Genomic DNA, 71,530 nt, shown 5'->3' with positions numbered 1-71,530 from the left:
GATCGCAGCCTGAAGTGTAGTTTGCCTGCGTGGGTTGAGGGCGTTCGTGTGTCCCCAATTGGCCAGACAGGACAAGAATCTAGAAGGGTTGTTACGTTCAGATGTATACAGGAAAACTTAGTGGCCCACAAAAAGCGTGGTTCTTTTCAGACCTTTTGTGATTTACTGGCTTAGATCCAGCCAAAGTGAAACATTTGCACGTCCCATGGTTTGTTAAATAGCCAGCTAGGAAGCGACACAGGGGGAAAGTCGAACCAGACCATCCAAATAGAGGGTAAGACCCAGCGCCAGGCCTTTTCAAGTAAAGATCCGCCGCATGGATTTCAACGGGAGCCTTCAGCAACTGTTTACATCTTTGCCAATAAAAGCAGTGGGGCTTAAAAAGTACTTCACTTTGGCCGGATTGTGCCCATTTCGCCAGAAACTGCGTGAAACAAAACATGTGGGGCTTGTTATGCCAAACTGGCGAGGTTTGCTAAAGCACGGGGGGGGGGCGGGGGGTCATACACAGAGGCGATTTTTGCATGGTCAATTTTGATGCTCGCTCAAAGCTCTTTTTTAAAATGCGACTTTAAAAATGCCTCTTCATGGTCTCGGCAAAAGGAGAAATTCTACCCCCACTCGCCTGCTCCTTTGTTCCTGTTTGCATAGCTATTAGCATGTGCATAGCTATCGAGCCTCTATTGTTTTGCATGGTTCCTTGAGGGGGATTCTTGGGGCAAACACCAAAGGTCGCGTTAAGTGGGCTCTTTAGTAATGCGAAGCAGGTATGTGCTGGCTTCCCAGTCACTTCCGGAATGACAGTTCAACGTACAAAATAATAATAATAATAATATGTGGGGCAATTCAGCCAGGAACGCCCTGCTAATTACCATGCAAAAATGGCCAGAGAGAGAGAATGTGAGGGGGGGGGCATTTACACATGGGAGGTTTTGCCTTAGATGTGCCGCTCTCAAAATGCACATTTCCCCCATCCAAATTCTCAAAACTCTGCATGAGGCCTTATTTTTCAGTTTTGAGAATTTGGATGGGGAAAATGTACATTCGAGAGCGGCAGATCCAAGGCAAAAATCCCCAGGCATAAATGGCCAGAGAAACCAATCTTACATCGAACCCTTGAGCAGCTGGATCACAGAAAGAATTAAGCCAACAGACCCGGCCGAGCTTAATTTCAACCGGAGTGGAGGGTTTAGTCCCAGGACCCTAGGCCCCCGAACATGTGGCCTAATCCGAGGGTGCCTCGGAGCATGTGCAGAGTCGCCTTTCAACAGCAAAAGCCCAGCTCACGATGGCTTTCGGTGCGGGGAAGGCGTGCTTAGGGAAGCGGGCTGGAGTCCCCAGTTGAGCCCCAGGCACCGAGTCTCCCAAAGATACCTCCGGCCCCTTCCCTTGCGTGGAACGGGGGGGGGGGGAGCTGGGCTTGAACGCCCGCCCTTCGGTGCCGGCCTCTGCGCCGAATCCAGCCCCCTGGTTTTGCGGAGGCAGATTTCCCTGGGCCTTGGAAACGACCCAGAGCGGCTCTCCCTTTAAATGTCAATAAATGCGTATTGACACAATGGAAGCCATTAAGGCCCGGGGTGCCAGGAAACGTATGGATTACGGCTCCCTCCCCCTCCTCCCTCCCGCCCCCCAAGAAATCTCCTTCAATAGATCTCCCCCCCCCCACGTCCATCTTCGGAAGCCGAGAGACGTCAAAGGAGAGAGAGAGAAAGAGAGCCGGTCCACAGAAACCAGGGGGATGAAAACTCAGTGCGCGGTTCCACCAAGGATGGAGCCGCCACCCCCTCTAAATTCATATCAGCAAAAAGAGTGTGGTGTTAAGCATGTCTGGAAGGAGGGGGAGGAGAGCGATGCTCCTTCCCCATGCCGGTTCTCTTCAGTTCTGTAAAAAAACAAACAAGAAACACCCGGAATGGAAACGGATCCCTCCCCAGCGCCTCGCCTGTAGCCAAAAGAAGCCACCGAGAGGTGACTCAAGCAAGGCGGGTGCTCCCATTAGGCGAACTAGGCGGTCGCCTAGGGCACAGACCCTCAGTGGGGCGCGCAGAACTGACCTGAGGGGGCCCAGTTTTAAACATTAGTTTCTTGGGAAAAAATGCAACTGACAATTTAGATATATTTTTTTTAATTTTAAGGTCAGTACCACGACAGTGCTGTGGAATATAATTAATTATAACGTCTTCTAAAAAGCTGTGCGCTTTTATTTTTCTTCAAGACGCCTGTTTTTGAAAACTGGTTAGCAATGGGGGGGGGGGGGCGAAAGTGGTTAGCCTTGCCTAGGGCGCAAAAATGGCTGGCACGGGCCCTGCGGGCACAGCCACATTTCCAAGTTGGGGGCGTGGTGGGGTGGGGAGAGCAAGGAAAGGAAGCTGCCCGCTTTGGATTGGTTGGGCTGAGGAGGCAGGGATCTTGTTTGCACTTGAAATCCAGTGACCCGCTGGATCAGCTTGGGGGAACGACCTTGGAAGTGGGGGGTGGGTGGGAGAAACAAACCGGAGAGTGCGCCTGTCTTCCCTGAGCCGGCGTCCGACCCTGTACGCGCCCTCCAATCAGTGGGGAATTCCTTCCCCATCTCCGAAAGAGCAGCAGCTTAGAAGGAGAGGAGGAGGAGTTGGTTTTTATATGCCGACTTTCTCTACCGTTTAAGGAAGAATCAAACCGGCTTACAATCACCTTCCCCTCCCCACAACAGACACCCTGTGAGGTAGGTGGGGCTGAGAGTGTGTGACTAGCCCAAGGTCACCCAGCTGGCTTCATGTGTGGGAGTGGGGAAACCAGCCCAGTTCCCCAGATTAGCCTCCACTGCTCATGTGGAGGAGCAGGGAATCAAACCCGGTTCTCCAGATCAGAGTCCACCACTCTCAACCACCCTTCTTAACCACCTCCCCACCCTGGCACTCGGCAGCGGCTGATCGGCGACCTGGCAGAGAGAGAACAGTGAGGCTGAAGGATCCAGCCAAATTCACCAAGCTGCCGCTTCTGGATTTGGCTGCTCTGGCCAGAAACCTGCCTCCCATCCCCGCCTCACCCCCCAAAGCACCCTGGGGTCAAATGCCAGCAGAGAGGCCCTGCAAATCCCTCTCCATCGTAGACCTCGACAGCGACGTTTAAACCAAGCGTTTATCCAGAGGCTGGTCTTTCACACGCCCTTAAAACACACACACACACACACAACTTTTGTGCGTGTGTGGAGGGGGGGTGCAAAGGGCCTGGCGCCTCCCGCCCTCCCATCAAGCCTCCTCGACAACAATTACTAAAGTTTTTAATTAGCCTCTTGTTATAATTCATTTTATTAATTTTTTTCCAAATCTCAGCGCATTAATTATGCAGAGGGCGGCGGTGTAATTGTGTTTGCAGCCCGTCTTGGGGAGAGGCCCACGTGATTGGCTGCAGGCTGCTTTCCCCTCGCCTGGCTCCACGCCCCTCGCAGCCCGAGTTCGGGCCTGGGCGCCGGATAGAGAGGGGTGGGGTGGGGGAGAGAGAAAAGAAAGCGCTAATATTTTATCAACCTTTCAATCGCAGTTTAATTAATGATCATCAGAGGCTTGCCTCGCAGGTGGGAACCGGATCCCGAGGACAGAAGCTTTGGGATGGCTGTTTGGGGTGGACGAGAAAATCAAGTTAGGATTCTGAACACATGAACCTGCCTTCTACTGAATCAGACCCTTGGTCCATCCAAGTCGGTATCGTCTACTCAGACCGGCAGCAGCTCTCCAGGGTCTCAGGCAGAGGTCTTTCTCATCACCTACTTGCCTAGTCCCTTTAACTGGAGAGGAGATGCCGGGGATTGAACCTGGGACCTTCTGCATGCAAAGCAGATGCTCTACCACTGAGCCACAGCCCCTCCCCTAAATAAAGATGTCCATGAACACACATGAACACATGCAGCTGCCTTATACTGAACCAGACCCTTGGTCCATCCAAGTCAATATTGTCTACTCAGACCGGCAGTGGCTCTCCAGGGTCTCAGGCAGAGGTCTTTCACAACACCTACCTGCCTAGTCCCTTTAACTTGAGATGCCGGGGATTCTCCATCTGTTTTTTTTTTTATAGCAGCAGGTAAACAAACAGATTGCTGGGGGGGGGGGCAGGAGTTGATATAGAAAGGGGACTCTGACATAAATAACCAGAGGGATTTGGAATCGTCTGAGGGGGGGGCAACCGGAATAACAGGGGGGCAGGGGGGTGACATCTTGACGCCATCCGCGAAAACAATTACCTGTTGGGGAGGAGCGGCCTTGGGGAAAAGAGAATCCTCACCGTAAATCCTCTTCTCCTGGAGAAGACACTTTCTCAGCCCTCCTGGGGGAAGGAGGGGATTTGGACTTGTTGAAGTGGGACCGAATGAAGCTGGGTGGCACAGGGGAGAGGGTGGGGGTGGGGCGGGGAAATCAATACCAGCCCTGCAGATGGGGGGGGGGGGTCTGTTATTCCTTTAGGACGGTCTGATCCAAGTCGAGCGCGATTTCTGAACAAGTGCGAAACAGGAATTCCGCAAGGCGACGCGGAAGGCAGGGAGAATGGAAGCCGAGGGGGGCTGGGGCTGGGGATTTGCAGAGACAGCATCCGGAGCGTGGATCCCGCCCACTGCCTAGGGGGTCTGTAAAGAGCAGCCGAACAGGTGCATGGACCTCCTGCAAATGATGACCCCCCCCTCCCAAGCACACACGTTGAAAGGCTAGTTCTAATCCCCCTCCTTATAGCTCCAGTAGGTTCTGCGTTATCCGGAACATGTTTACTTACAAGTTAATGGGACTCAGCCCCCGTTTGGGCTAGGAAGGCCAAAGCATCAGTTGGGCTGGAAAGGCCGCATGAAGCTGCCTTCTACTGAATCAGACCCTTGGTCCATCAAACTCAGTATTGTCTACTCAGACCGGCAGCGGCTCTCCAGGGTCTCTTGCCTAGTCCCTTTAACTGGAGATGCCGGGGACTGAACTTGGGACCTTCTGCTTGCCAAGCAGATGCTCTCCCACGGAGCCACGGCCCCTCTCCAAAGCATCCGTTTAATCCTAAACCCCTGGAAGCAAGGCAAGAGAAAGTATAGAGTCGGTTTTAAAAACAAACACACAGACAAATAAGAACCGAAATGCCGCTATAAAAGAAGAACCCAGGGCAAGATCCAGCCAGATCAAAGCACTCGAGAAGTCCCGTTGCTTTCAATTCAGCTCAGGCACTTATTAAAGTTTCCACCCTACGAGTCGATGGGGCCAAGGTGCTTCGCTTCGGCTGGGCCATGCCCCAAGATTGGCGCCCTGCACGCGTTCAGCCCACCCTACTCGCCCACGCCAAGATTTCGTTGATCCAAGTTAAGTCAACGCGTCAATTTCCTACGTCAAACGATTCGTTGCGGTTTTGCATGGTTTCCTATTCCCCTTAACATCTGGAAACCTTGCAAAAAACACAAAAACAAAAAAACCCTTGTCGCCTCTGTTGTCGCTAACAGCCCTGTTATAATAACTGCGTTTGTTCTGATCTCAATATTATGTGCGCAACAGACAGGAAATGGTACCCAGCCGTTTTCTTCGGTCTGACAACGCTCACGTTGGTGGCCCTGCAACATTTGCATGGAAAATAAAACATGACTTGATATTCATTTTATTTGGTTGTTCCAGATTCTTTTTTTAAAAAAAAAGATACCCGGTAGAACTTATGTATAAAATATTTTCTTTTACAAATGCATTTATTTATTTATTTATTTTAAAAAATTCAGATGACAGTTCGAGTTCATAACAAAAGAAACGAGTCGGTGGAAGAAATCTACCTTGGGAGGAAAACAAAAATATTCTTTCGAATTTCCTTCCCCTTCCCGTACGCCAACAGCGTATAGAACGTCCTGAATACCATGTTAAGCATCTCGGGGTCACAGGTTTACGGCCAAACTGAAACGGATTGGGCTACAAGAGAGTGAGAGAAAAAGCCACAGCGAAAATGTTCCGAGCGCTGAACTATCTGTTAGTCTTAGCATAGGTTAAAAATTCCCAGGATTTATTTTTAAGGACCCAAACCAACTCAAATTAATCACGATTTGCAGTCCTGAATCCTGACTACTCGGAAGTAAATCCCGTTGACTGCAACCCGACCTAGTTTTGCTCTGCAGTCTCATATACCTGGGAGTAACTCCGATGGAAGTCAACGGGTCTTGCTTCCAAGTCGACATGCGTAAAAGTTAGCTGCTCCTCTTGACTGCTTTGAGCTGGATTGGGGCCACTGAACACTTGAAGCAGTCTAGAGTTCTGCTCTACAACTCCACCCACGACATAAGCAGCCGTCTCTTTTTCAGATTTATTAACCCCCCATTTTTTTTTGAATTAATCTTATTTTTGTCTCATCTATTCAGGCTTGGTTGCATTTTGCAGATGCGAAACCCTATTAGCAAACTTTTTTCCAAAAAAGCGTACTCTGATTTTCTGCACTTATACCTGAATAAACGCCAGGAAACACACGCAGCTAATATATAGTTCATTTTATTCAGAGCATCCATTTTCACATAAGATCTATCTTATAGTAAGGATTTCTGAATTTAGCAGAAAAATACATCTCTCAATTTGTTAAAAATTTTTGGTAGACTATTTGTCTTAGTTTCTGTCTAAGGGCACAATGCCTTGATTTTCTTTTTTTTTAGCAGCCGTGTTCCAGGAATTTTTTTTAAAAAGGAAAGAATGAGTCTTATAATAAGACAAATAATAATTATTAATAATACTTTCTGTTTTGTTTTCCAGGTTTGTTTTATTTGTAGGTGTGCTAGAACACATCTCCCTGTTGTATATTTTGGCGTACAGAAATATTTCTGATGGAAAAATTTTTTTTAAGAAAGGGGAAAAAATCAAGAAGACCCAACCAAGGAGAAAAGCTCAGCAAACATACATGAACAGGTAACTAATTCAGTGACACGTGGTTTTAACTCGTAGCCGTTTTTGCCCTTTCTGTGCATTAAAGAAAATATTTACAAACATCTTCCTCATTTCCCCCCCTTTGTTTGCTTGCTTCGCGTTAAAAATCTAAATACAAGTAATGTGACAAGAACGTTTGTGTGTGTGTGTCTGTGTGTCTGTGTGTGTTTTCGGTGAAAAAACAAGCAGTCGACCATGTGAAATCACATCCATCATTCACAAAAAAAACAACCCCCCACCCAAATTTGCTGGAAACTAGTCTAAGTTTTTTTTTTAGTGCTGAGTTTCGAATGCATAGAACGTTTGCTCCGCAAACAATGATACACGGGAGGGGGGGAAGATTCCTTCGACACGCATTATAAATTATTAAAACGCAAATAAATAAATAAATAAATAAATAAATAAATAAATAAATAAAGCCTCCGGAGGCCTGATCACACTGAATCTTTCTATGCCATTTCAGGGCATGCATGCACAATCTCAGTCCCTCCCCCTTAAACCACCCCTCCCAAATGTCCTTAAGAGAAAAAAAAATACTTTATTCTTTTTTTAAAAAAGAAATTATTTTGGAGATTAAAGCGTTTCCCGTAGACGATCTAGGAACTCCCTCCCCCTCTCTTATTTCTCTCCCCCTCCCCCAACCGCCTTCCTTTCATCGTATACCGCGACCACTCTCCTTCCAGTTTTGAGTTATGATTTTAAAATTTCTAACTCAAGACGTCAATAGCGCCTTTTCACGCTGGCCCGGAAGCCAGAGTTTCACTTTCTGGCATGGGATAATTGTGTCAGTGCAAATTCCTTGGTCCGCAACACTTTGTCTCTTCGGCATTTATTATTTAGCAGAACCTATCCCTCCTTCTGTTTACAAGAAAGCCCCCGCAAAGACTTTCCAAACCACTGGGGAAGGGGTAATTCTTGCAACCTCTTGAACGACATTTGCTTCTTCCCTTGGAAGAAGCCTTCTTGGAACAGACATGGCTACAAGCATCCTAACCCGGCCGGCGGAATTGAGAGGACGCGTCCAGAACCAGAAGAACATCTGTACCAGAAGAATATCTGTATTTAAAAAAAAAAAAAAACTACAGACCGGTCTACTTTCCCCCTTAGATTTCAACCCAGATAAAAGGGGAGCATAAAATTAAGGGGGAGAAGGAAAGATATAACTTTTTAAAAATATACCGTTCATTTTCAATTAAGGTCTCATCTTTAACCCTTCGGGGTGAGAAATACGTGCGAAAGAAGGAGCGATTGTAGCTTCTGAAACATAAATGCTCTTTGGACAACCCCCACCTCCCAAAAAACCCCTAGCCAAATCTGAGTCCCTAAGAGTAGCGTTAAGTTTCCTGTCTCTTCCAACCCCCCTCCCCAACGACACAGAGAAAGTCCCATCAGCAAGCCTCGCGTGTAAAAGCAGTTCAAAAGAAAGATTCGGGGGACGGGGAAATGGGAGGGGGGAACCAAACTAGAAACAAAATCAACTCAATACAAGAAGGGGGAGAAGTCCCAAAGGGCGAGCGCGAGCGAGAGAGCGCACAACCAACTCTCCATCAGCAACGGCTCCCCACCAGGCTGACTTTCCTGCGCCTCTCCCTCTCGGGATGGTTTTGGAAAAACGTGTCTGGAAGGGCTCTTGGGCCATTTATGCACGGGCGGTTTTGCCTTGGACTGGCCGCTCTTTAGATGCCCCTTTCCCCCCATCCGAATCCTCAAAACTGAACAATAAGCCCCCCATGCAAGAGTTTTGAGAATTTGGATGGGGAAAATGTGCATCGAGAGCGCGGCAAATCCAAGGCAAAACCGCCCGGGCGTAAATGTCGTCTGCGGTACTTTTTGGGCAAGTGTGTGTGTGTGTGTTTGCATCTCCGCCGAAAGCCCTCCTCTCTTTCCGAGGGGCTCGGCCCCGAGAAGTGATCCTCCCCCCCGCCCGCCAGCTCCGCCTTCCTTTTTTTTGTTTTTTTTACACGGCCCCCCAAGCGGAGCGGCCTTCCCCCGCCCCAGTCCTCGGCTCGATCCGCCGCCTTCCGTCGCCCTTGGTCCCCAAAGCCAGATAGACCTCTATATATATTTCCCCTTTCCCACCCCGCGCAGAGTCTCGAGTCCGAAAGCCCAGTCCGTCGGCTGCTCCCCCCCCCAAAAAAAAACCACACACATCCTCTCCCTCCTCCCTGGGCTCCCTCCTCTCCCCCTTCCCCAAAGTCTCCTCCCTGCCCCTCCCCAGCCTCGGAGGGAGGCGCGATCGGGCGCCGGGGGTTCGCGTCTGGGTCAAGCCGGGGTTGTTTTGGAGGGGGAAGGGGCGTTTGGCGTCTCCGGGCGGAAACGCACGGGGGCTTGAGCCTCCTTTCTTCCCTGTTCCAGCCAGGATCCAGCCAGGATCGAACGCACGGTCGTGCGTTCGATCCCGGCTGGATCCTGGCTGGAACAGGGAAGAAAGGCGGCTCAAGCCCCCGTGCGCTTTCGCCCAAGCCTGCCTCCGGGAGCGCGCCGGGGTGTCCCCCTGGCTCCTCCTCGGTGCGCCCCCTCGGCGCGCCTTCAGTAGGTGGCGGAGAACTTCATGCGCTTCTGCTTCTGTCTCTGGTTGCAAAACCACACGCGCACCACGTTCTTTTTGAGGTCCAACTTCTCGGCGATGGCGGCGATCTTCTCGGAGGAGGGCCGGGGCTGGACGGCGAAGTACGCCTCGAGGGAGCGCTTCTCGGGCGCGGCGATGGAAGTCCGCTTGCGCTTCTTCTCGCCGCCGCTGAAGAGCTCGGGCTTGTTCATCTTCTCGCGCTGGGCGCCCTCGGCCTCCTCCAGCCAGGCCTGCAGGATGGGCTTGAGGGCGATCATGTTGTTGTGCGACAGGGTGAGCGACTCGAAGCGGCAGATGGTGCTCTGGCTCAGCGAGCCCACGCCGGGGATCTTGAGGTTGGCCAGCGCCGAGCCCACGTCGGCCTGGGTCACCCCCAGCTTGATGCGCCGCTGCTTGAAGCGCTCGGCGAAGGCCTCCAGCTCGCGGGGGTCCGTGTCCGAGTCGCACAGCGAGGCCAGCCCCGCCGCCCCCGCCGCCGCCGCCGCCGCCGCCGCCGCCTGCCCCGCCGCCCCGCCGTGGTGCGCCGCCACCAGCCCCGGGTGCGGCAGCCCCGACGGCATGTTCATGGCCGCCGCCGCCGCCGGGTGCGCCAGGTGGCCCAGGCCGTGCATGTGCGGGTGGGGGTGGGCCGACGTGGAGATCAGCCCCCCGCCGCCGCCGCCGCCTCCTCCGCCGCCGCCGCCGCCTCCCCCGCCGCCCGCCCCCTCGTGCCCCCCGCCGCCGGTCATGAGCGCCAGCGAGGGCGAGGTGATGTGCTCCAGCAGGTCGCCCGGCTCCAGCGCCTGGTGGTGGTGGTGGTGGTGATGGTGGTGGTGGTGGCCCAGCGGCACGGTGGACGTCGACGTGCAGGGCACGCTGTTCATGGTGTGGTAGGTGGCGTCCGGCTTGAACGGGTGGCTCTTGCCCTGCGACACCGCGATGTCCACCGCCGCCAGCGCCTCGGCCCGCGCCAGCAGCGTCTCGTCCAGGCTGGCGAAGATGTTGCTCTGCAGCTGCGGGCGACACAGGGGAAACGGGGCGGCCCGGGAAGGGGGACAAGGGAGAGCGGGGAGGAAGGCAGAAAGGAAGGCCGTTGGGGCGTCGAGGGGGAGGCGAGTGGAGGCGCGGGACACGGACGAAAGAAGGGGGAAGGAAAGGAAAGGAAGAGAAAGGAAGGCCGGTAAGAAAAGTGGGGACACAGAAAACATAAAAGACGGAAAGAAGGTGGAAGAAAAGGCAGGCCGGCAGGCAGGCCGTGGAAGCATTGAGGGTAAGAAAAGTGGAGACACAGAAAGCGGATGAAAGGCAGAAAGGAAAGGAAAGGAAAGGAAAGGAAAGGAAAGGAAAGGAAAGGAAAGGAAAGGGAGGAAGGAAGGAAGGAAGGAAGGAAGGAAGGAAGGAAGGAAGGAAGGACGAACATTGAAGGATTGAGGTAAGAAAAGTGGAGACACATAAGGATGAAAGACAGAAAGAAGGTGGAAGAAAAGGAAAGGAAGAGGAAGGAAGGCCATTGAAGCATTGAGGGTAAGAACAGTGGAGACACAGAACACAGATGAAAGGCAGAAAGAAGGTGGAAGGAAGGAAGGAAGGAAGGAAGGAAGGAAGGAAGGAAGGAAGGAAGGAAGGAAGGAAGGAAGGAAGGAAGGAAGGGAAAAGAAAGAAAGAAAGAAAGAAAGAAAGAAAGAAAGAAAGAAAGAAAGAAAGAAAGAAAGAAAGAAAGAAAGAAAGAAAGAAAGAAAGAAAGTCCATTGAAGCATTGAGGGTAAGAAAAGTGGAGACACAGAAGATGAAAGACAAAAAGAAGGTGGAAGAACAGGGAAGAAAGAGAAAGTGGGAAGTGAAGGTAAAAGCAGGGCCGTGATGGAATGAAATGGAAAGTAAAAAGTAGAGGAGTCGGAAGATGGGGAGGATTGAAAGACACCCCCCCCCCAGAAGAACGAAGTAGGGGCCAACAGAACAAAAAGGAAGGGAAGAAACGAACAGAAGGAGGGGAAGAATGGTCAAAGTAGGGAGAGCGTGGGAAGCAGTGCGGATGAACAGGAGAAGAGCGGCGGTAAAGAAGGCGAGGCGGTGTGGACGGAAGGCAGAAGGAGAGCGGAGAGAGCGAAAAGAGGAAAGAAGTTGAGCCAGAGAAGGGAGCGCGTCGGGGCAAAATGGAGGGGCAGCAGGAGAAATGGAAAGATCGGGAGAAGGAGGGACGGCAGGGGGGAGAGGGGGACGGCAGGGGGGAGAGCCCAGTGGTTAGAGAGAAGGAATGTGAAGAAGTTTTTAATTGCGAGAGGGGGGAAGGGGGGGGGAAGGGTGGCATTCCGAGGGAGCCGGAGCCGGGACGGCGCAGGAGGCTCCAGGGCGAGCGAAAGTGCCCAAGCCTAGGAGAAGCGGGCCAAGACCGGGGGGCTCCGTCGCTCTCAGCCGGGGCTGCGCGCCCACCCGGACACACACCCCGACTCCTTTGGGGGAAGGCTCAAGTTCATCCCGGAGCTGGGAAAGTGGACCGGGCGCTGTCGACCGAGGGGTGGGGGGAGAAGCCGGCGAACCCCCTTGCGCCTCTAACGGCTCGGGGTGCTGCAGAGGGCGGAGAGAGGAGAAAACAAACCCAAGAAGCCGACGCGGCTGGGTGCGAGACGGAGGCACCCCATGCAGCAGAAAGACAGGAGGCTGGGGGGGGGGGGGAGCGGGAGCCAAGGAGGTGGGTGGGAGGGAAGGGGGGGGGAGAAGCCCGGCTGGCGGCGGGTCCCTTACCGGCGGAGTTGGGAGACACGCTCTCCTTATTGCTTCGGAGCTGGAGTGCAGCGACGGGTACTTGTGCTCGGGGAGGGTGGGGTGCATGGCGAAGTGGGGCTGCTTGCTGTTCATGGACATCATCTTGAAGGCTTGGCGGGTCGCGGAACAAAACCAAAATTAAAAAAAAAAGAGTAAAAGAAGAAGGAGGGGGGAAAAAAAAATAAAGAAATCCACCAAAGGCGCCTGGCGAGCGCGGAGGGGCGACGAACAGGGGTCTCTTCCTAGCGCCGGAGCCGGACGAGGCGGCGGCGGCAGCTGGGGCGCATCGGAGGCGGCTGGTGCTGGGGAGCTCCCCGGGAGCGCGCACGGCGAGCCTCCCTGCAAGCCCGGCCGCCTGGCTTCTTCTCTGCCTGCTCTACCCCAAGGCTGGCAGGAGATGCGCTCTGCTTACACCTGAGCCCCACATCCCGCGGCTCCCCACCGGCTCTCCCTCTCGCGAGAACTTGCAGCTCGCCTTTTGACAGACGGGCCGCGGCTCTCCCCTCCCTCCCCTCCCTCCCCTCCCTCCCCCTCCGCCCCCTCCCCTCCGCCCCACACCCTCGCCGCTTCCCGCTCCCGTCGAAGCCAGAACCGGAGGCGGCCCCGGCCGCGGGACAAAGGCCGAGGAGGCGGCGGGGACACCCGGGGCTCCGACACGTGTGTCGCCGGCGCACGGACGGATGTGCTGATGCGTGGGGAGGGGAGGGGAGGGGGCAGGGATCGAGACGCCCGGCCGACCAGCCCGCGCGTGTGGCCGCGCATATAATCCGCCGGGGCCACCGCGTGCGTGCGCCATGCTCCGGGAGAAGAGCGGCGCCGCTGCGGCGCATGCATGCTGCTGGGCTGTGGAGAAGCCATGGGTTAGTGCCATCGTCTCTTTGCTGGTTGTCGGTCTTACCTTACCTTTCGGTACTACTGTTAAGGAGTCTAGGATTCTATTTATGTGTCCTTATTGCTATTATTAATCATAAGAATCGCTAGTTTGCTAGGACGGTCTTATTCAGTTGGTATTTGTGTATTAGCGTTCATGGTACTGAAGTTGTCGTTATTGAAAGGTCGGGATCCTGGTCCTTACCCGAGCCGTCGGAGACCGGTTTGGCCCCCGCTCCTAGGACTCCAGGGATCCACCGCTATAGATCTCAGAGGAAGCGCTTGGATTTTGAACCGCGCGATTTCCATCGCGACTCTCAACCCCGGCGCCCCCAATCCGTTGAAATCGGTGGGACTTGCTTCCCAGTGTCTGAGACTGAGCTGTTTATCCCCCCCCCTCTTTTTTTTTAGAAAGCAAGACCATGGAAACCAATAAGATTTCCTTCTACTAAGGACACGGGTTTACCAAAATGAGCTTCAGGTTCGCTGGATTATGGAACGGAGCTGTACGTTTCCATTTTTGTTCTGCTTTAAGCTATTTTTTTAATTTTCCTCCCCCCCCACCCCATTACTACCTCTTTCAGCTCAAAGCAGGCTGTTTGAAAGAATTGTGTTCTGTGAAAGGAGCCGTGTGTTGTGTGCGTGGGGGAAGCGAGTCGATCCCTGCTGATCCCGCTTTCTTCTCCACAACACACACAGAAACACCCTGGAGAAGGTTGTTTGCTAAACTCCGGGGTCAGCCATCCCCTGATAAGCTGAACCTACCGGAGCAGGCGCTCCGTGCGCCGCCAAAGCAGGTCCCAAAGCTTGAAGGCTCTCTTCTTAGGATAAACTTGGCCTTGTCTGCCGATGGGGGAAGAGCAGGCTTTGAGCCCAAACTCTGCATCAGTCGGGACAACCGAGAGACAAGCGTGTTTGGGGCGCGGTTACAAAGGCCGAGCTGTTAAAGTGGGTGTGTGGAAGAGGCGGTGGCTAACTTTAAAAGGCTCTAAATGTCACTGCTGTGTGTGACCGGATCTGGCCCAGTACACTTAGGCCATTTATGCCTGGGAGGTTTTGCCTTGGATTTGCTGCTCTCTAGATGCACATTTTCCCCCCTCCGGATTCTCAACACTCTGCATGGGGGCTTGTTGAGTTTTGAGAATTTGGATGAGAAAAATGTGCATCTAAAGAGTGGCAAATCCAAGGCAAAACCTCCCAGGCATAAACGGCCTTACTTAGAAAGATATGGGGATTGAACGGAAGGTACTTCTAAACATGTCTGTTTAGGACCTCAGTTCGGACCCGGTCTTTCTCCATCCATCTCCTGTCCTCCACTATTTCAGCGACTGACCTCGACCCTTTAAAGTTCCCTCTTAGGCCAAAGGGATTTGCTTTGTGTATTCTGACAACTCTCCTGTGAGGGAGACCGACCCCCCCATTGTCCCCATTTTATGGAAGGAAAACCGAGGCTGAGTGATGAGATTGTCTGGCTGGTTCCCAGGGCTGCGGCGGTGTCCAATTCTCTATACTTCTGTCGCTGAGGATTTCCAGTTCTCTCAACAAAATGTAAATTCTAGGCAGTGCAGATGTCGGATGGATGGACAGACCTGGGCGGACTTCTTTGCTGCTCATTCCGGTATTTGACCGAGGCCTCGCTGGATGGGGAATCCCACGAGAACGGGCCGGGTAATTCTCAGGCGTGTTCTGATCTGCTCCTCCCTCTTTCCTGCCTTCCGCCGGGGTCTGCGATACCAGCCTTGAGTAATGATAAGGCAGGAATATATAAAACAATTTCGGGGGGGGGGGAGGGAGGGTGAAGTTGGAAGGGATGCTGAACAAGCCCTCCGAGAACCGCGCAGCGAGCCTGCTCCGAGGGGCAGTGGGACAACCGCACGTCCCAGGCACCGAGATTTGTGTACACACGCACGCCACGAAAACCCACGTTATTCCATTTCATGCCTTCTCCCTCTGTTCCTCCCGCAGCCGGAGCGGCTATGGCGCTCATTAATTTCTGTCTCCATCCTTGAATGCGTCCCGTGGGGTTCTGGGATTCAAATTCATCTCGGTGGAGCATGTCCTGGGAGCGAAAACATTGTGGGTGAGGGGCGGGAGAGGACAGGCATTATTTATCTTGTTAATTCTATATGATTGCTAATGATTGTTTCTTATTAAAGAGTCCTGGTTGCTTCTGCCTTGAGCTGTCTCTTGTTTAGATCTTCCTCTTTTCCCACTCCTTCCTTCCTTCCTTCCTTCCTTCCTTCCTTCCTTCCTTCCTTCCTTCCTTCCTTCCTTCCTTCCTTCCTTCCTTCCTTCCTTCCTTGTGAAAGGATCTTGCGGATTACCATTCGAGAGCAGTGCTCGGGCCTGTCCTCAGAGAGATCTCGGGGGCTAGGAAGCTCGCTCGCTGCATACACATACCGAGGGAAGGCGTCTTCCTCCCAATGAATCGACCGCAAGGGCGAAGGGAGATCTCAGTGTAGAGGAGAGGCTTTGAACACTACACCTCACTGCCTTCTTTGTTTTCAGGACACAGAAGGTGTGCTCAGGTCCATTTCACCTAGAATGCCTGTCCGTCTTCCCCCCCTACATACCTGATTAATGGAATTCAAACATTCTCAAGCTTTATTTTCCCAGGTTAGAAATGGTGCTTCTGTCTCCTACCTTGGGTTACAGCTTCTGACCTGGGTTTTGGAAGGCTGAGCGCAGATTCTCAGCATCGGGTGTGAAGTCTACAAAGTTCAGGGGTCTCATTTAAGATGCGGGGCCCGTGGACCGCCGTGCCCCCAAGCAAGTCTTTCTTAAGTCCTATAAAAATGTGTGGACACAAATATGCAAAGACGCAAAACCGAGGTTGATTTAAGAGCACATTTGCAAAATCGGAAGAAATAAGCTCTCTCCTTCGACCTGTTTATTTACTAAATCTACTTAAACAGGTTGTTTACTTTTATAGTGTGTGTGGGTGTGGTTAATACAATACACTGCATTCAGTCCTAAACGTTACTATTAAGTGGAAATCATTATTATTGTGTTGGGGGGGGGGGTCACATGTTACTGAAGAGTTAGCTTGTTCCTCGGGAAGTCCCTCTTAAAAGCCAACAAGAAGTGCGAGTGGTGAAGGCACAGACCCCCTTTATCCCCCCCAAATAGAAACACTTTCTGGGACACACCATGCATTCCTAAGGAAAGTCACTCCAGACTAAGCTCATTGAAATGAATGGGATTAGACTGGAGTAACTCTCTTTAGGAATGCACTGTTGGAGTTACTCAGTATCATGAATGGCCGTCCACATTCTGTCGGGGGGAAGAGCCAGTGTGGTGTAGTAGCAAGTGGGCCGACTGGAAACGTGTAGACGTGGGTTCGTACCCCCTACTCAACCTTCCAGGTCATTAGACCAGGCTTTCTCTCTCTCTCTCAGCTTAGTCTACCAAAGGCACTAAGGTGGCAATGAAGATAAAATGGAAGAGGGGAGAACCGTGTAAGCCTCCCTGAATTCCCTAGCGGGTGGGCGACAGAGACAGACAGGTCGTCTTAAATATATTTAGGACACTATATATTTAGGACGTCTATAACGCTTAGTGTAAAGGCTAGCTCAAAGGGTTCAGATCCTGAGCTTTTTCAGGACCTCTTACTGCTGGACAGCTCCCTACTGACGTCAGGTCACCGCGCAGCTGGCAGCCGCTCCAAGGTCATTGGTGCCACTTATATGAGAAGGAAAGATACAAAATCGATCACATGGTTATCTTCCACCACTGTAATCCCTATTGGCTGAAGTTCAGGCTAAGTTCCCACTTGCACAGAGCTCTTCTTACGGCACGTTTTATAGTCTTATGGAACCCAGTCAAATAAACCAAATGGCATTAACTCAGTGGAAGAGCATCTGCTTGGCATGCAGAAGTTCCCAGGTTCAGTCCCCGGCATCTCCACTTAAAGGGACTAGGCAAGTAGGTGATGTGAAAGACCTCTACCTGAGACCGTGGGGAGCTGCTGCAGGTCTGAGTAAACAATGATGACTTTGATGGACCAAGGGTCTGATTCACTATAAGGCAGCTTCATGTGTTCGTGTGTGCTTTGGGGATAAGACAGAGATGCTTATATCAGGATCTTTTGAAATATTGCAAGCCCTCCCCCCTCCATATTTCCAGGTTCTACTGTTTATTGCAACATCCTAGCAGATGCTAGATGAGCTGAAAGAATGGACCAAGGGACAAGGATGGGCATACAGACAAAAAGATTTGGGTAAGATGGTTGTTGGGATCTCTGTTTCCATTCATCTGAAATAAAAAAGAATCTTCACGCCTGCAAAAGGGAGCTTGAAGTTCTGTCTGTAAAGACTCACAGGGTCGTTGTTGCATTCATAACCTACCACCACCTGATTCATACCCAACACAGATCAGAACCCTGTCAACCCTTAAAAGTATGGTGCAAGACTGGAGTACTTGGACCACTCAGATTGCAAGTGAGAAAGATTCCTTCTTTCTAAGTGTAAAAATAGTAATTGTGCTTAAAATATCTGTGTGGGGAGTGGGTAGGTGGGTGTCTTCTTCCACACTTTCATCCAGACTTAGGTACACACAGCTACGTGATATTTTAATCCTCTTCACTTTAAACCACACAGGCTCAAACTGATAGTTATTTCAGGTTAGAATTACTGGCTGCGGTTCCAGGAGAGTCTGGGGAGGATGAGATGGGGTGAGCCAAACTTATTTGGAGGGTGCAGTAGTCCCCGTTATTCTTCAATTAGCCTGAGAGCACCCCACATTGGGACACTTAGGGTTGAAGCCAGACTTTGGACAAGGGAATAGGGTATGTCCCCCTTATAGGACAGATCCCTTAGATTCTGGGATGTAGGATCTGGGTGGCCCAACTCTGGGGGTACGGAGCTATTGAAGTATCATCAATATTTGTGGATGGATTGGAGAAGCGACTAGGAACTGCCAAGAGAGGAGTGGGAACCAACTTCAGCCATGGGGGAGGGGCAAGACTGACCCTTCCTCCATTGTTTTCAAAGAGGCAGAGAGGTGGGCCCTGCCCTTTCCAGATGCCAGTTCACTGTGTCCCCTTGGGTGAGGGGGGTCATGGAAACTTGCTCACCCCAGTTCACCTGACCCCTTTCTCTGTTCTGCCTCCTATCCCACTGGTCCCCACAACACACATCCCTGCACACAAACCGCTTTCCTCTCCAGGAACCTGGTGCCTGAATTAGGCCTTTGCCAAGGGCCTGGTGATAGAGGCAACAACAAAAGGAGGGAAAAACAAATCAAACTCAACCAAAATGTTGAATCCAAAGTGAAAAGGTTGAGCTGAAAAACACTAACATTACAAATACATACATTTTAATATGGTGCACAGTATAGTTAAAAACATAAGGCCTATATCATAGGCAAGTCATTCACAATCAATAAATACATAAAACTCATGCACAGTTGATGTGAAATTGTACAGTGACCAAAGTAGGACCAAATTAGGCCCCAAAGTAGGACCAAATAAGGACCAAACGTGTTTCGGCCTCAAAAAGGCCTTCCTCAGTGGTCAGACATAGAATTGTAGTCCAGTACACATCCTAACAGTATAATATTATAAAGCACAGTAGAACACACATAAAAGCCCTTCTAGTATTATGAAGCTTCTTGTAAAATTATTTATTCCATATGCACTAGAATATGGCTCACATGCCCCACTTTGTATTTCATGCCGGGCTTCTAAGGATGTGTATACATCAAACAGTGTGTTAGGTCAAAATCTAGTAATAGAGGTTCATTCTGATTGGTTCTTCTCCTGTGCTGATGAATGATGGTGGCCATAAATACTCCGGTCCAGGCAGCCGAAGTTCATTGGAGACACACAGGACCAAAGCATATGTCATATAATGAATGTAATACAGAGAAGGAAGCCAAGTGGCCTCCGCTACTTTTCTTCTCCTACAACATTTCAGAAAGGGGAGGGTTCCTTCATCCCACCAAATGTCCAATCTGGAGAGAATCTTCAATATCTCCCACAGCTAAACAAGAGCAGTTCTACTCATATGAAACTCACTATAGCTGGTCTCCCACCCCCAGTAGGGGTATCCTAAAATGAGGGAGGCTTAATCCTCATCAGGTAGTCATGCCATGCTCTAGATCAGTGGTTCCCAAACTTTTCAGGCCCCCTTGGTCCCACAAACTCAACCCCAGCGCCCCCTACCCTGTCCAACCACACAGTCGAAGGGGCCCACCTCTAGCGCCCCCTGCTGCCCCCTTGCCTCTTATTGCCCCCCCAGGTAATCCCCCAGGGGGTGGTACTGCCCACTTTGGGAACCACTGCTCTAGATCTGCAATCTCCAACCTTTTTTGAAAACATCTAACAGTGGGCAGAGACTTCACCTATTTGTCTCTTGACATTTCCAGAAAAGCTGACTTAACCCATTTTACTCCTGGAGGTTATACTTGGGAATGCCCTAGTGATTTCAAGCAAACTTACTTGCTGGGTATGAATGATCTGTACCAAAATTTTCTCCCTCAAGACTCCTTGGAAGCAAGTCCCAGTCTTTATAACCCAACTTGCTTCTTGGCTCTAAATACATGAGGGATTAGGTCCTCCTGAAGTCAGTGACATCAGGTTTTGGGTGAAACCATGCTTTGGAACGAGGCCTTTCATCACCCATACTTGTTTCAGAAACCGGGTAATACAAGACTTCAGCAATTTTGCATCTCTTGCTAAAGACATTTGCAAGGAAGTTTAATTGACTTTGAAGGGTTGGAGTTAGGGTTGTGTCCTAGGTTCCAATTATCTACCACCCATTGCACTGCTGAGGTATCACCATAACTTCCTTTGCTGGGTCCTTCACCTAGGAAAGTTCATTACTTGAAGCTGCCTTCTACTGAACCAGACCCTTGGTCCATCAAAGTCAGTACTGTCTACTCAGACCGGCAGCAGCTCTCCCAGGTCTCAGGCAGAGGTCTTTCACATCACTTCCTTGCCTAGTCCCTTTAACTGGAGATGTCAGGGATTGAATTTGGGACCTTCTGCATGCCAAGCAGATGCTCAACCACTGACCCACAGCCCCTCCCCCTTGTAGCCACACCCTACTTGTAAGGTGCTCTAAGAAGGTGAGCTATCACTGTTCAAATGGCAGTGTGGTGTAGTGGTGAATGTGTCAGACTAGAACCTGGGAGACCTAGGCTCAAAAGCCCACTCTGCATTGAAGTGGGCTGGGCAACCTTGAAGCAGTCACTCACCATCAGCCTAACCAACTTCACAGGGTTGTTGTGAAGATAAAACGGAGAAAGGAAGAACAACTTTTGCAGCAGCGGAGCTTTTAGGAGGAAGGGCTTAGATCAAATCAAGCTTGAACTGACCCTAGAAGCTAAAATGACTAAACTGAAGCTGTCCTACTTTGGTCACATTATGAGAAGACAAGAGTCACTGGAAAAGACAATCATGCTAGGAAAAGTTGAAGGCAGCAGGAAAAGAGGAAGTCCCAACAAGATATAGATTGACTCTATAAAGGAAGCCACAGCCTTCAGTTTGCAAGAACTGAGCAAGGCTGTTAATGATAGGATGCTTTGGAGGACATTGATTCATAGGGTCACCATGAGTCAGAAGCGACTTGAAGACACTTAACACACATAACTCTAGATAAATAAAGCCACAAAGGGACCCTGCCTCTGCGTCAGTGCTTTCCAAATAGAATAAATTCACACATTCAGATTCTGAGTCACTGGGTGGGAATGCCCATGTGAACCGTTGCTTATGAACCAGCATGGTGTAGTGGATAAAAGCGGTGGTTTGGAGCAGCAGACTCTGATCTGGAGAACCGTGTTCAATTCCCCACTCCTCCACATGAGTGGCAGAGGCTAATTTGATGAACTGGATTTGTTTCCCCACTCCTACACGCAAAGCCAGCTGGATGACCTTGGGCTAGTCGCAGCTGTCTTAGAGCTCTCTCAGCCCCACTTACCTCACAGGGTGTCTGTTGTGGGGAGGGGAAGGGAAGGTGATTGTAAGCTGGTTGGAGTCTCCCTTAAGTGGTAGAGAAAGCCGGCATATAAAAACCTCCACCTCCTCTTCTTCGAGAACTGCAGCACAGAGGTGATCCTGAAATGTACAGAAAGCCAAGAGGCCCTGCTTTCAGGACCCAGAGAAACCGGACCAAGCGACCCGACCGACCTTCACAGGGCTGCGTGTGGTCTGATGCGCAAAAAGGGTTCCCCTGTCCTAATGAAGACTTTCCCCTGACAACGGTCAAGCCTTTGCGAATGAAGCCAAGCCGAGGCGGCGCTGGTTGCTTTTGCAGCCCGAGTGGGGAACGCTGTCCTATTAAATATGGAAAAGCTTGGCGGGGGATTCCAGTCTCCGGGCAGCTTTCCCAAGTCCCCCGAGGGGAGGAGATATGGGGGGTGGGGTGGAGGGGGCGAATTAGGAGGCGCACCGAAGACCGTCCTGCTCATGGTCCCCCAGGGGAAGCGCGTGGTTTGAAAAAGCGGCGCTGGCCATTAAGCTCTCCCCTCCCTCGCGCGCGTCCGCGGAGCGGGTGGGTCCAGCCCCACTGAAAACTTGGGTTGCGATCCTAGGGCACGTTTTGCTCAACCCTCTGCTCTGCCTGTTGGATTCGGTCCACGCGTCCTGTTGGCGCCAGTGGCAGTCATAGAATAATTGAATCACAGAGTTGGAAGGGACCACCAGGGTCATCTAGTCCAACCCACTGCACAATGCAGGAAATTCACAACTCCCTCCCCCCCCGTTACCCCTTATTCCGTGCCCAGAAGATGCCCTCCCTCTCATCATCTGCTTAAGGTCATAGAATCAGCATTGCTGACAGATGGCCATCTAGCCTCTTCTTAAAAACCTCCAGGGAAGGAGAGCTCACCACCTTCCGAAGAAGCCTGTTCCACCCAGGAACCGCTCTCACTGTTAGAAAATTCTTCGTGTTCAATCTGGCCCGGTTAAATACGCGGGGATTATTCACACACACACATTTACCACCTGGAGATTACTTGCATTTGTGAATGGGCTGAGCCCCGTCTAAAATTACAGGAAGGAGTCCCCTTGAGTCCGTTCACACGTTTCAGCCAGGAGCTATCTAGCAGTCTTGACTCATCAAGGGCTGGTTCACCAGCAGGTGTAAATCACTGGCCTTCTCTACCCTTGAGAAGAGCCAGCGTGGTGCAATGGTTAACAGCGGCGGTTTGAAGCGGTGGACTCTGATCTGGAGAACCAGGTTTGATTCCCCACTCCTCCCCATGAGCGGCGTAGGCTAATCTGGTGAACTGGATTTGTTTCCCCACTCCTACGCGTGAAGCCAGCTGGGTGACCTTGGGCAAGTCACAGCTCTGTTAGAGCTTTCTCAGCCCCACCTACCTCACAGGGTGTCTGTTGTGGGGAGGGGAAGGTGATTGGAAGCCGGTTTGAGTCTCCCTTAAGTGGTAGAGAAAGTCGGCATATAAAAACCAACTCTCCTCCTCCTCCTCTTCTTCCATTATTATTCCTGGGCATTCGACTAGCGGTAGCTGAACGTATGAACGGGTTCCACGGGAGAAACACTTATGATGGACCATTCGGGCAGGCCAGTTATTACCTGAAGGTGTGGCTGAAAGAATTGCCTTGCGCCTGCGAGTCAACCCTCCAAACTTGCGGACTCACCGCTTTCTGGAACACGAACGTCAGAACCCCAGCTCACACGTCACCCAGTGGCAGGGTGCGAAATTCAGACGCGCTCCTCTGGTCAATTCCCTTTGCCAAGGACGGCCTTCTTGTCCTTCTCCTGGAGGTCCCCAACCCCCTTAGGAGTAAACCCAATCGCGCTGCCCTTCCACTAAAAAAATAAAAATCCAGGAGGGGTGGAGATCGATTAGAAGTTAACACTTAACATCTGTAAAGCTGCAGCTCACCCCCCCAAAAAAAAACCAGAATGAGCGACTTGCCTTCCATCCCCAAACGCGCTCTGCGCCTCCCCCCTGCCCCCCACCCCAATCCCGCTCTCTACTGGTGCAAATCGGCGCCCATTCCCGGGGAAGAGAGGAGGCCGGGAAAAGAGTTTCCTTGTCATGTAACACATTGCGCTGATTTATTATAAAATTTTAACGAAATCATGCATATTTTAACAGCCTTTAATCACGGGCATGAAAATTTAATTCATGAACTGTAGCACGTTTAAATAAATGAAGTGTTAATTCATTAGGATTAATTAATTTGTTAAAGGATTGTGGGCACGGCTAAGGTGAAAGGAAAACTCTTTGTTGGTTTCCTGGCTTAATCGCCAGGTTTTGTTAGCAGTGATAATAATTTTAATATATATATATATATCCCAAGACTACTTGGTGCAAGTGAATCTGGAAGGGTGACAGTAGTGGGAACAGCCCCAGCACAGGGGGAGAAAAACACACATTTGTGAAAGGGGCCATCCCAACCAACCTGGTCACTGGTATGTTTACACTGTACATTAAGGTTCATACCATTCACCTTGTTTCTTTTTTCTTGAATGTGTGTGCATAGTTTAAGAAGAAGAGTTGGTTTTTATATGCCAGCTTTCTCTACCGCTTAGTGCAGAATCAAACCGGCTTACAATCACCTTCCCTTCCCCTCCCCACAACAGACACCCTGTGAGGTAGGTGGGGCTGAGAGAGCTCTAAGAGAGCTGTGACTAGCCCAAGGTCACCCAGCTGGCTTCCTGTGTAGCAGTGGGGAAGCCAACTCAGTTCCCCAGATTAGCCTCCGCTGTTCATGTGGAGGAGTGGGGGATCAAACCCGGTTCTCCAGATCAGTCCACCGCTCCAAACCACTGCTCTTAACCACTATACCATGCTAGCTCTCTGAAATTCAGTTCAAAATCTTTACAGCTTTATAATGCTTAGCCTTATGATCTAAACCACATTATGGGAGGGGGGAAACAGCCAGAAACTGTGTGACCTATGTCCATAAGGCTTAGATCACCTCTCTAGAAGTGTAGTTGAATCACTCACTCTGGTATAACTCACAGTGAGGCTCAAAAAGGGGAGAGCTGAAGAGAGGCAATGTGGTGTAGTGGTTAGAGCATCAGACTAGAGTCTGGGAGACCAAGGTTTGAATCCCCACTCTGCCATGAAAGCTTGCTTGGGGCAGTCACCCTCTCTCAGCCTAACCTACCTCGCAGGGTTATCGTGAGGATAAAATGGAGGAGAACAACATCTACTGTTTTGGATGAAGGAAGTGCAGAAACAAACTCTCCTTTCTGTAGTGGGGGAGTGCACAAAGTCACACTTAGATGAGAAAACCAACCTGAGGATTTCAGTGGATGAAGCATCAGAGCTGAGAAGAAGAAGAGTTGGTTTTTTACATGCTGACTTTCTCTATCACTTAAGGGAGAATCAAACTGGCTTATAATCACCTTCCCTCCCCACAACAGACACCCTGTGAGGTAGGTGGGGCTGAGAGATCTGTGACTAGCCCAAGGTCACCCAGCTGGCTTCATGTGGAGGGGTGGGGAATCAAACCCGGTTCTCCAGATTAGAGTTTCCGACTTGTCTTCAAGGGCAAACTCACTTCCAGTGAGTTAACAGTAGGCTAGATTCAAGGTTACAAAGTAGTTGTCAGGCAATGGTCTCATTATTGCTTGGAGAAGGTGAACCTACCAATTGATAGGAGGGGCAGATATGTGAATGTGCGCATGAAGAACACCACTGTTCACAGTTATGGAAGAGAAGGAGAGAGAGACGGAAGCTCTGCTCACAACTTACAGTGAATGCATACACAATTGTGTACAGAGTACACTCAATTGTTCTTTATACATGTGTTGAGCGATTCTCGTGTTTACATTCAAATAAAACCAGGGACCACATTTGTCCTGGTCCCTGGTTTTATTTGTAAAGTAAATGCACATTGGCCATTTCTTACAAAGGTACACATGTATAGGCGGGTTGAATACATGAACACATGAAACTGCCTTATACTTTAGACCCTTGGTCCATCAAAGTCAGTACTGTCTACTCGGACCAGCAGTGGCTCTCCAGGGTCTCCGGCAGAGGTCTTTCACATCACCTACTTGCTTAGTCCCTTTAACTGGAGATGCCAGAGATTGACCCTGGAACCTTCTGCATGCCTCTGCATGCAAGAAGAGGGTCTGCCACTGAGCCACAGCCCCTCTCCCTTGTATGTGTGTCCGCTATTAACATGTGAATGGGGCTAGACAGAGCTGTGACTTTCTTGGCAAATGAAGCTCCTTGGGGAGGCAGAGTCTGTCCAGGAACAGACATGTTGCCTCATAGCTTTAAAGAAGCCAAGCATATCTCTCCCAAGTCTCTCATTCAAAGGAAACCAGACCCAAGCAAGGCTCCAATTGGAACTTCTCACCACTCTGGGATGTAGAAACACCAAATGAGGATGTTCCAGTCTGGAACATGGGGACATTAATAATTACATGGCGAGTTGTTGTGAGGTACTTAGCCTCAGTTCGCCACCACATCTGATCCCACCTGCAACATATGGACAATACTGGAGGGGCTGTGGCTCATTGCTAGAGCATCTGCTTGGCATGCAGAAGGTCCCAGGTTCAATCCCGGAATCTCCAGTTAAAGGGACCAGGCAAGTGGGTGATGTGAAAGACCTCTACCCGAGACTCTGGAGAGCCGCTGCCGGTCTGAGTAGACGATACTGATTTTGATGGACCAAGGGTATGATTCAGTATAAGGCAGCTCCATAGAGAAGGCCCATGGCTCAATGGTAGAGCATCTGCTTGGCATGCAGAAGGTCCCAGGTTCAGTCCCCGGCATCTCCAGTTCAAGGGACTAGGCAAGTAGCTGATGGGAAAGACCCCCTGCCTGAGACCCTGGAGAGCTGCTGCTGGTCTGAGTAGACGATACTGACTTTGATGGACCAAGGGTCTGATTCAGTATAAGGCAGCTTCATGTGTATTCTCAGCCACCGCCCATCCCCAATGTGGGCGTCAATTCACACAGACTTCCTCTCTCCTCAGTCTGTAATATGGGGGGAACTGTCCAGCATTGGGTTGGAGCCAACTAATATTTTTGCTGGTGAAAAATAAAACACTATGCTGGGGATCAGGGGACCAGCATGGATGGACAAAAGCTATGTCGGATTGGGGCTGTAATGAGGATGAGAATTAGGAGAGATGGAGCAAAAGCTGACTGGATACAACCCACTATTTCTCCCCTTTTAAAATTCTCCGGGGGGGGGGGGCATTTTTTGAGGTAGCTGCAAGGGACTTTATTTGCATGAACCCCAAAGAATGGTAAAGTTTGGGCCAGGGGGGTCCAATGTTATGGGGTCTCGAAGGGATTGATCCCCTCCTCGAGAAGCAAATGCTTCTCTATGGAGGAGGGGGCAATCCCTTCGAGACCCCATAACATTTGACCCCCTGACCCAATTTTCACCAAACTTTGCAGTTCATGCAAGGAGAGTCCCTTAAAGCTACCCTGAAAATTTGGGAACTCTACCTCCAAAAATGCGTCCCCCAGAGCTCATTTAAAAAATTCCCATAGGGAAAAGCCTGGGGAAAATTGAAGCTGAAAAAAGCCGAATACGTATTTGGCTGATTCAGCAATCAGCTGTCCACCTTCGGCTTTATTCCCAGTTTTAATATTCAGCTTTAATTAAATCTGAAAGAAGCCAAAAACGCCTTTTGGGAGGTTTATTTTTGATTTGGGTTTATCGATATGCACATCCCTACTACCTTGGAAGGAAGAAAAAAATTATAGTCAAGGATGGAGATGTGAATTGTGGGGCAGACATCTTACTACTCTTTTTTTCTCTCTCCCCCCCCCCATCCAGCTTTTAAGGGTTCCTATTATTTTGATGGTAAAACAGTCCTGGCACAAGGATTAATTAGGACAGGAGAAAACCACATTTCCTGGAACATAGTTAATTGCATGCACCTTCACTTCTCAAAGGCCTGTTTAAGCTGCCAAGGGGGGCTGAGCTTGAAAAATGGAGGGTGAAAACAGGGTCAGAGGATGTGCCCCTTACCTGAAAAAGGAGATATCAAGTGCCCTTCCATGTATTACACAGCTCAGAGAGCCAGCATGGTGTAGTGGTTAAGAGCGGTGGAGTCTAATCTAATCTAATCTAATCTGGAGAACCGGGTTTGATTCCCCTCTCCTCCACATGAGCGGCGGACTCTAATCTGGTGAGCTGGGTTAGTTTCCCCACTCCTACATATGAAGTCTGCCAGGTGACCTTGGGGTAGTCACAGATTTCTCTGAACTCTCTTAGCCCCATCTATCTCATAAGGTGTCTGTTGTGGGGAGAGGAAGGGAAGGTGACTGCAAGCCGGTTTGAGACTCCTTAATGGTGGAGAAAATTGGGGTATAAAAACATGTTATTATTATTACTCTCCTTCCTCAACAATATATTTTTTGTTGACCTAGCACCAAACCTCAGCTGTGGGAGCTATGGAGCAATTGCATTGCTATAGGCCGCAACTGAAATTCAGGGCCAGTTCAGCAGAAAGCTGGTCATGCAGCCCTGGACCTCAGCAGTCTTGGACTGTGGGCAGGGAAAAATTCCCAGCATACCTTCCACCATATTCCTTGCAGCCCTCTAACTTGTATTCTTTTTTTTCTAAATACTTCTAGAGATCAGAACTGAACTGCATATCCCATAAAAAGTGGTCGGTTGACATGGTAAGATGTGAGATTTTCCATTCACAAAAGTGAGCTCTATTCAGGCAAGCATTAAAAGCTACGATTTCATGAGTGGTTGGTGTTTTTGCTAGCTAAATTTGAGATTACTTCAAAACATTTTAAGTTTCTGTCTTCCTCTTTTGAGTTTTAATTTGATAGATATAAATGTAAATATAAATGTTATCAAAGATTGTCATATTAATTTATTGTATTTTTAGTGTACTTCTTGTAACGGCCTTTGGCCCTGTGCAATAAACTTGAACCTTGAACCTTCTTCTAATACCTTGTTGAAAAAGTTTCACTGTACTATTAACTCCCCTACTCCCAGTAAAATTGGTCAATAGAATGAAAGGGTACATGAATTCTGTGGAAAAAGCTGGCTTGTTCCAACCCATTGCGTTGCTTTCCTCCGGAACCGGAAACATGGGATGGTCCCTTTTCCTGCCACTTCCTTTCTTCTGAATGCCAGAAGGGAATGAAGAGTAGCAGCTGAGCCAAAATGTTGGTTGCATCTTAACTCTGGAAGAACTGCTGACGTTGAAGGATTGTAGATTGCAACAATTGTAGAGCTTCCAAGACAGACCTTTAGTTTTGCTGTCATACAAACCATGACAATCAGTCTCAACAAGTGGACAATTGTGCGCCTGGAATTACACATTGACATTCAAAATTGAGCACTGCAATTTTTATCCAAGAGCAAAAACGCAGTCAGGGCTTACTGCATGATAATATGTAGGGCTTGGGAATCACAGCGGTGTTTTTTAAACTTTAATTTATTTATTTTAATAACGGTCATATTCTATTTTGATAGTGTTCTTATGGTTTGTCCTCAAATCTGCCTTGTCTTTGTTAGTAGGCTGATGACATGCATTTCTGTATTTTTATAATGCTGGTCAAATGACCGTAATAAATTGGAATTAAATTGGAATTGGACAGGGCTTATTGGCTAGTCCTCATAACTGGCATCTTGGTCAACTTTTGACAACACACCGGCTTGTGTGCAAACCTCGCATTATTAAACATGTAACAACATGCACAGAGAGACCCACATGCACAACCTCGAGTGGGTCATGAACGGGAGAGATGTGACCTTCAAGAGGATATGCCAATGCTTCTGTTGCTATTCAGGTAACTTTGAGCAGCTGAGTGATAAGTTCATGTTTGTTCACAGAAGTACATTCATTTGTGTAAATAAAAAGTTTCCATTGAGGATGGCACTGTGGAGTGTTGTGATAGGATCCACTCCTTTCTACCTGTTTTTCCCTCACATAGAGAATCTACACTTGAAAAACTCATGATGGAATTAACCTTCCATCAAATTCTTTCCCCCTTGTAACCTGTCCCATGAAAAAGGATTGTTCCATACATATCTGAACAAAAGAGCAGTGACTCACAAAAACTCATATTGAAATACAGGTTGTTAGTCTTTAAGGTGCTGCTGGACTTTTGTTTTGTAGTGCCCACAATGAGCTAGAGCGGGGGTGTCAAACTCAATTGTTACAAGGGCCGGATATGGCCGGATATATTAGAGGAAGGGCTGTGGCTCAGTAGTAGAGCATCTGCTTGGCATGCAGAAGGTCCCAGGTTCAACCCCCGGCATTTCCAGTTAAAGGAACTAGGCAAGTAGGTGATGTGAAAGACCTCTGCCTGAGACCCTGGAGAGCCACTGCTGGTCTGAGTAGACAATACTGACTTTGACAGACCAAGGGTCTGATTCAGTACAAGGCAGTTTCATGTGTTCGTGTGTATGTTTCCTGCACAGAGCTTTGCCTTTACTGCTTTCAGTTATACTCTTACCTTTATTAGGGGAATGTGGTGTAGTTGTTAGTGTCAGATTCGTTTCTTGGAGACACAGGTTAAAATACCCACTCTTCCGTGGAAACTCACTGGGGTCTTTCATGCATGGCTGTTTCCCTCGCCGTCATCCCTCCAATGACTTTGGGTCTTTGTTTTGAATATGCATGCCGTGTCCGACCATCAGAGGTTGCCTCGCTCTCCCCCTGCATTTCCCTGAGTTTTCCGAAACCTGCTTTATCTCAAATTTGCCTTACGGGCAAAACACGGGGAAATGCAGGGAGCAAGGCAACGTTTGACGCCTAGCTCATGAATTCCACAAATTATGCGCTCTTATACGAACAGCGTGGTATAGTGGTTAAAGTGTTGGAGTAGGATCTGGGAAATCCAGGTTCGAAACCCCACTCTGCATGGAAACTTGCTCGGTGACCTTGGGCCAGTCACACACTCTCAGCCTCGACTCTGGCAAGTATTTGGATGGGAGACCTCCAAGGAATACTAGGGGAATGATGTGGAGGCAGGCAATGGTAAACCACTTTTGAATGTCTCTTGCCTTGAAAACCCTACATCAGCTGTGACTTGATGGCAAAAAACAACAACACACACAATTTTTTATAACTGCACATTAGCAGGAAGATGTGGGGTTGTGATTCTAGAATGTGGAAGTTGGACCCCACTGGGTGTGTTTGGGAAACTAAGAGTGGATTCCTAAGAAGAGTTACTCCTGTCTAAGCCCACTGAAATGAATGGGCTTAGACTGGAGTAACTCTCCTTAGGAATGCACTGTAAGTCTCTCCCTACCCTATCTTCCAGAGCTGCTATAGGGATAAAATGTGGTAGGCCCACCTACATTACTACATTACCTATTAAGCTCCTCAGAGGACAGAAAGGATACACACTCAGGATATTTGCTGTATTACTATCCTATTTTGACAGCAGTGGTAAGCATTTCTATTACAGAGAACAGCTTAATGAAAATTCAAGTAGCCTTTCTAATTACAGAAGTCCCCCCGCAATCCCTCCTACCCTAATTCAATATTTGAAGCAACATCAAGGATTACAGTGCTTGTGACATTTTTTTATTCATTCCACATAGAAAAGCATGCAGTATTAATGTAAAACAGTACAGTATTCATGTAAAATGTTTGGTGCACATTCAGTAAACAAGCTATTAGCATACCAACCCATTTTTATGAACTATATAGGCACAAACAACACGGTCTTATACAAGTGCAGGGTGTGGGGTTTTTTTGTTTGAAAGTTAAAAGCAGTGTTTAATTAAAAATAATAATAACTGGGTTCTCAGTCTTAAGCAAGAAGACATTTTTCTCCCCAACTGAAAATTTGTCTGGAGGAAAAAGACGATTCTAACAGCTACACACCGAAGGTACCGATACGGCAGAGACACAGGGTGTCATGCGGGTATGAGCAGGCAAACATTTCATTCTGAAAGCCAAGTTCAGAGAGAAGCGGGACTCGGCAATAGCTGCCACCACATTTTTGCACAGGAAAAGATAACCCAGGGGAGACGCCGTCACGCCGGCTTCTCACCAATATAAAGAGCTGCCTCATCGAGAAACCCATTTCGAAGCTCTGTTGCATTCAGCAACTGGACATTTAACAGCTCCTTGAAAAGGACTGAAGACTTCATGTAACCCACACTAAAAACAAAACAAAAAATACAATACACCAACCCCTAGGCATCTAAACTCAAGACATCTATCAAGAGAGAGAGACCTTCTGATTAGATTTCACAAAGAGAAGAACTTAGCACTCAGAAGGGGGGACATCCAAACTCCATCACTCAGTATGTAAGAAGCGGACAAGCTGAGATCATAGGGTGGGGATCTACAAATGAAAAAAAAGGATCATTTGGGGAAACGAAACTACCCTCAAGACATTTAATACGGGCACTCAATCTTGTTTTGTTTAAGAAACAAAGAGTCAGTTCTTGGTGGTTTTCGACGGACTTGCACTAGACAAGCTACTTTGAATTTTTCTTTTTGTCGATGTATGAAGGCTTTTGGCTTTCCTGTCAGGAACAAAGGAAGAGGACCAAGGGGACTGCAGCTGGTTCTGGAGGTTCTGCAGCTCAGGTGCCACCTTAAAGAGAGAGGAGCCCAGCTTTTGTTCTTCAAATGACCCTCCAGAGTTGTTAAACAAAAAACTGGGGGAAAGCTCTCTTTGGAATAAAAAACTCTGAGGTTTTATTTCGCTCGTTTCTGAAGTCCGCCCACCAAACAGCGGGAAAGGCTCCATTATGTCTAACGCAGAGGGGGAAAGGATTGAAAAAGTAGCAGATTTCCATTCATTTCCCTCTGCTGAAGGATCGTCTGCCAGAGGACATTTCAGAGAGTTCTGCTCATTCCTCTCCTTCATGGTTTTCTCTTTTTCATTCAAAAGGTCAGGACACTGGGTCGCCTTGCAGGAATTCTCCAGGTCCGAAGACGACTTAGAAACATAATAAGGGCTTTTGCTGTTGTCCGATTCAGACATCATGGAGTCCAGTTCCGAGATTTTGTCCAGGTAAGCAGCGTCCATGGAAGCCTCGCTGGATGTCCTGGTGCGGTTCATTTCCGAGGAGCGGACGGAATGAAGTTTTTTAGGCAAGTTTGTGTGGTGTGCTTTTTCGCTGGATTTCACCGAAGACTCTCCGGAGTCGCTGGTGGCCGTGGAGGGCTCTGAACTTTCAAAGTCCAAGTTCTCGTCGTAGTTGGTCTGGCACCTGTTCCAGAACACTGGCTTCTCAGAGGTAAAACAAGCCTCTTTGTTGTCGCTGCTCTCGCAACTGCTAGCACTATGCTCCGGAGAGTCCTTGTGACCGTCATCCAACGCATCCCCAAAATCCTCAAATTCCAGTTTCCTTAGAAAAGTCGATGGCTTCCTTGGACTCTCTTCTTTGGCAGGTGGGTCATCCTTGCTGCCGGGAGTGTTCAACTGGAGGCAACTGAGAGATAAGGGCGTACACGGGTCAGGGAGTTCATAAAGCTCGTCTTTGTACGGCTCACAGTCCTCAATTTTATCCCACGTTTGCTCTGAACAAGTCTCCATGTCCGCACCAGCTATATCCAAGAGAACCTCCTGGGAGTCAGCGAAAACATCCCTTCCAGCCGAGCACTGGGCAACGGGCTCATCTGAACAACCCTGACTGGCTGAATTCAAGCAGACATCATTACTGCTACCCAACAGGCCGCTACCAGGTTGATCGTCATCGGGGCAGTGAGCCGTGCACAAACAGTTCTGATCCGGGCACTCTTCCGGGCTTTTCGGGAGCATGTTCTCATTAGCGGTGCTTCCACTTTCTTTCTCCTCCATGGGAACAGCAGCTTCGCTGTCCGGTGCCTCTTCTTTCATGGGTTCGTGGTCCCTCTTCTGGTGCGACACCTGCGACTCCAGCTCTTCTATGTACTTGTCGCTCCTTTCCAGCGCCTTTTTAAGGCGGTTCGTCTCACGCTCGCATTGATCAAGCTTGGACTGAAGTGCTGCTACAGTGAACCGTCCAAACCTGCAAACCAACACAAAAAACATTGAGGAACATTGAGGTATGCAATTAAATTTTTAAAAATCTAAATCTAGTCAAGTCAAGTTTATTAATACGGTCGACTGACCAATCACGTGCCAACACATCAAAATTTCCAGATACAATAGTTTTGCACCGCAGAATCACCGACTGCCCGTAAGGTCAATAAGGTCAATAAGGTGTAAGGTCAATAAAAGCAACCCCTGGTTAAAATTATCCCATTAAAATTGATAAAATTGTAAAATATTCTAACAATCATTCTCTAATAAAAAATATTGTCGAAGGCTTTCACGGTCAGAGTTCATTGGTTCTTGTAGGTTATCCGGGCTGTGTAACCGTGGTCTTGGAATTTTCTTTCCTGAAAGAAAATTCCAAGACCACGGTTACACAGCCCGGATAATTCTCTAATAATTCTCTAATAAAGCTCTGCGTATTTTAATAGCAACAGCGAAGAACTTGGCAGTTTGGAGCGTAAGCTGAGGGTCTTCTCCCAATAGGAGCTTCTTTGCCAAAAGCTCAACTGACTCGTCAGGGAATTTACCAAGTAGGGGGGAAATAAGATTTGATCTGTCTTCGTGGTAGAATGGGCAAAGTACCAGTGCATGTTCGATGATTTCAATGTCCCTTGTTCCACACGGACATAACCTCTCTGATCTAGGGATCTTCTTATATTTCCCTTCTAAAACAGCTAATGGTAGGGCCTGGCATCTGGCAAGAGTAAAGGCCTTCCTATAATTAATAGACTCAAGATGATAAAAAATAAGCTGCAGGTGAGACCAAGTATCTAGATTGTTTGTGGGCTTCCTAGAGGCACCTGGTTGGCCACTGTCAGGTACTAGGAAAAATGCTGAGCTAAATCTAGTCCAACACTTCTGGCAAAGGAATTGGGAAGAGAGACAAACTTACAATATAGGCTATTAAGAAAGTAGGAAAGGAGGGTTTAAATGAATTTAAGAATAATCAAGATCAGACTATATCACGTTGGGATAAAATACTTTATTAAGAGGCGGACAGAGGTGATGGGGAAGTCAAAGAAATTTCCTTTATCTTTTCTCTTTTTCTGTATGTTTATATGTTCTTAGGTATTATGGAAAATTTCTATTATAAAAACCAATAAAAATTTTATAAAAAAAAAAGAAAGAAAGTAGAAAAGGAGGGGATTGTTTACTTTGGTATTGATACCCAGGTTTTCTCACCAATGGGGACTCAAAGTAGCTTACAACCTCATTCTCCCCTCCACCATTTTATCCTGTGAAGTAGTTTGGGTTGAGAGAGGGTGACAAGCCTAAGATCACCCAGGAGGCTTCCATGGAAGAGTGGGGACTACCATGAGTCTCCTAGGTCATAGTCATAAGAACATAGGAAAGGCCATGCTGGATCAGACCAAGGTCCATCAAGTTCAGCAGTCTGTTCACACAGTGGCCAACCGGGTGCCTCTAGGAAGCCCACAAACAAGACCACTGCAGCAGCATCCTGCCTGAGTTCCACAACACCTAATATAACAGGCATGCTCCTCTGACCCTGGAGAGAATAGGTATGCATCATGACTAGTATCCATTTTTACTAGCAGCCATGAACACCCCTCTTCTCCATGAACATGTCCACTCCCCTCTTAAAGCCTTCCAAGTTGGCAGCCATCACCACAGCCTGAGGCAGGGAGTTCCACAAGTTAACTATGCGTTGTGTGAAGAAATACTTCCTTTTGAACATCTCACCCTCCAGCTTCAGCAGATGACCTCATGTTCTAGTATTATGAGAGAGGGAGAAAAGCTTCTCCATGTCCACTCTCTCCATACCATGCATAATTTTATAGACCTCTATCATGGCTCCCCTTAACCGCCTTCTTTCCAAGCTAAACGGCCCTAAGTGTTTTGACCGCTCCTCATAGGGCAGTTGCTCTAGCCCCCTGATCATTTTGGTTGCTCTTTTCTGCACCTTCTCAAGCTCTGCAATATCCTTTTTTAGGTGTGGTGACCAGAACTACACATAGTATTCCAAGTGTGGTCTCACCATAGATTTGTACAAGTGCAGTATGATAGTCCAACATACTAACCACTACCCTAACAGCTCATTACTTTCCAGCGATAAGAGGGTTCCTCAGTACCACAATGACTGAATCTCCACGCAAGAACATCTTGGAGATGTAGCGAATTATTACCCAAGCCCTGAAGGTAATAAAGAAGGGAACTTTGACCCTCAAAAGCTCATACCTCCCTCCCCACAATCTTGCTGATCTCCAAGGTGCTACTGGACTCGATTCTAGAAGTTCTAGTGCAGACCAACACAACTATCTTCTGAAAGTATCGTTAGGGAACCTGTAACCTTTCACCAACAAAAGGGGTACAGAAAGCCATTTTTAACAGAATAAAGCAAAAAGCCAGCAACAAACAATGGTATTCAGCCATAGGAGACGGGAGCTGTCGTCAGGAGGGGAACTGGGTGAGAATGAGTGAAAAACGTGGCTCAATCCAACCCAAGGTGCGTGCGCATATGCACGACATGTGCCTCTTCACCGAGTCCTTCCTCCAGACCCGAAGGTAAGCATCTCAAGCTTGTTCTGCTCCCAAGGGGATGGTTCCTGCCCCTTCTTTTGAGACTACCATCACACTGTGAGACAGGGCAAAGTATGGCCATTATACTCTAGTTAGAATAAAAATCCCACCCCTAAAGAGAGCCGAGATGACTTTTTTAAAAAAAGGCTGCCACTGAAAATTAAACCATTAGGAGCACTAAGGCCATAACAAGCAGAAGATTACCCTTCCAGGGGCCGGACCTATCCGTTTCGACTCAAATATGCATGAAGAATTATCCCCTAAAACAATGGCAGAGATTTATGATAACATTTGAACAGCCGTCCACATCTTGAAATATTTACATTCAATCATTTTCTTACAGCACGGCAGCGTTTTACAATATACATTTCATCCACAATGTCACCTTGTCAAATATAAAAATGCCAATATGAAATTCAGTAATTGTCACCATCCTTTAGAGGCTTAAAAAAAAGACTCATTTGGAACCTTGCGATTATATTCTCTTTCTGATGGATAACTTTCACTTGGCTTTCACAGGATTGCAGCTGTGAAGGAAGAACCCCACAATCTCCCCCCCACCCCCGAAGCCCCACATTTTTGTACAGTGGCCTGTTTCCTTGAAACTCTGTCGACAACTTCAAAAATGCAGCAGAGAGGAGCAGTGTTTTGTTAGAGCTCCCATGAACTCCTAAGCTCACTTTTCTGCTCCACCCATTTCACACATGAGGCCTGAAACGAATTCACACACAAGGATAACCAACCTAAGGCACGTCCACATGCCCCAGAGACCTAAAATTTAGTCTAGGTGTAGTCCGAAAAAAACCAGTTACTAGAAAAGCAGATGATGGAAAAGATCCTAGTAGCAGCTACAAGCAAAATGCAAGCTTCATTTATCGGTGAACCCCCTCCCGCCCCACATGTGCATGTGCACACACACATGGCCCATCAAGCAGCAGGCACATATACGGAAATGGCCTTGTCAAGATGAGCTGGATCTTTGTGGGAGGATGAGTGCCAGCCTCAGCTTCTTTCCCCTCCGCCAGTGGTCCAACCCCATCTCTCTCTCGGGGCCCTTCTTCAGGGGTCAGGTTGTCAACTGAAGTCCCGAACTTTTAAAGAAGGGAGAGCCCGAGGGAGTTGGTTGGCCTGCTGCCGCCACAAACCACAGGGAACAAATCACAGGCTCAGCCTCTTTTCCTTCCTTGTATGCTTGGTCCATCAAAGTCGATATCGTCTACTCAGACCGGCAGCAGCACTCCGGGGTCTCAGGCAGGGGCCTTTCACATCACCCACCTGCCTAGTCCCTTTAACGGGAGAGGCCAGGGATTGAACCTGGGACCTTCTGCATGCCAAGCAGATGCTCTACCACTGAGCCATGGCCCCTCCCCTTGCACAGGTGGTATTCATAGATACCTGGAACACTGTTAGAGACCCCCACAAGGTGTTTTTATACAAGCCCCTTAGACTCTTCTCTATAATGTTCCCTATTCATTTCTTTTTAAATTAATCAATTCATTTATATCGTGCTTCTCTCCACAATAAGGAGCCAAAGCAGCCTACAACACAGTTCAGCTTCATAACCTCCACCTCGGTACTCTGGGCCTAGAGCGACTGGCTTAAGGTCACCCAGCAAGCTTCTAGCAGAGTGGGGATTTGAACCAACGTCTCCCAGTTCCTAGTCCAACACTCTAACCAGTCTACCGTTCCAGCTCTCCATTTCATCAGACGTCACTCAGAATATAACAGAAGCAAAGGAAGATGAGAACTTCCTTGAGCAAGTGTCAAATGCTCCATCTTGCTCCGCTTGCTTGTCAAGGACCAGGCAGATGCCTCGGGGAATTCCTCAAGTGGAGGCATCGCAACTTCCACTTGCCGAGGGGCCACCCCCAGCATCTAGTATTGAGAATACAGCCAACGTGCACCCCCTTTACACTCCAAGTGTGCAATTTCCCCCTGAAGCTTGCCCTTCCCCAGAGGGTAGGAGAAAGTGTCAACTGCATGTCCTAACTAGTGACAAAAATCAACGAATGATGACAGGCAGGGGCACAAGGGAATCCCCAGTTTCACCTGATGTTTCTGCTCTCACAGAAACACCGTCCACTCCCAGCCATTTTAACACCATGACATCTATAATAGGTTGTCGCAAGGGACAGGAGTGCGTTTCTCACTCCCGTTTCCGCAGTACTGTTTACAAGTGAAGATCTATTTCATGGATTATAGCAAGCTCAAACCCCTCTCATGACTGATTTACACATTCTTCGGAATGAATACATCAGAGTGTCCTCGGAAGCAGACTACCAAAAGGAGGAAACTGAACCCCTTCTATGGGCAGTCCCAAAAGGCCAAATGGAAGCTGGAGATACTGTTAGAAATGCTTTGTTTTCTTGGACTGCAGAATACAACACCACTGACAAAAACCAGGCCTTCCTTTAAGATTCAGATGAAGCTAAGACATCTTCTGCTTTCCAATGACCAAAGTATGTAAGGTTGAAACCAGCTCTCAGCCACACAAATAAGATTTGTGGGGAGGGGCTGTGGCTCAATGGTTGAGCATCTGCTTGGCATGCAGAAGGTCCCAGGTTGAATCCCCAGCATCTCCAGTTAAAGGAATTAGGCAAGTAAGGTGATGTGAAAGACCTCTGCCTGAGACCCTGGAGAGCTGCTGCCCGTCTGAGTAGACGATACCGACTTGGTTGGACCAAGGGTCTGATTCAGTAGAAGGTAGCTTCATGTGTTCATGATTTGATAAATCCCATTGACTATTGCCCCTCTCATTAATCAACTAAAACTTTAGTAATTTCATCAACTTTGACATTCGTGTGTATTTAACATTTGATGAGCCACTTAAATGACATACTTTACTTTCTGGTAGAGGAATTGGGCACAACCCACCCCCTCCCCACTAGGTCTTGCTGTACAAGGAAAAAGTCAGGGGAATTGGCTGGAGACAAAGAACTGATAGTCATGCTCATTGCTGAAGTCAGTAAATTAATTCATTATCTTTCAGAGTGAAGTCTCCGCGGGTTCTCCAGGGGGTCACAAGTGTTTTGCAAGAGCTGAGGGTGAGTCCCTCTCACATCCATTCAGCTAATATGAATGTGAGGCCCCCTCAGTTTACAGAGAATGGGGGCAAGGAGCATCAGGCTTCCCACTCTTTCCAAGGGTGAGAACTCATAAATCGACCACATCTGCTATCCCCTACTTTCCTGATCACCTTAGGACAATAGGCAGAAGAGGTGCTAGTTGGTTGCCAGAACCCAATGGCTCAGCCCTAGGAACTCTCATTCGTTGAGTAGCACCAAGGAGGTACAATCCTAATATAGTCATTACAGTTACTTCAGGTATTAAACTCAACTGGTTTTCAATGTTTTCCAATGCAAAAGATTTCACCATAGAGATAGGAAGATGCCATGCTTCCCCCACAAGGAAGATAACCAGTGGTTTTCAACTGAATGACATGAAGATCTTTTGCAGAAGCTCTGAAGGTTTTTCCAGGCCCCTCACACCTCTGTTCAGCAAACTTCTGGAAAGAAGTCATTAATCAATAAGGAAGTTTCCTTCTAACCAAGGGGTAAGATTTATCAGGACTTGGGTCAGGGACTTCTGAGTTGGGGCCCCCATGAATCAGCTATCCTGACAATGTAAGCCATGTGTGGAGGACACAATTTTTTTTATTGTAGACTTCTTTGAAAGGGTAGCCAGTCTGGTTCTCTGTGTATTGTTCTTGAGTTCACTAGAGAATAGAGACCTTTATGGGGCTCATGTGCCTTATTGGGCACATTGGTGGGCACTGTTGGGGGCATGGTGGGCACTGGTGAGGTACTGGGGGTCCATGACAGATCAAAATAGAGGTCTGTGTGTTGTCAGAGAAAAACTGAAACACGAGCTATCCTACCAGCATGGAGCTCCTGTTCACCATCTAGGAAGGGTTGAAGCAACCACGTTGGTGGAGCATTCTCTGCCCTGGCCCTTGCCTAGTGGAATAGCCTCCCAAGAGAGATCAGGGCCCTGCGTAATCTTCAAAAATTCAGCAGGACCTGCAAGACGGAGCTATTCTGCCGGGCTTATGGTTGAGGCCAGTGACGTTTCTCCCTATAAATACTGGCCTCCCTAATCTTTCTCCCCTCCCCTGCTGCTGAGCCCTTTCCCCCATTCTGGGGGGAGGTTAGATCCAACCACTGAGCTGCAGACAGCTATTTCTGTGATTTTTAGTGCCATCAGGGGGAGTATTTTCCCCCCTAAAAATGTAACAAACAAACAAACAAATAATACAACATCTTCTCATATCAACTCCACACCCCTCAAGTTCCAGGAGGCATTTGAATGGGAACCAATCATACCATTGAGCTCTACTCATGACGCAACTCCACCATCAATATGCTACTGGACATGCACGGGTGCAAGGCAGACCGTGGGTACCCCATTTGCCAAGTATCAGCTGAGCCCCAGGCCACTGTGATGGTGGGTAGACAAAATTTCAGACACCCTGGTCACTCTAGGGGCCCATGTGATTTTTTTCATAGAATATTTGGAGTAGCTCTGGATGGTGTGAGGAAGGGTCTCCGAAGGAATCGGTCTAGGGGCTTTTGGTAGCCCCTGGCTGAGCCACCATACATGGTGGATGAGTTGGAATTGACTCGGCCAGGGTCACATGCTGCACACAAGGCAATAAAATTCAAGAAAATCCAATGTGATCTGAAAACATGTTCTCATTAGGTAGAGGTCGCTCTGGGTGATAATTCTGTATTGATTAGAATATACGGATCACAAGTAGAACAGGAGCTAGATCTGAGTCCAGTAGCACCTCAAATACCAACAAGAAGTTCGGGTTATGAGCTTTCAAGAGTCAAAGATCCCTTCATCAGTAGAAGAGGGCGGGAGAAAGGGTGTAGGAGGAATAGGGAGATCAAGAAGTTGGCGATTTTGTCGTGTCTGAAAAATTCATATTCACAAACACGAGGGAACACACTTATTCAGACAAACTGTATTTTGCAACTAAGTCTACACAAATGGTTAAACTTTCCGGGATAACAGTCCCCCCGCCATGAAAACAATAGGGTCGGATCCTGCCAATTCCCCCCTCCCCTTTCATCTCACCAAATTCTCCTCCTTTCCACAGCCCCCGATCCCAACTGGCTTTTGTCCATGCTGGCGCCATAACCCTCGCAAAATGTTTCTGGAAAGTCAAAGGGGGAAACCGCCCTCCTCCTGTGCTCATTTGAACAAAAAGCCTGCAACCCCAACCCTTCAAGGAGCCCAGTCGACATCGCTGCAACGTCCGGCACTCTAACAGTTAAAACATGGTTGATGAATAATGAATGGCTGATTTTAAAATATTTACATACTTCTGGGGCGATCGACTTCCAACCTCAGCCTTTAGCCGCAAGTTCTCCCTCACAAGGCCGCTGTTTTCAAACCTCAGTTTCTTGTTTACCTATATGAAATATAATTTTTATTAAAAAAAAATCTTGACTAAGCATACAGCAGACACGCACAAGTGACAGATAATTTTTACAAGAGAAGCTATTTGTTTTGCAATTTTTTAAGAAAGGGGCTACCATTTAAAGCAGCTGCAGCTCACTCAAATTCCCTTCTCTCCCCCACCCCCCCAGCAGGGACACCACTTAAAAATTACCCTGGGAAATGGCTTGCAAAAACTGAATAGAGAAGAGACATTTTTAATTTATATTCCCCAAATACGCCGCAAGGCTCCTATCTAGGGAAATAAACAGAGCCGTGTTAGTTCATTCCAACAGTCATTAAGGGGATGTACTAATGGCAATTCCATGTTTCCCACCCCCCTCCACATGACTAAATACTTTAAATGCATTAACATTACAATGTGCAGGTATCAGCAAAATGCATGTTGAGCAGCTTCCTTACTCTTCCAAGCAGAACATGATTACCCATTTTTTTTTCTTTTAAAGAAGAGACACACAATAGAGCGCTAAATCTACAGTGACAACTTATATGCCATTTTCTCTTTGGCACCACTTCAAGAATGCTATGATTAATCAGCATCTTGATTTATAGGCATGCTGTATCTCTCAACAGAGTCTGTATCTTTCTTTCTAGTAAAGGAACGAACTCTCGAGTGCACCCACCCTGTAAGGGAAGGGCCACTGATCACTAAGGTGCTTCACTTAGGGCGCTTTTACACGTACTGAATAATGCACTTTCAATCCACTTTCAATGCACTTTAACGATAGTTTGCAAGTGGAGTTTGCCGTTTCACACAGTAAAATCCAGCTGCAAAGTAGCAGAAGAGTTGGCATTTATATGCCGACTTTGTCTACCACTTAAGGCAGACTCAAACTGGCTTACAATCACCTTCCCTTCCCCTCCCCACAACAGACACCCTGTGAGGTAGGTGGGGCTGAAAGAGCTCTAAGGCAGCTGTGACTAGTCCAAGGTCACCCAGCTGACTTCATGCGTAGGAGTGGGGAAAAAAATCCTGTTCACCAGATTAGCCTCCACCGCTTATGTGGAGGAGTGGGGAAACCAAACCCAGTACTCCAGATCAGACTCCACCGCTCCAAACCACTGCTCTTAACCACTTCACCACACTGGGTGCATGGGGCATAAGCCATTCAGGAACCCCCTCGCTCCGGCTGTTACCAACATGTGAACCTATGATGCAATTCAAGAGGGAGGCCGTCATTCAATAAGGGTGTTCTTGACTTGAGGGTATTCTTGATAATATTGGAATGCAGTCAGATCGAGATGTATGTAGTCAGTTTTTCGACGGAGCAGCATTCACAATTTCGCTGCTCGCTCGATACAACACCCTACCTAAATCTGTATAACTGTGGACATTCAAACTGCTGCCCAGTTAGGTTAGGAAACGTTCATTACCTCCGCCAACTTTTCCATGTCGGCTTTGGCTTTTTCGTACATCTCATTAGCGGCCTGAAGCTTCTGGGTCAGCGTGGTCAAAGTCTCACAGGCAGCTTTGTTCCCGTCATCCGAGAGAAGGGGGCTCTCTCGATTTTTGTCAGACATGTCCGGAGTCACAGGGTGCAAAATGGATTTCAGCTGGGACTCCAAGCTCAGGTTTTTGACGGTCAGCTCCTCCAGCTCTTTCTGCAGAGATTCTATCTCATCCTTCGGAGTGTGGCAAAGCCGTAACCAGTCATGGGAAAGGAAGACAGACAAGAGCAACCAGTGTTTAGTTTTCATATAGGTTCAACAGACTGTAATACAGAGTAAGGTAACTAAGTGGGTTATGTGCTGTCCAAGGACTTTGTCAGCACTTGTGCATATATACAGTAGATCTCAGAACTGCTCTACTGGATCAGATCTAGGGGCACATCTAGACCAGCATCCCATTCTCCCACCCCCAAAGGAGCCAAGCAGTTGCTTCCAGATCAGTCAAGGCCATACCTGGTCATATAAAGACAATTTTGGTCAACAAGTTTACAAACTAGGCATTGCTATTTTAAAATACACTTTTTTTATTGAACATTTCAAAAAATAAGACACACCTAACAAACTCATTCATTCCCATACAACAGTATAGATCAGTGGTTCTCAACCTTTTTTGCCCCATTCCCCCCTTTCACCATTGCTCATAATATAATTCCCCCCTTCCCAAGATAGTCATAAACTTTATTGAACGTCGCAGATTAAATTAAAAACAAACTACAATTTTACAGATTGTACATAATCAACAGGACATCACACTTTGCTGAATAGTGGTACCAATTCCCCCCCCGGAACCCTAAAATTCTCCCCCTCCCCCGGTGGGACTTCCCTTGTTGAGAACCCATGGTATAGATAATCTCTCCGCTAACCTAACCATGCTATCTTTCAAAACAATACATATAACCATTCATATCTCAAAATTTATAAAAATAAGACATATTATCCATTTTTACCATTTCTTTCAGTCTATGCTTTACTTATATCCTCTTTCTACCACTCCAAGTTATTCTGTTTCAGACATGTTAAATCTACTGCCTTTAGGCATTGCTTGACAAAATAGGAATACATCATTTTTTTTGTAAATTAATTTTCAGGGATTAGTTGATTAAACAGAACATACACACAAAAATTATACACACACCACAGCGCTTTTTTGTTTTTTAAAAAAGTGTAGGTTGCACTGACTTCCACTAATCCTCCTGTCAGAACTTGGGAGATCTCCCCCCCAAAAGTGCTGGTACACATGAGTACCACCACAAGAAAGTCGTGTGTGGGTGTATACATCATGCATAATTCCTTCTGTTTTCCAGATCCAGACTGTAACTAGTATTTGAAATAAAATTTGGCATGTAGCGACATGACTAAAATTAAACAGAAATAAGTTTTCCTAGCTATATATCATGAAATACCATGTGGTACTCTTTCACCTCTGTCCAAGAGCTACTTTAACAGTAGAATCATAGAGTTGGAATGGGTCGTACAGGCCATCTAGTCCAACCCCGTGCTTAATGCAGGATCAGCCTAGAGCACCCCTGACAAGTGTTTTTCATTCACTGGTTTTCTTTGGCCCCTTAACTGATATGATCAAAGAGTGAAGGAGCAGGATAACAGACTGCAGGAAATCTAAAACTTGTGTAAGAGGTCACCACATGTCAACTTCACAAACCACAACTGACACTGGTCGTTTAATGCATGGGTACTTTCACTCATGTTCCCCCACCCCCCGTCTTGGTTGTTCCTTGGAGTGATGCATGAGTTTTCCATCCATTAGAGATGACCTTGCTACCAGCCCTCGCAAATCCCAGGACTTCCCGTCCCTGTGTTAACTCGATTCTTCCCTCTTCCCTGAGCTCAGCCCAGGTGAAATCTCTGTGCATAAGGCAAAGTACAGGACACTCAAGCTTGGTTTCTCTCACAGCCAATTACAAACCAGCGTGTAAAGAGGTGGGGATTCAAATGCTGCTTCCTCAAAGCTCTTTCTGAACAGAAGAAAGGCCTTTTTTAAAACTGAGGCTTGGATTCCCCCCCTTTCAGATTGCTCCATTTTTTTTTTCTTCTTAAAATGCTTTTTTTATGCAGCAATTGGGTTTGGGGGGAAGGAAATTTTCTCTCACAGTAAGCTCTACAAAGTAAGCCAATTACAAAGCAGCATTTAAAGGGGCGGGAACTTGATCTGAGCTTGGAGGCTGCTGGTGCATAGATTCCCAACAGGAAAGTGTGGGTCCAGCGAGCAACGAACCTCAGGTAAAATTCCCATGCATTAATGACCACTGTTTCTACACCCTCTTACCTCATACTCTTTATGAAGGAGCTCAAGCCGGGTTTTGCGGAGCTGTTTTCTGACCACGGGGGTAAACACGGGGTTACTTTCACTGGTTCCCCCTGCAGCGACACACATAAATATTGCAGTTTAAGATCCCTTCTCCTCTGACTTCAACCCGGCCCTTTAAAAAGGATGCAGGGCTATCCTGACACAACAATCCTGAGACTGAAGTCCTGCTGGAATGTATAATACACCTTCAATGGTTAGATGTTTCTCTCTTGTGCAACGGTTGCCTGAGCTCACTGGGAAATCTGTCAGTTGCAGGTTACAGAAACATGTAAGGAAGCCAGGGTACATGGGCAGAACTTTTTATTACATTACCGGGAGGTACATGGGACTGTCCTATGGAAGTATCAGCAACTAGGGCAGTTCAGGTATGTAGAAGAAGAAGAGTTGCTTTTTATATGCCAATTTTTCCTATCTTTTCAAGGCGAATCGAACCAGCTTACAATCCCCTTCCCTTCCTCTCCCCACAACAGACACCCTGTGAGGTAGGTGGGCCTGAGAGAGCTGTGACTAGCCCAAGGTCACCCAGCTGTCTTCTTGTGCAGGAGTGGGGAAACAAACCCAGTTCACCAGATTAGCCTCCGCCACTCATGTGGAGGAGCAGGGGAATCAAACCCGGTTCTCCAGATCAGAGTCCCCGCTCCAAACCACCGCTTTTAACCACTACACCACGCTAGCTTCTATGCCAACAAGAGGGGTGTAATACACCGGGGACGGTTGTATTCAGACAAACGCAAGAGCCCCATGTTTTACCTCACCCAGAACTGGTTAAAACGTGAGCAGTGGTCTGCAGGAAAGAGCACCGCAAACCGCACGGTGCTCACTGGGAAGAGTCTGGGCACGTTTCGGAGGAGCTGCCTTACCTATGACTTCTTTGCAAGGACTTTCGGGGGTGATGGGGATCCGACAAGCAGGACACTGACTGTTGTTCTTCAGCCACACCTCAATGCAAATGGAGCAGAAGACATGGTGGTTGGCACAGAGCACCGGGTGGCGAACCTTAAAACAGAGAGGGTACCAAAAAATTAGTAACTACCCACCGACTTGTCATGAAGAATATATTGGGAATATTACTGCTGTCAAAGATGAGAACCAAGAGGGCTCATAATGGTGAACTCAAGGGTTCCCCCCTCCCCCAAACCAACCCAAGGAGGTTAACATCTTTCTATGCCTATACCTCTCACTCTAGCATAAGAAAGCTGCTATTAAAATACGCAGAGCTTTATTAGAGAATGATTATTAGAATATTTTACAATTTTAATGTGATAATTTTATCCAGGGGTTGCTTTTATTGACCTTACACCATTATATGTACGGGCAGTCTGTGATTCTGCGGTGCAAAACTATAGTGTCTGGAAATTTTGATGTGTTGGCATGTGATTGGTCAGTTGACCGTATTAATAAACTTGACAAGCATAAGACCACCTTTTTTAAAAAACTCAGATATAGATACTTAAATCTCTCCTTCCAAGCTAGAAATCAAAAGCTATCTATAATGCATTTTACCTATTTTATTTAACACAACCATTGCAGTCAACTACATATTCACAAGTCTCAGCAAAGGGATTAAACAATCAATTAGTTAGATTACTTAACAGAGAACCTAAAGGTTGAGCTGAAAATTATACAAAATTGCTAATATAATTTATTATGGAGTGTACACACATTCAAAACACCGGGCTTTAAATATATAGGCTAATCAAATTAAAAATATATAAAAACTGCTATGGAAAAATTGTGACAATCAGTCAATATCTTCAACAATTCATATTATCTCAAGTAAGTCATACAATCATATCCCACAAACGTGTGGTCCAATAGCAGGTAAGCATATATAAATCACAACTGTATGTGAATAATACTACACCAGTTCACATATTTTGGTCTACCTACGCTTATTTAATTTTTTTTTGCATATATATATTTATACATATTTTTAAAAAACACATCCAGAAATACATCAAAGGTAACGTAATAACCTTTTACAATGTGTGGCCCGTTATCACTTGTTGCAAAACATGGAAGTTTTCACCATTTAAACTGGCCCACACAAAAGTCTTGTAGTGTATTTCCAATGTCTTGTGGATGTGTATATCATCAAACAGTGATAAAACGTATTGGCCTGGCGGGAACGGAGAGATTCTCATTTTTCTGAACATCTCCATGGGCTGGGTTGGGCAAGCTGCCCTATCGGTGGAATTCCAGAAACACGGCACCACCGTGCACTCCTGGAGGATATATCCATCAATGACTATTTCCCATGAAAGCTAAATGGAACCCGTTGGCAGTGCCAGTGGTCCTGGCAAAGCCCAGGTTAACCTCTGGAATGAGGAGATGGTTCTGGTGCTTGACATGATTACCCCCAGATGCCCTCTCCCAGTGGCAGAACCCGGGTGGGGACAATGGCATGGCTAGGATGAGGGTTGCAGCCCAGATGAAAGAAGATCTCTGCCAGATCTGATCAAACGCCAACCTATGTAATGGAAAGACTGATGGGGTTGAACCCCAACCAGAATTTCCATCCATGCAAGGGAGTGATAATCACTTCCAATCCTCCCTAAAACTACTCATAGGGGTCCCCCATCTCCCAGGAGCACGTCCACGTCCAGGTCAAGGTAGCAGTGAAAATCAGTAAAGAACCATTGCTCCTTCAGATTCTACCTGCAATATAGGAAGGTAGGGCTGGCCTGCCTTACAGGCCTATTGTAAAGACAGGCATATGGGAAAGCACTTTGAATATCTGAAACAGGGTTATAAAAGTATTTTGTCACAGCATTAAAAATTATTCACAGAACCATCTTTTTCTTGCATGCATTGCAGGGCTGGGACTGCCTGAGAGAAAAAAGGAACGGTGGCAGAAAGCATACAGGCAAGGAAGAAGCGGAGTCGGGGTGAAGAGGGCGCGGATCCATAGAACAGAGGATTCTGTAAGAAGCATGACGGCCGTCTCTCACACACGTCCCTTGGGTTTAGGAACACCCCCCAGGCATCCAGGCAGTGAAAGTTACAGCTCAAAACAAGATTCTGTTCTGAAGCCGCCACATTTTCAGCATTCATGCCAGTACAAGGACTAGAAACTTTCTTATAGGGGAAAAAAATAAAACAAAACAAGTCGCCCCTGAAACCCAAATTCTGGGCCATATTTATTTTGCACAAAGCCCAAGGCGAAAGAACCCTGGATACAGGTTTAGAGGCAATAGCTTTTAAGCTTAATTTATGCCGGCTGCAAAATTCACAGGGCAAAACCTCGGCCGGTTGGTCCTCCGCTCCCCCCACACCACCAAAGACAAAATTAGAAAAGTTCTCCCTGAAGGAAAAGAGGCTTCATCAACCCTGCCGAGAGATGCCAAGCGCTGGTAACTGCCTAGTACAATACACTGCAGGACAAAAAGGGGGGAAATAAAAGCTGCCGTACCACAGAGAATTGGGCTTTAAGTGTTTGTGGCTTTAACAAGATGCTTATGTATTTTCCTAAAGGAGCAAACAGTTTATAGAAAGAGGTTTTCTGAAAGACATTACTAATAAGATCTCTCTTGCTCATGTACAATTCTGCTTGCAGTCAAGAGCTGGGATTCGATAATGAACTAAACCGAAGTTCTGCATTTCGTCGCACTGCTTGGCTCACTCCAATAAATTTTTTGTTTCGAACTCTGTAAAAAAAAACAAAAAACCAGTCCCCAAATTTCACGCTACCTCCACAGGCAAGATGAACAAATATTAACTGGGATGGGGGCGGGGATTTATCATTCCACCCACGACAAACATGTGTGACCCTTCATGACAGAAGTCAAAAAGGGCAAGAGTCCAGTAGCACCTTAAAGACTAACAAAAATATTTTCTGGTAGGGTATGAGCTTTCGTGAGCCACAGCTCACTTCTTCAGATGGTGGTACCAGGGTATCTGAAGAAGTGAGCTGTGGCTCACGAAAGCTCATACCCTACCAGAAAATATTTTTGTTAGTCTTTAAGGTGCTACTGGACTCTTGCCCTTTTTGACTACTGCAAACAGACTAACACGGCTACCCACTGTGAATTACCTTCATGACAGAGGTGGGGAACCTTTTTGCCACCAAAAGCCATTTGGATATTTATAACATCATTCACAAGCCATTCAAAATTATCAACTTAAAAATTAGCTGACCAAGCCCCAAGCAGGCAGCTGCCTCAGATGACCCCCCCCCCCGCACAGGTAAGCAGGCAGGCATCCAACCAGTGGCGCACTCGCCCACCTGGTGGCACAGGATGGTCTGTTGCACCAGCCGGGCGTAGCCGTCCAGCCACAAGCCAGAGTTGCTCCTGCTCCACATGGTCGGGGCCGGATTCTACAGCCGGCTCCTGCTACCTCCGCCTGCAGGGGTGAAATGAGGACACGCTGGCTAAGAACTCCCCCTCCTCTGCACATTCTGGCCCTGCCCCCTTTAACCCCTCCATTGTCGCCACTTCTGCCCGCAACCCTCTCGTAGTACAGAGGGAATACATTTCTCCACGGCCCGGATGGGAAAGGGTTAACACAGTTTCTTGGGTGGTCCTAGCAGCTCCATAGCTAGCGACTCTTCTGCAAAGGGGGGAAAAGTTTCCTTTTCTCGGCAAAACAAACTCACATCCGCCTTGAATAGAGGCTATTCCTGTCCGCGGGAGGGGCGGATCGCCAGTCTTAGATCCTTCTGAGCTAGAGATCTGCCAGGACCCACGAAGGGCCAGACCAAATGATTTCGCGGGCCTTAAACGGCCCCCGGGCCGGACGTTCCCCACCCCTGCTTTATGATGACTTGTGCCCTGCTGCTTGGGGGGGGGGGCACAGCAAAATGGCTGCTGCGACAGGAGGTGGAGCCAACCACAAAATGTCAGGGAAGGAAGCTATGAATAACTCCAATAACAACGCTCTAACATTTCAGGCAGAAGTTCTGTTCGACACGACGCCTTTCAAAATGAGCGTATCACTTTATTTTCTTGCACGGGCATACAGCTTACCTTCAGTCCCGCAGGGAGAAGCCTCACGTTGCTGTGGCAGCTGCTGCCAAAGCAACTATTTAAAAAAAATCTGTACTGATCAGACCTCCAATGGCCAATCAGAAGCCTTGCTGGTCAAAAGCCCCACCCACTTGAAAACACTTGGCAGGCACCAGAAAAGGTGCTCCCAGGCCCCGTGTTGGAGACTACGGAGCTACCCAGTTAAATCGAGCACTGCCAGGGATGAGTGTATCACTTGGTGTGGGAGGAGCTGTGCCAATGTTGCCACCGAAGAGAATGTGATCAAATACACAGATAAAAATAATACAGCACCTCCTGGGCAGCAAACTGTACCAGCCTCGTTGGGAAGGGGCTGTGGCTCAGTGGTAGAGCATCTGCTGGGCATGCGGAAGGTCCCAGGTTCAATCCTCGGCATCTCCAGTTAAAGGGACCAGGCAGGTAGGTGATGTGAAAGACCTCAGCCCGAGACCATGGAGAGCTGCTGCCGGTCAGAGTAGACAATACTGACTTTGATGGACCAAGGGTCTGATTCAGTATAAGGCAGCTTCATGTGTTCATGTGTTGCCTATAAGGGGTGGAGGGGCCGTAGCTCAGTGGTGGAGCATCTGCTTGGCTTACAGAAGGTCCCAGGTTCAATCCCTGGCATCTCCAGTTAAAGGGACTAGGCTAGGAAGTGACGTGAAAGACCTCTGCCTGAGACCCTGGAGAGCTGCTGCCGATCTGAGTAGACAATACTGAACTTGACAGACCAGTGGTCTGATTCAGAAGAAAGCAGCTTCATGTTTGCACTGGAAAGCACAGTTACACATACATGTGGCTGCCATAGATACAAAGCCATCCATACCTGTGGCTATCACTACATCCATAGGCAGAAAATTCTATAATCCAGTAATTCACTAAGTGAAGAAGCACTTCCTTTTGTCTACCCTGAATTTATTGCCCATCAACTTCAACGGACAGGCAGAAAGGTTCTCTATGTCCAACGCATTTCTTTCAGTTAGGGACGCAAGCTTCAATCTGTACATTAATCAACAAGCTTGAGCTGTTTACAACTGGGATAAAACATGATAAGAGAACCACATCGACACCTCTAAAGGTCCCCTCCCTTTTCCATTCTTGTGATCGTGGTTATAAATGTTGATGTGAAATTTTCATTTCACATCTCTAAAGAACAATATTGTAGCCAATTATCACCCTGCCTCTCGTCTCCCCTTCCTAGGCAGTGATTGAGAGAGCAACAGCAGGCCAACTCTAGGACTTCTTGGATGACTCATCTGCACTAGACCCTTTTCAATCTGATTTCAGAACAGACTACGAGATGGGGAGAGCTCTGCTGGCTGTACACATGAACACATGAATCTGCCTTACACTGAATCAGGCACTTGGTCCGTCAAAGTCAGTATTACCAACTCAGACCGGCAGCAGCTCTCCAGGGTCTCAGGCTGAGATCTTTCACATCACCTACTTGCCTAGTCTACTGGAGATGCCGGGGATTGAACCTGGGATCTTCTGCATGCCAAGCAGATGCTCTGAGCCACAGCCCCTCCACCCCTCATAGGCAACACATGAAGCTGCCTTATACTGAATCAGACCCTTGGTCCATCAAAGTCAGTATTGTCCACTCATGTTACTGTGACAGACAGTATTAAAGGCGGCATTTCTTTTATCACTTAGTGGTAACTTGCAATTAGTAAGGAAAAGTTCCTGCACTTCTTTCAATACCCCATAAGGTACATACACCGAGGTTCAGTAGTATACAAATATTATTTGATCAATTGATTAGACCATGGGTATCAAGCATAAGGCCCAGGGCCCGGATCTGGCCCCTTGAGGGCTCCTATCCGGCTCACGAGCCAGCCAAGTCAGCAGCTCACCCCCCAATCTGGGTTGGTGAGCCCACTGTGGGCTCACCAGCTGAGGCAGACACCTTCCCCAGTCCCGAGGTGTCAATTATCAAAGATTGGTAAATAAAAGAAAATACTGTAACAGTGTTATTGTTTTAAGCATGTTCATATTTTAAAGGAAAAAATAAAGTTAAAAATAATATCATTAATTGGCTTTGCCTGTGTCTTCTATAAAGTTTATATCTCCGGACCTGGCATTTCATTGTATGGTACACATGGCCCGGCCAAGTGACATTTATGTCATAACTGGCCCTCGTAACAAATGAGGTGGCCACCCCTGGATTAGACAAACAAGCAGTTAAGATGCAGAAACAACATAAGGCACAGGTACAGGATGGGAGATAGCTAGCTTGACAACAGTACATGTGAAAGAGATCTGGGAGTCTTAGTGAACCACAAACTGAACATGAGTCAACAGTGTGATATGGCGGCTAAGAAGGCCAATGCAATTCTGGGCTGCATCAATAGGAGTATTGTGTCTAGATTAAGGGAAGTAATACTACCACTGTATTCTGCATTGGTCAGACCTCACTTGGAATACTGTGTCCAGTTTTGGGCTCCAAATTTTAAGAAGGATGTTGACAAGTTGGAGCGTGTCCAGAGGAGGGCGACCAGAATGGTCAAAGGTCTGGAATCCATGCCCTATGAGGAGAGACTTAGGGAGTTGGGTTTGTTTAGTTTGGAGAAGAGAAGGTTGAGGGGAGACATGATAGCCATGTTTACATATTTGAAGGGATGTCATGTTGATGAGGGAACTAGCTTGTTCTCTGTTGCTCCAGAGACTAGGACACGGAGGAATGAATTTAAACTAATAGAAAAGCGATTCCACCTAAACATTAGGAAGAACTTTCTGACGGTGAGGGCTGTTTGATGGTGGAATGTGCTGCCTCGGAGGGTGGTGGAGTCCCCGTCTTTGGAGGTCTTAAGCAGAGGCTGGATGGCCATCTGTCGGGAGTGCTTTGATTGTGGGATCCTGCATTGCGGGGTGAGGGTTGGGATCACTGGGGATGTGGGGGGGGGAGGTAGTTGTTAATTTCCTGCATTGTGCAGGGGGTTGGACTATATGACCCTGGTGGTCCCTTCCAACTCTGTCATTCTATGCAGATAACCAAAACCAAACCTCTAAAGTAATCTTCAATTTGACTGACCACTCTAGCATTACAACCTCTTAAAACAAAGTATCTGTACGCCGATAAAAACCGCAGGCAGTTGGAAAGGGCCTTATAGGCTATCTAGCCCAACCCCTACTCAACACCATCACTCGCAACAAATTGCTGTCCAGCCTTGGCTTGAAAACCCAGTTTTGAAAGAAGAAGAGTTGGTTTTTATATGCCGACTTTCTCTACCACTTAAGGGCTTACACTCACCTTCCCTTCCTCTCCCCACAACACACACTCTGTGAGGTAGGTGGGGCTGAGAGAGTGTGACTAGCCCAAGGTCACCCAGCTGGCTTGACATGTAGGAGTTGGGAAACAAATCTAGTTCACCAGATTAGCCTCTGCCACTCACGTGGAGGAGTGGGGAATGAAACCCGATTCTCCAGATTAGAGTCCACCGCTCCAAACCACCGTGCTTAACCACTACACCAAAGAACCATCCCAATGCTTTCAAGTTCACAAACAAAATCATACGACCTGATCATGTATGATGTATATTTTTCAAATTCAATGGGCCAAGTAAGCACACACAGGTCTGCATACTTATAAAGTACCACCTCAAGCAGAGTTACAACCTTCTAAACTCATTGAAGTCAATGGGCTTAGAAGGCTGCGACTCTGTTTAGGATTGCACATTTAGACACCCTTGATGCTCTGAAATTCCTTTGCCCTTCACCGCATCTTTTTCATCTGTTTTGTGGTCTGCTTCTAGCCTGTGGACCGTTTTATGACCATTGCTTTAGGCTGCTAAGTGGTGTTTTATGCTGTTTTTATGCCCTGACTCATTTTCACTGCACTGTTTTTAACCTCACGAGCTGCCTCCAGCAAGTCTTCAGAAAGGCGGCCGCTGTGTTTTCTAAATAAAGTAGCATTTAAGCTATTTGTGCTGCTGCTGTCTTAACCCTTTGTCTGCTGTAACAGGAAACAATTCCTATAAACAGCCTGCTTACAAACGTCAAACATTTAAAATGAACACTCAAGCTTCCCTATCGCTAGCCTCGGTCCAATACAAAGTTCACTGCTAGATTTATTAATATCGATGCTTTATACCAGTGGTTCCCAGAGTGGGCAGTACCATCCCCTGGGGGCGGTGGGATTACCTAGGGGGGCACAAAGAGGCAAAGAGACAGCAGGGGAGAGCTAGAGGTGGGCCCGTTCAACTGTGTTGATGGATAGAGTAGGGGTCACTGGGGTTGAGTTTGTGGAACCAGGGGTGGGGATGGTGGCCCAAAAAGTTTGGGAACCACTGCTTTATACTAAAGAAAACTTGGTTAATGCCTTTGCCTCCCATAAGCACCACCCTCCAGTAAATACAGCTCTGCAGGGGGTGCTTTGTACACAAAATACATACAATCCATAGCACAACTTGATATTTTATTCCAGTGTCAAGTCCACTATGCACTATCACATTGAAACACACACAAACTTATGTACAGAATCTCTCTCTCTCTACACATGCATGCAACCACACACTTCTGGTGCATCCCCCAATAGTAGTAATAATATAATAGTTGAATTTTTGCTGCCCTTTACTAGTACCTCCAAGCCCTGCTGCCTGAAGCAGTCTCACACTGCCTGGGTGATAACTATGTGGTGTAGTGATTAGCGTGGCAGGCTAGCATCTAGAAAACCCAGGTTCGAATCCCCACTCTGTCACTAAAGCTTGCTGGGTAACCATGGGCCAGTCACACATTCCCAGCCTAACTTGCCTTAGCGGGCTGTTGTCAGGATAAAAATGGAGGAGGAGTTGGTTTTTATATGCCGACTTCCTCTACCACTTAAGGAAAAATCAAACTGCTTACAAACACCTTCCCCTCCCCTCCCCTCAACAGACACCTTGTGAGGTAGGTGGGGCTGAGAGTTCAGAGAGAACTGTGACTAGTCCAAGGTCACCCAGCTAGCTTCATGTGTAGGAGTGGGGAAACCAACCCGGTTCATCAGAGTAGCCTCCACCGCTCATGTGGAGGAGTGGGGAATCAAACCCGGTTCTCGAGATCAGAGTCCAACGCTGCAAACCACCGCTCCTAACCACTACACCACGCTGGCTTCCCAGAGACTGATGTAAGCTGCTTTTGGTCGCCCGAGGGGGAAAGGCCGGGTATAAATGGAGTAAATAAAATAAATAACATCTGGGCTAGTCCTGCCAAGTATGTATTTACAGAATATCACATAATCCAGTCTTTGGCCAAAGGTCCACTTCAGATCCTAGTGACCTGGCCAACTACTGCCCGGTGACCTACTTATCTTTCCTGGGTAGGGTAGCTAAGAAAGCTAAGAAAGCGGTGGTGAACGACCTTCAGGCTTTCCTGGAGGACACGTGGGCCTCGGAGCCATTTCAGTCCGGCTTCCGCCCTGGCCATGGGACGGAGACAGCGTTGGTTGCCCTCCCAGACGATTGCCGTCGGCAGCTGGATCAGGGCGGGTCAGAGCTGCTGATTTTATTAGATCTTACAGCAGTGTTTGACACGGTCGACTATGACCTGTTAGACTAGAGGTGTTGAACTCATCTGTTACGAGGGCCGGATAGTACATAAATGTTACTTGGTTGGGCTGGGCAGATTGGGAGCAGGGGTGTGGATGCCTCGTAGGCCAGATAAGAGCTCTCAAGGGGCCGAATCTGCCCCCCCGGGCCGTATATTTGACACCCCTGTGTTAGACCACTGCCTCGCCGACACTGGAATTTGGAGGGCAGCCCTTCAATGGCTGCATTCATTTCTCCATGGTCAGGGGCAGAGGGTAGTGCTTGGGGAGAATGTGTTACCATGACACCCCTTGGTGTGTGGGGTCCCTCAGGGAGCAATCCTCTCCCCTACATTATTTAACATCTATATGCACCCCCTCACCCAGCTGGTCTGGAGTTTCGGGCTGGGTTGCCACCAATACACTGATGACACCCAACTCTATCAGCTGATGGATGGCCAACCGGATGCCGCCATGGACACACTGGCCAGGTGTTTGGACGCACGTGACAAAATGGTTAAACGGAGTCGTCTGAAATTGAATCCGTTGAAGACAGAGGTCCTATGGCTGGGTCAGGGTGGGGCGAAGGCAGTACAGCAGCTCCCATCAGAAATCTGGGTGTGATCCTGGAGGCCTCCTTGTTAATGGAGGCATGGATCCCAGTGGTAGCCAAGGCGGCTTTTTTTTCACTGCCACCAGGCTAGGCATCTGGCGTTGTATCTGTCTCATCCTGACTTAGCCATGCAACCCCCAGGCTAGACTATTGTAACTCGCTCGGTGCAGGGGTACCCTTCAAACTGCTCCGGAAGCTCCGGCTGGTCCAGAATGCGGCGGCCAGTGTCCTTACAGGAGCTCCGCTTACAGCGCATATCCAACCAGTGCTCTGCCAATTGCACTAGCTCCGGGAAAGTCCCATTACACTCGAGGCGACCGGCGTTCAAACAAACATGTACTTGACTGTGCTGCAGATTTCTAATCATGCAATCCTCCAGAGTTATTCCAGTCTAAGCCCAATGAATAGGCTTGGCCTGGAGTAACACTGCATAGGGCTGAACCACAAGCAAGGGTATTGTAGGACTCAAGAAGAAGAGTTGGTTTTTATATGCCGACTTTCTCTACCACTTAAGGAAGACTCAAATCGGCTTACAATCACCTTCCCTTCCCCTCCCCACAACAGATACCCTGTGAGGTGGGTGGGGCTGAGAGAGTGTGACTAGCCCAAGGTCACCCAGCTGGCTTCATGAGGAGTGGGGAAACCAATCCAATTCACTAGATTAGCCTCCGCTGCTCCTGTGGAGGAGTGGGAAATCAAACCTGGTTCTCCAGATCAGAGTCTACTGCTCCAAACCACCGCTCTTAACCACTACACTACGCTGGCTCTCTAGACCCCATCCTTCCACAGGCAGAATTTGTGGCAAAATTGAATCTGTGGCGGCATTTACTGAGCGAACTCCCGAAATGTATTATTACAAGGAAGGGGGGAGAGACCACAGGAAAAAAACAGTCAAAAGTCACCTTAGAGCCGAGGTACCCCTACTTAAGAAGAGCGACCGAGCTTCATCAAACTCCTCTTCAGAACTGGGGAAGGGAAGAAAACTGGAGGCACGCCATCAAATTCAAATCTGTTTAGACCAGGGGTTGAATCTATTATACTATCTGGCCTAGTCAGTTACTAGTAAGGAATCAGCCAGCCCCCATTGTAAAAATGCCAGACTCATCACTCAAGAGGGCCAAGGACCAAAACACCGAGACAAGTAAATAGCATGAACTATACACATCGCTCAAAATAAGCCAAAGGGAGAGAAGGGAGGGGAAGCCCTCCTCCTGACCCCCGCTCGCGAGAGCATTTCCTTCCCGTCTGCTACACTTTACAGCTCGGTAGTAGAAAAGAGCAAGAGTCCAGTAGCACCTTCAAGACTAACAAAAATAATAAAATAATTTTTGTTAGTCTTTAAGGTGCTACTGGACTCTTGCTCTTTTCTACTACTGCAGACAGATAATAATAAAATAATTTTTGTTAGTCTTTAAGGTGCTACTGCAGACAGACTAACGCGGCGACCCACTGGGAATTATCTTTACAGCTCAGGAATAATATCGAGCTGCTCTTAGCAGCAGCCCCAAAGCGGAAACAAATCTTTCCGAGAGCGGAACTTCTCGAGGGAACGACCTGGGCGGGGGTGGTGGTGGTGCTGCTGCTCCTTTCCCCCCTCCAATCTCGAATCAGGACCGCAACCCGAGCTTTGCAGCCAGTCGCTATAAGAGGCGGGTCCAGAAGCGTAACGTGTGCATGTCAAGGGCCACGCGTGATAGCTTTTTAAAGGTGGTGGTGGGGGAACACGAAACCCCCCTCCGTGCAATCCATCCGGCTCTCCTCCCTTTCAAGGCAGAGACACCCCCCCACCCGCGAGCTCCATGCCCGCTTGGAGGGAGTGGCGTGGGCGCCCCCCAGGCTCGAACTCGTCCCCGCCGGGGCTTGGGGGCTGGCATCCCGAGCGCAGGGGGTCATTACCTTTCCCAGGCAAATGTGGCAAGTGATGGGCAGCGTGAGAGACAGTGTAACGTTCTGAGCCATTGTGACGTTTTAGAATCCCGCGAGCGTGGAAGTTCCAATCCACAGGCTGCAAGCGAGAGCGCGGCGGCGGCGGAAGGCTCGCTCGTCAACTCTCACGCTGTTAAGGCTGCGCGTACGGCAAGCCGGCGAGGCCAATTTTCCTGGGTGTCACCGACTCCGCTTTTCGGAAGGAGGAGCTGAGAAATGAGAGTGGATTGAGCATGAACAGCCTCTCTCTCCCTCTCTCTCTCTGGGTGAAAACGCATGGGAGGTTTTGCCTTGGATTTGCCGCTCCCTAGATGCACATTTTCCCCATCCGAATTCTCAAAACTCTGCATGGGGGGCTTATTGTTGAGTTTTGAGGATTCGGCTGGGGAAAATGTGCATTTAGAGAGCTGCAAATCCAAGGCAAAAACCTCCCATGCGTTTTCACCCAGAGAGAGAGAGAGAAATCCACTCTAATTTCTCAGCCTTTCTGAAGACTTGCTGGAGGCAGCTCGTGAGGTTAAAAACAGTGCAATAAAAATGAGCCAGGGCATAAAAACAGCATAAAACCTCCCATGCATTTCTGGGCTTGTCCTCTTATATTGCAATATTGAAGGGAGAAGACACAAAACGGCTTTCGAAACAGCCCCCCTGCCAAGAACTGTAGATGGGAGTTTAATTTGAAGTCCAGGGGCGCCTTAAAGGCTAACACAATTGTTCCGGCATTTTTATTACTTTTAAAAGTGCCATTAGACGTCTGTTTAATTTCGCTATAACTAGGGTTGCCAGAAAACAGGAAGACCCAACAAGAGATGGATGGACTCAATAAAGGAAGCCACAGCCTTCAGTTTGCAAGATCTGAACAAGGCTGTCAAAATATTGTCGAAGGCTTTCACGGTCAGAGTTCATTGGTTCTTGTAGGTTATCCGGGCTGTGTGACCGTGGTCTTGGTATTTTCTTTCCTGACGTTTCACCAGCAGCTGTGGCAGGCATCTTCAGAGGAGTAACACTGAAGGACAGTGTCTCTCAGTGTCAGTCCTGAACACCTCCAGACTAACAAAGACTACAGTCCACAATAGCCATGCAGATTAGCTTTGGATTCACACATTAACAGATCAATTCAGGATACAATGGTTCCATATTAACATACCACACCCTCGTTAGCACATTATCTTGATACTTACAGGACAATGATTAGCACATTACCTTTGATACTTTTTGCAGGACAATGATTCAGTTCAAACCCAACCCCTTTCTGACTATATATTACTCTTCCTACACACTTGACACTGAGAGACACTGCCCTTCAGTGTTACTCCTCCGAAGATGCCTGCCACAGCTGCTGGCGAAACGTCAGGAAAGAAAATACCAAGACCACGGTCACACAGTCCGGATAACCTACAAGAACCAAAGGCTGTCAAAGTTAGGACATTTTGGAGGACTTTCATTCTTAGGGTCGCCATGAGTCGGAAGCGACTTGACGGCGCTTAACACACACACACACACACACACACACACACACACACACAGGGTTGCCAGCTCCAGGTTGGGAAATACCTGGAGATTTTGGGGGCGGAGCCTGAGGGGCGGGGTTTGGGGAGGGGAGGGACTTCAATGCCATAGAATCCAATTGCCAAAGCGGCCGTTTTCTCCTGGGGAACTGATCTCCATCGGCTGGAGATCAGTTGTAATAGCGGGAGATCTCCAGCTAGTACCTGGAGGTTGGCAAACCTAGGGGGGAAACTATGTGAAAAGCCGCTTTGAGTCCCTGATCAAGGAGAAAAGCGAGATATAAATAAAAAATAAGCATAATAAATAAATAAGCATTTGTACATATTGGTTCAGGACTTTGAGAGAAGATGTGGAAGGTGACATCCACCCTGGGCAAAATCATACAGAACAAACAAACAACATAATACACGTTGCATGTTTTCTCCACCTTGTCTCAAGTACCTTGGCCTAGTTCTCATTGGGATGGCAAACCTGGGTCTCAGACGTATCACTTTAGAGTGGAGGAAAAGGACTTTCTCGCTGAGGGCCAGAGGAGTGTTATGGGTTAGACCAGGACTAGGGAAGACCCCCTGACCCTGGCTAATATTTGGATGGAAAATCTCCAAGGAGGAACACCTAAGGGCTATCCTACAAGGCTACGTGAAGCCAGAGTGATGGCAAATCATGTTGAAAGTGAAGGACTTTACGCTGTCTCTTAACCTCAGACTCCAGAGGGGGACAAGACTAGTGAGTCAGAGAACTGGAGGGGACAAGACACTGGACCATCCTTTCTCTACTGCTCTGAACTATCCCTTTGATGTGTAGATTGCTACTCTTAGGGAAAACTTCCTTCCTTCCTGCTTCTTCTTCACCTCCTCACACACACTGGCACTCTTCTCCATCTTGCCCCCATGAGGGAAGGACACATGTCCTGAATCTCCCTCCATCCTAGTTACAGTAGTTAGAATAGATAGGGAACTATACTTTATCCTATCCAGAAATGGATTTCCTACAATAAATGAAGTATATTAGTTAAATAGACAAAAGGCTCCTAGTAATTTTGTTCCTGGCACACACAGAGGTTTGGATGAGCTTCTCTGTGCAAAATAGCCTTTGTGCACTCTGCTAACTTGACAAGGATTTGGGCATAAAGAAACCCTCATAATCCAACAAATCAAGCATCATATGCAGCATTAAAACACAATCTGCATGAGCGCCCCTTGTCAAAATTCCAGGATAGTGCCAATCACAGTAGCCAGCTACATAGGCTGTATGTGCCAATGATGGTTCATAAAATCAGTGCCTTCATGTGACCCTCACTAGGTCAGAGGTCTCCAACGAGGTGCCAGTTGGTGCCATAGCACCCAACAACACCTTTCCTAGCACCTGCCAGGTAAGGTTGCCAACCTTCAGGTGGTGGCTGGAGATCTGCTATTACAACCGATCTGCAGCCAATAGAGAGCAGTTCACCTGGAGAACATGGCCGCTTTGGCAATTGGACTCTATGGCATTGAAGTCCCTCCCCTCCCCAAACCCCACCCTCCCCAGACTCCACCCCAAAACCCTCCCGCCGAATAGGAGTATCCGATTATGGAACAATGCTAAGGACGTGGAATGATTGTAAGCGGAGAACTACATGGAAATATGCTGCATATGAATGTTAGGAGACAGAAGGAAACTGATGAAGTCACACGACGAAACGGAAGATTTCTTCCAGAAGGCTGTTTTTCATCTTGAGAATTCTTTGCCTTTGAGTCTTCAAGCACTTCATATAATCTGCATAATTTATTACCAATTGAGGTAACCATAGCTATTGAATGCTGTATACTTACCTGTGAATTTGTGAACTCACTTTTGAGTTTATATAGGACTCATTCATTTCTAGCAATCGTTAAGGGTGATTCGTTTTAAATCTGATATTACAATTTAGCACGTTGTTGTTTATCACTGTGGTCGGCCTATGTATATTTATTAGTTAGAACATATTGTTAAACAGCATGTTTTATAAAGGCATCCTGTTAAACAAAATGTTGAAGAGTTACTATGAGAGTTATGCAAGACCTTTCTCCTTGACACTTTGTGGCTGGCTCCACCCCTTGTGGCAGCCATTTTGTCATTGTGCCGACCACCTTGTGTCAGAATTCCAAAGGTGCCCATAGGCTCAAAAAGTTTGGGGACCCCTGCACCAGGTAATAAGCCTGTCAAAAGGTCTCCGCGATGTCACAGATGGCTAGGGTTGCCAACCTCCAAGTACTAGTTGGAGATCTCGCGCTATTACAACAGACCTCCAGTCGATAGAGATCAGTTCCCCTGAACAAAATGGCCCCTTTGGCAATTGGACTCTATGACATTGAAGTCCCTCCCCTCCCCAATCCCTGCTTTCTTCAGGTTCCGCCCCCCAAATCTCCAGGTATTTCCCAATCCAGAGCTGGAAACCCTACAGATGGCTGGTTGGGAGACCAAGCTATGATTCGGGCTTAAGGTGGCAATCCTATAAGCACTAATTTGGGAGTAAGTCCTATTGGACTAAGTGGAACTTAACATCTGAGTAAACATGAACAAGATGGATAGAATAATCTTCATTTGGATCAACAGAGTAGCGGGCATGCACCATCTTACTAATAAAGACTATAAGTCTACAACTGACATTCTTCAGTTCATCGCAACTGACTATTACAAATGCATATTTTAATAATGATTTGGGGGAAAGAAGAAGAGACAAAATCTGTGAGAATCTTTTTTTGAGGACGAACAAATTTAAAAAGAAATAAAAGCATGTGCCTTTCAGGGGGGGAAAGTAAAATTGCTTCTGAAATCAATATTTATGAAGCCACAATTAGCTGACAGATGAAAAAGTGATTACAAAGCTAGGTGTGGAACATCTACCAAATGTATGAGCTGTGTGATACACACACACACACACACACACACACACACACACACACACACGAAGTGGGTCAATGAAAGAGTGAAGTCAATCAATTTTTAATAGCACTTAAGATTTTATGATTTTTTAAACTTTAATTTTAATAATTAATCAGAAAAAATGAATCTAATTTAAACAAGGTGGTAGAAGGTGTTCAGTATCTATTTGATGGTGTTCTTAATGAGGAAATTCAATTAAGGCTGACTTTCATTATAAATCTGTTTGGATTAATGGAGCATTTCGATTGGCTGACAAACACTTGAGACAAGCAAAATCACAGAGGTGAACTCAGCGGGCTGCAAGATCACCTCAGGTGTTTGGAGAGAGGAAACACACACAATTCTCCACATTTTTTAAGTCCGGTATTTCTGGTTCCCTAGGTCCCCCTGATCTTCCTCACAATTTTCCAAGATGGGGTTTCTAGAGTATATTGTAAGAATCTTACAGTTTTAGGCTTATTTATGAAAGAGAAGTTGCTAGGAAAAGTGGAAGGCAGCAGGAAAAGAGGAAGAGCCAACAAGAGATGGATTGGCTCTATGAAGGAAGCCACAACCCTCAGTTTGCAAGATCTGAGCAAGGCTGTCAAAGATAGGACGTTTTGGAGGACATTGATTCATAGGGTCTCCTCTGAAGTGACTTGAGGACACTTAACACACAAACAAATGAAAGAAAACCTCCTGGTGACATAGTTGTGATAAATTTCTACCGCATGTTAACATTGTCAACCCTGGTAATTAACATCTGCCAACAATGAGCTGGCATGAGGGTGTCCTATTCCAAGTTTATCAAGTAGGCCTTTAATAAGGATTAATTAGCGGATTAATCAGCTCCTTCCCTTTAATGGGAAGGAGGCCCATGAGTTCCTTTGGAACTGAGGTAAGCCATTATTATAACATTGTTTTACAGATTACTTTAACAAAGGCAACTTATGATATCTTTATAAACAGTCATGTAATTATTTTTAGAAATATCTATATGTATTCTCTAGGCTGATGAAGCTATGCTTTGGTGAAAGCGCTACAGAATATCTGGAATAGCGTTTCCTTCCTTACAGTTCACCTTGGATTATTTTGCTACCTACTTTGGAGCAATTGTCTACTTTGGGATAAGAAGATCGTGTTCTTCTTCCTTTGTACATTGGACTGACTGTTGGTACTTTGGAGACAGCTATTATGCTTGTATTAGATTGTTTGCAGTTCGCTGCTTATTGATTCACATATTGTGTTTATGTGTTTATTGTTGTAACTTTATGGTTTTTGAATAGTTGTTCAAGTTTGCACTTAGTATTTAATAGACTTTGTACTAAATTGAGTGGTACTGGTTCTTTGTTTTAGCACCTTTATTATCAGTACTGTGAGTTTTTCCATACAACCTCCAGGTATTAGCTAGAGATCTGCTGTTACAACTGATCTCCATCCGATAGAGATTAGTTCACCTGGAGAATATGGCCACGTTGGCAATTGGACTCTATGGCACTGAAGTCCCTCCCCTCTCCAAACCCTGCTCTCCGCCCCAAAAACCTCCCGCCAGTGGCGAAGAGGGACCTGGCAACCCTACCTGGAGAAAATGGCCGCTTTGGCAATTGGATTCTATGGCATTGAAGTCCCTTCCCTCCCCAAACCCCACCCTTCTCAAGCTCCACCCCAAAAACCTCCCACCAGTGGCGAAGAGGGACCTGGCAACCCTAGTGAATACCATTCCCACCACGCGTGGGAATTGGAGACTATCCTGTATTATCTTAATTGTGAATATGTAGACTTTTCACAGTATTAATGCTTGAAGGACTGAAGAAGAATTTAAACTAAGAATTTGAAACTGCCGTATCCTCTTGGTGAACTTCGGCTTCACATCCTAAGGATCACGCACTGAACTGCGTTATACAACTATGCTGTCTGCAATGACACTTGTACTCTATAAGAGACTTTTTTGAATGGTTTGCTCTATATGTGTTCATTGCACCTGTGTATATCCTATAGGATAGTGGTATTCTTTTGTTGCAAATACCAATGTTGTTGTTTTGAATTGTATATTTAGTAGCATTTGTGATAAACTTTTTGCACCTTGTTAACTATTTTCACTCCTGTACTGAGTACCTGGAGGTTGGCAACCTTAAGCGAAGCTGTCGTGGAGGAGCGTAGGGGGAGTGATGGTCTTGAACATACGAGGGTCCAAAGACATGAAGCGCTTTTTATGTGATAGCTAATACCTTAAATTGAGCCCAGTAAGTGATGGGCAGCCAGTACTGTGCCTGCAGGATAAGAGTAATATGCATGCTCCATCTAGCTCCCTATAGTAGCCGAGACGCAGTTTCTGCACCAACTGGAGTTCCCAAATTGATTTTGAAGGGAGAGCAATGTAGGGTGCATTGCAGTAGTCTAGTCTCGATGTCACCGTGGGATGGATCCAGGTCACCAGATCGGCTGTATCAAGGTAAGGGTCTATCTTTCGAGCCAGGCTGAGTTGGCAGGGAGCCTTTATTTTATTTTATTTTCAACTACATTTCTTACAGAAGGCTTGTGGAATTCAAACACCAAATTCAAAGATTATTGTGACATCTGAAATTGCTCTCATTTAAGATTTTTCAAGAGCCTGTCACCCGACTAAAGAGATCCTTGTCAATTCATCATCATTAGGTGATTAAATTTGCATAAATTTGCATTTCAATAAAAACCTTTCTGAAGACCAAGATATGTTTGTTTTTATCTTCTTCGGTTGATCATCCTAGCAAACAGAGATGCCCTTCAGTATAAGAGAGAAGGGAAATACTTTTTCTTATATGGCACTTGCTGCATGTGCTTTTAGTACATTTTCATGTGCTTTTAGTACATTTTCATGTGCTTTTAGTACATTTTCATTCTGAAAATGAATTGCTTCCCAATTAGTTTGGGGTCACCTTTTTAATCAATGAAAAGGTGTTCGTCAAATAATCTTACTGATCTGTTGGTAAGAGGTTGCAACCAGCAATGTTCCACTTTTATGCCACAAAAGAGTAATAGAAACATGTTGTGATAACACCAAAGTTCATGGTCAAGTAAGCAGGGGCAGAAAACATGTTTCAAGTCCCTTATGGTATCGTTGTTTGATTAATAGAGAAGGAATAAGCAAAATGCCATTCATTCTGTTAGGTCAGAACCGGATTTTTTAATGGATTGAATAAGAAATCAATATTTGTCACTTGGTTCGCAAAGTCAGCAGACGCCTTTGGGAACGATTAAGCTCTCCTCCGAAGAAAATGTTGCTTGCACTCTTTAACAACGTTTTAAAAGAAAAAAATCTTACCATGCACTAATATTTTTAACTGTTGCTCTACACATAAAGCCAGCTGGGTGACCTTGGCCTAGTCACAGCTCTTAGATCTCTCTCAGCCTCACCTACCTCACAGGGTGTCTGTTGTGAGGAGGGGAAGGGAAGGTGATTGTAAGCCAGTCTGATTCTTCCTTAAGTGGTAGAGAAAGTTGGCATATAAAAACCATGTCTTCTCCTCCTCCTCCTCCTCCTCCTCCATAAGACTGGAGACTGAAAACCGGCCGTTGTTAGTTTGTTAGTTGTTGCTCTTGTGGACTCTGATCTGGAGAACTGGGTTTGATTCCCCACTCCTCCACATGAGTGGCAGAGGCTAATCTGGTGAACTGGATTTGTTTCCCCACTCCTACACACAAAGCTAGCTGGGTGACCTTGGGATAGTCACAGTTCTCTCTGAACTCTCAGCCCCACCTACCTCACAGGGTGTCTGTTGTGGGAAGGGGAAGGGAAGGTGATTGTAAGCCGGTTTGATTCTTCCTTAAGTGGCAGAGAAAGTCGGCATATAAAAACCAACTCTTCTTCTACTTAGGATTGCACTGCAATGCCAAGATACTTTTGTGTATCTGGTGGTATGCCAATGCCAGGTACATGGACACGACACCACAGTTGCACCAGTTTAATTCCAGCACCAGGACAGAATTGGGTGGTGGTGCGCTGGGAGACAAGAGCAGTGATTAATTAGTATCTTAAGCTCCCTAACCCGTTCCTTGCCTTGTGCTGGTGAAATGTTCCACCGATGACTACCCTGGTGTAATTGGAAAGATTCACATGCAGTGAAAATACAATTGTCCTCCAGTCTCTCACGATGCCTCCAAGCCATGAGCAGCTTAGGTTACCATCTAAGGACTGCAGCCATTCATCGGTCTCCAAAGCGCTATATAAAGCTGAGCCAGGACACTCGTGTCTCAAGGCAAGGGGCATGGGGCTACATCTCTTTGGCCTCACGCTATGCAAAGTTGGACTTTGGTGACAGGAACCCCCACAGAAAAGGTACATTGCATAACAAAGGTGCATTGGTGCACTACGTTTGCACGAACAGCCCAAAATGAGAGCCAACAGTTCAATAAGCCTCCTTCAATAACTATGAGCAAGTCCCAGTCTCTCAATCTCGGTTTCCCATCTGGATACAATCAATGGTTTAGCCACAACCAAAAGGGGAAAAATCCGTAACCGGATAAAACTAGAACAAGGTGCCCAAAAGGTAAGGAATCAACATTAAATCATGGGCTAATACTGATGCAAGTGATTTGGTAAATAATACATAATAAATTTAATGTGTGTGTGTAAAGTGCCTTCAAGTCGCAGCCGACTTATGGCGATCCCTTTTGGGGTTTTCATGGCAGGAGATTAACAGAGGTGGTTTGCCAGTGCCTTCCTCTGCACAGCAACCCTGGACTTCCTTGGTGGTCTCCCATCCAAATACTAACCAGGGCTGACCCTGCTTAGCTTCTGAGATCTGACGAGACCAGGCTAGCCTGGGCCATCCAGGTCAGGGCAATAAATTTAATACGAACACAAAATTAATATAAATATAAACAGCTTGTATGTAGCCCTGTTCTAAGCCTCTGTGTGTCTGTGCTGAACATGCCAAATAAACATAAAAACACAAAATCACAACAGTGTGACAATATACCCAAACAACATCACAGATCAGACCACATGCGTTTGGGCTGTGAAGCCTTCTTCCGTGGTCCAAATGATACAATTCGATGCCATTTTGAAAGTGAGTGGGTGTATAGGAAAATTGCAATCCTTAGACTGAGTAAGCTGACATTTGTAAATTGTAAAGTCTAAAATTTGTTTTATGTATATTTCATCCAGAGTTGCCCCTACTGAGTGCTGTGAAAGGAATACTTCTATAGGAGCCTATGATTATAAAGGCAACTCTGGATGAAATATATTTTAGATGTTGCAATTTACAAATGTCAGCTTACTCAGTCTAAGGATTGCAATTTTCTTATACACCCATGCACTTTCAAAATGGCATAGAATTATATTATTTGGACAACTGAAGAAGGCTTATTTATTTATTTATTACATTTCTACCCCGCTCTCCCCAACCCAAAGGTCGGGCATATGGTCTGAGCTGTGATGTTGTTTGGGTATATTGTCACACTGTTGTAATTTTGTGTTTTTATGTTTATTTGGCATGTTCAGCACAGATACATAGAGACTACATACAAGTTGTTTATATTTATATTAATTTTGTGTTTGTACTAAATTTATTATGTATTATTTACAAAATCACTTGTATCAATATCAGCCCATGATTTCATGTTGATTCCTTACCTTTGGGGCACCATATTACAATCAATGGTTTTACTGAGTAAGCAAAGACAGCCCCCTGCCCTCAAGACTTTACAATAAGCATGCTATTTGTCCACTTATAGCTGGCAAACTCCTGACGATGCCTACCGTCCCCCACCCATGCCCACTAGAATGGAGAGGAAAAGATGGAGAGAGACATGGGGGCTGATTTTAATAATTTTAAATGTGATTATATTATGTAGATTTCAATTTGTTAGTCGCCTTGGTGGCCCTTGCGAGGGCAGAATGGTGGGATATTAATTTTGTAAAATAAATAAAAAATCAAGACATCACTCAATGGGGAGACATAATACTACCTGGAAGTGATGACACTGTGTTGAGTGATACTCCAGGAATTTTCTGAATCTTTAGAGTCTTTACCATAGAGATTCAGAAAATTCTTAGAGCATTGCTCAGTGTAGTGATGTCACCTCTGGTCTTCTCCTGGAAGCGACATCCTTACATTGAACTACATTGTTTCCCCATCCCCTACCCCCAAAATTTCCTGGGGGTGCCATGCATGAGCTTGGCACTGTGGGTCACTGCAGAAACCTATCTTTTAGCCCTGGGTGACTTCCCCCTTGTGGATTTTTTGATCCGCATAGTAGAGCCACCCATGGGAATTAGATTTATGATAAGGTTTTTGGGAAGGGCTTGAAAGAAGAGAGGGTGGTTATGTCAATGATGATCTATGATCCATGTCCTGGGTGCCATGACCTGGATGGTCCAGGCTAGCTTGATCTCATCAGATCTCGAAAGCTAAGCAGGATCACCCCCGGTTAGTACTTGAATAGGAGACCACCAAGGAATGCCAGGTTCGCTATGCAGAGGGAGGCAATGTCAAACCACCTCTATTAGTCTCTTGCCTTGAAAACCCTACTGGGTCACCATAAGACAGCCATAGCTTGACAGCACTTTACACACACACAAGATTCTCAGGCCCTGACCTGGATAATCCAGACTAGCCTGATTAGAAGCTAATCAGGGTCAGTTCTGGCTAGTACTCGGATGGGAGACCACCAAGGAAAACCAGGGTCGCTATGCAGAGGGAGGCAATGATAAACCACCTCTGTTAGTTTCTTGCCTTGAAAACCCTACTGGGTTGCCAGATGTTGGCTGTGACTTGATGGCACTTTACATACACACAGATATGTCCTGGGTGCTCCGTTGCTTTTGGCCATTCAAACAACCGCAAGAACCAAGGGTGCTTTCTTTCAACTTTCTTAAGAGATTTGGGGCTAGCCACTGTCAGGCAAGGGAAGATGACAGGGGAAGGCACTGGCAAACCACCCCGTAAACAAAGTCTGCCTAGTAAACGGCGAGATGTGACGTCACCCCGTGGGTCAGGAATGACCCGGTGTTTGCACAGGAGACCTTTACCTTTACTGTCAGGCATACTATGGTAACCTCTTGACTCAAGACCTCTGTCGACTCAAAAGATGCAATACAATGTCTGTAAAGATGCCCTCAATGAAATTTCAGAAATGTCAGCTGGTTCAAAGTGTGGCAGCTCAGCTTTTAGTCCACACAGGTACATCTAGCCCCCTTTTCCTTTTGATTTGCACTGCTTCCTATTTTGTTTCCAGGTTCAGTTCAAAGCACTGATTTGGACCTCCAGCTGGGATTTGGGATACCTTGGGGGATTCTCTGATATGGTTTGACATGCCCAGGGCCTCAGATACTCAGACAGTTGCAGGCGCCCCCTGCTGTTCGCATTATACTTGTCATTCATGAAGAACCGAGTAGTTTCTGTATTTTGTAGATGGAATACGCTCCTAACAGATTTCTCAGGCATGGTCAGTTATTTTTAGGGAAAACTCATCTCTTCTGCCAGGCTTCCGGTGGTTCTTGACCTAGTGCAGTATGAGGATGGGCTTAACCCTGAAACTCACTGGAACCAGTTATTCTTTCTCTGCTTAGCCTACCTCACAGGGTTATTGTAAAGATAAAACAGAAGAGGGGGAGAACCATATACAATCCTTGGACAAAAGGCATGATAGAATGCAATAAACATATTTAATTTTTTAATTTTTGACGGATTGATTTTACTGTCACAATTGATTCATGGCATCCTTGTTTTGTGACAGTTTGCAATTGTTGTAATCTCTCTTTCAGAAGAAGAAAAAGAAGAAGAGTTGGTTTTTTATACCCTGCTTTTCTCTACCTTTAAAGAGTCTCAACACGGCTTACAATCACCTTCCCTTCCCCTCCCCACAACAGACATCTTGTAAGCTAGGTGGGGCTGAGATAGTTCTGTGAGATCTGTGACTGGCCTAAGGTCACCCAGCAGGTTTCATGTGGACGAGTGGGGGAAACAAGCCCAGTTCACCAGATTAGAGTCCACCGCTCTTGACCACAACACTACACTGGTAGATTGAAAAGGTAGGTTTCAGGTAGCAAGTAAATGCCCAAATAAATAAATAATGGACATTTGGATTTTCGTGCCTACAAATTAACCCTGCAAAAGCAATTGCGGTTGTGAAATACACAGATTTAGCTTAATCGGAGATGTTTCTGCTAACCCATTTAGACCAATGGGATTGCGCTAATTGGGCAAAAAAAATTATTCATGTTCCCCAATCTTAGAGCTATAAAAATTGTTCATCTGTTCAGTCGCAGGCCATTTAATTTTGGATGCATCATTGCCAGTTGGTAACAGTAATTAGCATTCCCCATACTGTGGCAGCTTCCCTGAAGCTATGCTAAGTAGGGTTGCCCTTTTGTGTGGAAACATAAGCAGGGTTGTGCAAATGAGTCTGGCCACCCATCTTAGAGACAGACGCTCCAGCTACCGCTTCTTGGCTCAGGCCCGGGTGCCTTCAATGCCCACCTGCAGATCTTATTTGCTGATTATTAATGACAAAGACTGTCGGCAACTTTGAAAGGCACAGCATGGTAACATGATGCTTCAGCCCCAAATTATCCTCCGTAGAGCGGTAATTTCCTTGAGTGACATCTGACTCTATTTTCATCTTTTTTCTTCTCCCCTCTTTTACTCCTCAGTGTTTCCGGAACAGGGGCCTGAGAGCAGAAAGGCAGATTGCGCTGGAGCCTCTGAGCATGTAACATTTGCGTGCTCTTTGAGCCGAGGGGTGTGATGAAATTTTGCAGTTTGCCAAACTTACTTCGAGGCCTCGGGTGTCAGCAGAGGCTTGGCACAAAGTGACACTGAACAAGGTTTGCTGGAGGTGGAGCGAGTCTTCTTGGCTTTGCCTTATGTGAGCGCTGCCAGGCTGATTCATTGTTCATGAGTGCTGCCATTTTGAACTCGAGGTCTTTCACTTTGTGCATTTCAGCCAGTGGGACACATACAAGCAATTCAAGATGGCACCATCAGTCTAATGAAGAAGAAAAAATAAAGAAGAAGAAGAAGTTGGTTTTTATATGCTGACTTTCTCTACCTTTTAATGAGAATCAAACTGGCTTACAATCTCCTTCCCTTTCTCTCCCCACAACAGACACCTGGTGAGGTAGGTGGGGTTGAGAGAGCTCTAAGAGAACTGTGACTATCCCAAGGTCACCCAGCTGGCTTCATGTGGAGGAGTGGGGAATCAAACCTGATTCTCCAGATTAGAGTCCTCTGCTCTTAACCACTACACCATTCTCTCTCTCAAATCTCAGTTTTAAAAAGTCTGGGTCACATGAAATTTGGTCTTTTAAGAAGAAGAGTTGGTTTTTATCTGCAGCTTTTCTCTACCATAAGGAGCCTCAAAGCACCATACAATTCCTT

General features: G+C 47.2%; 2 protein-coding genes across 2 annotated transcripts; both read right to left on the bottom strand.

Moving 5' to 3' along the window:
- Positions 1-9,419: 9,419 nt before the first annotated feature.
- On the bottom strand, positions 9,420-12,303 carry POU4F1 (POU class 4 homeobox 1). Its single transcript, XM_056861933.1, has 2 exons — positions 12,181-12,303; positions 9,420-10,451 (listed from the first exon to the last, which is right to left on the bottom strand). The coding sequence occupies exons 1-2, from the start codon at positions 12,301-12,303 to the stop codon at positions 9,420-9,422; spliced, it is 1,155 nt and encodes a 384-aa protein (XP_056717911.1).
- A 19,035-nt stretch (positions 12,304-31,338) lies between these two features.
- Positions 31,339-57,809, bottom strand: OBI1 (ORC ubiquitin ligase 1). Its single transcript, XM_056861889.1, has 6 exons — positions 57,747-57,809; positions 45,610-45,745; positions 44,708-44,799; positions 42,349-42,597; positions 40,839-40,927; positions 31,339-32,944 (listed from the first exon to the last, which is right to left on the bottom strand). The coding sequence occupies exons 1-6, from the start codon at positions 57,807-57,809 to the stop codon at positions 31,384-31,386; spliced, it is 2,190 nt and encodes a 729-aa protein (XP_056717867.1). The 3' UTR covers positions 31,339-31,383.
- Between the last annotated feature and the right edge of the window lie 13,721 nt (positions 57,810-71,530).

The sequence above is a fragment of the Euleptes europaea genome, chromosome 16 (assembly GCF_029931775.1).
Source record: "Euleptes europaea isolate rEulEur1 chromosome 16, rEulEur1.hap1, whole genome shotgun sequence".
NCBI classification, from domain to species: Eukaryota; Metazoa; Chordata; class Lepidosauria; order Squamata; family Sphaerodactylidae; genus Euleptes; species Euleptes europaea.
This window is presented reverse-complemented; position numbering and strand designations above follow the sequence as displayed.

Coding starts and splice junctions, on each gene's coding strand:
- OBI1 (XM_056861889.1), bottom strand. CDS start 57,809: ATGGCTCAGAACGTTACACTGTCTCTCACGCTGCCCATCACTTGCCAC. Junction 45,746..57,746: donor GCCACATTTGCCTGGGAAAG/GTAATGACCCCC, acceptor CTCTGTTTTAAG/GTTCGCCACCCGGTGCTCTG. Junction 40,928..42,348: donor ACATGGAAAAGTTGGCGGAG/GTAATGAACGTT, acceptor TATTTCATATAG/GTAAACAAGAAACTGAGGTT.
- POU4F1 (XM_056861933.1), bottom strand. CDS start 12,303: ATGATGTCCATGAACAGCAAGCAGCCCCACTTCGCCATGCACCCCACC. Junction 10,452..12,180: donor CGTGTCTCCCAACTCCGCCG/GTAAGGGACCCG, acceptor TGTCGCCCGCAG/CTGCAGAGCAACATCTTCGC.